Here is a 72,089-nt window from a genome sequence, read left to right on the forward strand (position 1 = left end):
GAGTACATTTCGATTGAGTTATATGCTTCTTTCAACTTATTCAGTTTGAAAATGAGCTTAAATTAGGCCTACCTGATAAGTCAACTTATCTTGCAGGATAATACTCTAGGAAGATATTCGTTATACAATAAGTAGGAGATCAGCAAATAATGAACAGCTACATAACTCCGTGACAGCGTGCTGATCAGTACCAAATATTTATAGATCTGCAGCGGTAATGAGCTGTCGTGCATATTCATCAGCAGTTTAACTACTCACTGGCGTAAGTAATTGTTGACATTGCAGTATTTCTGGCAGCAATTAGTTGTTGGTCAGTATTCTAAAAACGCTAAGTTTGGTGTTGTTATGGTTGAAATATTATTTTATTTGCTCTTAAAGTTTTATTACGGTTATTATCTAATTACAAATCGCATTATTTTAAATAGTAAAGACTTAAATTTAATGCGTGAGCTTTGGTACTTATAGATTATAATAAACTGATCTCGTCAACAACCACCTAATTCATCACCTTTTGATTAAAGGTGAGTCCTCCCGTCAGCTTTACTTCAGACAAGTTACCTTTACAAGAGTCGACCAGTTCAGGAGAAAATAATTTAATCATTATATTAGTATCTTTTTGTCTTAAATGCTCTGTATAGGGAATAATTAGGTCTTCCGAGATAAGGATTTCTTGGTAAACAGTGACAATTGGGAATTGAAATAAGTACAAATAGCGCTCTTATGTAATATGACCTCCAAACAAACTTGCCTATTCGAGCTCTCCATCGAACTTTTTTATTTGAAGTGTGAAACGTTCCTAAGGAACCTTGAGATGAACAAGAGATGGTAAATGGGAAACTCCATGATCGTCTAATATTCAGATGAATTGAGATTATTTCATTTGAGCTGCAATTTAGAACGGCAACCACAGTTAATGCAAGACCCTACTAAATTGAATTTGCTTATCTTGTGCATTTACTTGGTAATGTGTTACTATTTACTAAAATGCATACTAAATATCTTAAAAGCATGTAAGTGCTCCATATTCAACTAGGCTAACTCATAAAGTCCTTGATATAAACTTCTTTGATTTTTCTTATTTACGAAACAATTATTTTATTAAATTTCAGCCAACTTATAATGAATGTTATTATATACATAATGTTCATTCTTTGCTGAGCTCCTATTTATTTTCAAATGAATATCTTACCAGAATACTATCTGCAAGATAATTTGATTTATCAGGTAGGCCGTATTTTAAGCTCATTTTCAACTGAATAAATCAAAAAGCCTATTACTATTTATCAAGTTCATAAGTTAAATGAAAGCTATTGAATCGCTAAAAACAATAACAATATTATTATACTACCAGCAGATAAGTTAAAAAAAATTGTAATTGTAACATAAATGGTTTTTTTACAAAGTAGAAAGACAACTGGCTGATGATGGAACTTAGTGGATTAATAACTTAATTATTGTAAATATTTATACAACTTTACGTCTGAAGAAGTGCGCTGAGACGTACGAAAATTTGTATGATATTTGTTGAAATACACATAAATTTGCAAGAATAACGTTTTTTCATTTGACAATTTCAAATTTCAGTAAGTATATATTCACAATTCACTCAAAAAGTGACTGTTTGTATGCCTCAATATCGAGAACAATGCTGTTCCTACGTTATGATAGTTCCTGTTTCACAATATATTTGCAATACAGTTTGCAGAATTATGTGGTATGATCGCTTTGACAATTCTATATACCACTGTAGACAATACCAATACCACCAGTACTTCAATGTATATAATCCACCCCATAACCTGTCTTAAGAGAGAAAAAAGGTTATATTCATTACATGAGATTAATAATTGTTATGCCCCGGAAGACTCGTACTTTTTATAATTGTTTATACACTACTAAAGTAGGTCTGTAGCCTTTTTGTATGTTAGGGTAAATTTTAAGATTCTAACAATTAACCCTCCATCAGGCGCTTAAAATTAGAAACACCATCAGGCGCTCACAGAGGTTTCCTCCAGGTTAGCGAATAATGGATATAATAGTCGTTTAAACTGTTTTTATTTGTTTAAATATTCATACTGATTTAATTACAATGTAATATATTCATTTTTAGAAATTAAATAAAAATTACTCTCTTATGCAATGAATTTTCCAAATAAGAAATTCAAAATCTTAAAAATATTTATTGTATAGTAACAACATGATTTATTTTAAGGAATAATGCAATTAATTATAAAAATGTTTAACCTACTGTAATAATATATGGAAATTAACTCAGTTTTTAACTTCTTACAAAAACAACTTACTTCAATTCTTGAGATATTATACAATTGTAATTTCGATTATTACTCTGAAATCAAAATTTATTCTTTACTAAAAATCTTCTAAAACACTACACAAAGTTTAAAAACATTTTCTTTCTGGTTCTTATAACGACAATGTTTACTCCATAAACAGTACTGAAATGTTCCCTAGCATACTGGTACTGTACTGACAAGTCCCTCGTCTTCATTCTCCATTTCACAAAATTCAAATAAAATATATTGTAAAACTTAAAAGAAACCATCACAGGCCACACATGTAGGCGCACAAGGATTATTACTCCATAAAAACTAAACACAATAAGGCGCTCACGGAGATTTCGTCCAAGCACTACAAACACAACATCGGGCGCTCACGGAGGAATCGTCCAGTCTCACACGGAAGTAGACCTCATACTGACAGATTTTAACAAAGATAAGCGGGAGGCTATTGTTTCGCTTTCCCGAAAGATGCTCGTGAAGTACACTGCGGGAAACTACTGCCAAAATCAGAAAAGTATTACTATTTTTAATAATAAAAAATACACGGAGGAAAACTCCGTTTAGCGCCCGATGTAGGGTTAAGAAAATTAGAGCTCTCAGCTTTTAGGAATCTAAGGATTACTTAGATGTTAATTTTGAACCTTTTCATTTCTAGTTCAATCATGTGTACTTATTCTAAATTCAATTACACTTAAACTATGGATTAACGGGGATTAAGGTATATTAAAGTTATAGCATTCAATTAGGACGTACCTTTGGTCAATATACCTAGAGAGCCATATACCAACAATTTGACTAACAGCGTTAATTATTTCATGTTTTTCTTTTTTCAGAATCTGGTTAGTAAATTATGTTAAACGACTGGCAATTGCCTTTTAACAACTAGGTTCGCTAAGGTTTTTAATATATTCAATTTATTGTTCACCAAGTGTTTCTTAACAGTGTTCCAATAATAAACGTTGCTGTGATCTAGAGGGGGTACTACTACACAAAAATGCACTGAAATGAATGTTTATCCCCTGCTACGAATATTGACTTTCCAATCTATCATTATTATTCTACTTTTACTCTATAAATACAAATTTAACAAATTGAAATTTCATATACTTTGTTTATTACATATATACGTTTTCTGTTAATTTGCTCGTTCACGTCTTTATTACCCATAGGATAAATGTAATAATTTAGCGTTAATAATAAAATGTTTAACCAAATCCCATGTAGTTACACCATCATCAATCTCGATGATATTTATATAGAAATAAATCTGTATGCAAAATTTCAAAACTATTTCTTAAGGTCAGCTCGTTTTTGAGATATTGTGCAGACATACAGGTAGACAGAGAAAACCATGCAGAAATACATCTTTTCTATAATTTGCTTACGCTCAGCCAGGAACATTCGGGCACTAAATAAAGTAAATTATTCTATTTAACAACTCACTAGTAATACAGAATAAACATTTCCAATAATTTTGTTAATAATTTCAAAATGATATGAATTATATAAAATTTCTTTACGTATATTAAAAGAAAGAAAAACCATTTCACCTTGGCTGCCTGCACGAAATCTTCACGAACAAATATAAAATGAGATAAAGTTTTACCTGAATTTTCATTTTAAAATAAGCGTAAGTGAACATTTTTACTCAGGTCTTGTGGATATATGGATAACCAAGATGGCAACGATAAAATAGTAGATAAATAAAACTGGATACAATAAAATAAAATTTGAATGAGTAACATAGTAATATATGTATAATATATGTAGTCTAATAAAATGCACTATAAAGCAGACTTGAAATTTTGCTTGCCATCTTATCAGAGCCTGTTACATGACACGTGAATAGCGTATTCCTATCTTATTTAATAAATCTCATCGTTTCTTATCCCATCTATAACATTTTTATTGTATAAAGTACTCTTAAATGTCAATAAATATACTAATAAGAAATAATTATTAGACTTATAGAAATAGAATCCAATTATGTAACGTATAGTAGATTATATTTTTAACTAATTACACTGTAAAAATTGTAAAAACTTAGTTTTAAAGCTATAAAACTAAGTAGTTGACAAATCAATTCAAAAGTTAACGTGTAACTAAACAGATAGCTTCAGTTTGTAGTTAGAAGTAGTTCAGCTTGTTCGAGTTCAAATCGATTAAAAGTTACAGCAAACACTTCCAGAGTAGTTGTTGGACGACACTTGTTTACTTTACTAAGTTGTTCACTCAGGACCTCGCTTGAGCCATTACGTTAACCCTTAACTACTTCAAGCGGTCTGGGAGACCACGAGGGAAATTTAAGATATTTTTCCTCCCGCGCTGTTCACTCTTGCACCGTGCCACTTAGTACCTCCATAGTTTCTGCACATAAGTTTGAGGATGGGGTATGACCTTGGTGTGTTGAGCGTGGTTCTAACTAGTGATACAGCGGTCTTCCAAACTTATTAAAATAGTAACATTACAAAATCTAGCGTCACTTAGACGTATTATAGTGGTTATATCGTTATTTTCAACTGATTGTAGTAGTTTTTTCTACTGGTACTGTAAAATTAATACGCTGTTATTGAACATATTTTAATGCTTGTGTCAAGGATGACGAGCTAGGATCAAACACAAAACGATTCAAGATATTACAGTCAAAAGCTTTTGAATTCTTATTGGAAGAAGAATTTCAAAGGATTAAATTGAAGGAAACGTAGATGACAGTGACAATGATCCTATTTTGGTTATGAAAGTGAACACAACACGGATTGAGATCTCAATGATTAGGAACATATTCTAATATATATACAGCCGCATGTGTAACTCACTCACGTATACAAATTCTAACGTACTTCTAGAAGTGCTGGAAACACGAAATTTGGCACGTAGTTGGCTTTTGCCGTGAAACCACCGGGAAAAGTCTGAAAACCGGAATTTTTTATTTTAAACCCCTCAAAATAAGTCGAAAACACGTTAAAATTGACCAATGGATAGGGACAGAGATGGTAGTAAGGAATAGAGCACCGAGGTCTGTACGGTACTTAACTGAGCAAAATAGACAGGCTATGAAAAGTAAAAGCTTTATATTATTTCACCTGTTTTTGATTCTTTTCATTTCTTGGTGGTTATTCTATGCCACGTTGATAACTATCGCGATTGATCTTTTATTCTACCTGGAACGGTTTAGTCGGAATAGGTCGGTGTCAGCAACAGTGGGTTGGCAGATATGGACATAGTTAACATCGCCTTTGTGTAAATTTTCTCACATTCTTGCTGGTTTTAGATTTAATCTCTTCTTAGTTGACTGTTAACCTCCTGGTCCTCCCTATTCATATACGATTTTCGGAACATCGCCTTTGTATAAATTTTCTCACATTTTTACTGGTTTTAGATTGAATCTCTTTTTACTTGACTGTTAACCTCCTGGTCTACTTATTAATATACGGTTTTTCCATACGTTTCCGATTTCTTTTCTAGCTTTTTACAAACATTACAGTTCCTCTTAATTTTTGAATGACAATTTAAAGTTTATATAGGTAGATGACAGCAACATTAGTAGATAGGGAAAGAGTGAACATCGTCTTTTGTTTAAATTTTCTCACTTTCTTATTGGTTTCAGATTGAATATATTTTCACTTGACAGTTAACCTCCTGGTTTGCTTATTGCAATTCAAGCATTGACAAACTAACGGGCAAACAACAGTTTTACCGACTATAAGTTGCTAGCAAATAATTTGACACAAGTATATGTACCGCTAAATCTCCGACCTTGCACACGTTATGCGAGAACAATATTAGTTAATGTGGTAATAATATATGGTCTCAGTGAGACTGAATAAACCACGCAAAAATTGAAACCATTGGAGAACTAACACGCAATCAAACGTATAATAACTTTTAATACCAATCAATACACAATTACGGACCAGTAAATATTTCTAACTGCAAACGAAATTGTTCCACTAAGAGATATCAACTTTAACCACCGAATTTTCTAAATATTTTGAAGTATTATCCGGACTCTCTGTATTCAGACCGGCTATATACTATTTTAAGAAGCATTGGACAACCAAGGTGCAAACACAATAGTTTTTCTCAAATTGCTATTTATCTGATTTTTTTTATTCCAACGGCCTATATGTTTCTCTTTAATTGCCCATATTTTTAACTCTTGAGGCGAGACATGATAAACCATCTATTATTTCCAGCTTTCTCAGCATTGCCTTACTTCTAATTTACTTATTATATTATTTTATTTTTGCCTGCTTATCTGTGACGATAAAAAATAGAGGAAACTAAATAAATACTCTTTTTTACCAACGCTCAAATAGAATAATTTAAATCACAAATTCCTAATAAGCCAACCTCGTGTGACATTAAATACATCATCCGCTAACCAACGTACGAATAAGTTTTCTCACCTACAGTTATTAAGAATGAACCTTATTACAACCACGCACACATTATTCAAAAATTATACATATGTGTATGTCTAGGAAAGTCTCAATAACGTGTGTATACGATGTCGAACTATATATGCTCATACTTACCTAGTTTTTGAAACTGCAATAGCCTTACAAGACAATTTCTCTTATATTAATTACCCTATGGCAAACATATTTTTTAAATACACGTTAATGAATCTGTAATATATCTTTTGCCTCAATTTAGAACACAGTAATAAACATCTGGTCGTTAACCCCTGCTGTGCAAATGACACTTTATCTTAGTTTCTTGATTTACAATTCTTTTGGTAAGTTTTTCTTCAGATCAACTTTATTTTCTTTATTCATAAAACTACAACAAACAGAGCAAAATCTTGTCCCTTTATTGCCTTAATCGGTGTTAATCCTTGAAACTAAGTGCCCGCACGATATCTCGAGAACTGATTGACCTGTGCAAATGAAAGTTTTGCACGTTATTTATTCCCAAGATAACTATGACATATTCGTATCAAAAATAATTAAGGAAAAAATGCCGGCAAGATTATTATTTCTTTTAAAAGCTCGCCCAGATTCCTCATCGAATGCTCGGACTTAACCTGTTCCCGAAATACGCTTATCCTCGAATTTGCTAACACCTCACTTAGTGGCCTAACAGCGAGTCGAAGGCGAGTTGTTACATATAATACCGAATAACATGGCCAGGATTTAATTGTAAAAAATTTTAAATTTTAATACCCCAAAACAACAATGTAAATAATGACCGTATTAATGTGCACTGAGCGGAAAATAAAATGGAGCTGAACTCACCATTTGTAATTTTAAAAGCTGTTTTGCTCCCTAAGTTCAGATTCCAAAAAAAACTGTTTATAAATTTAATTTCAAAATGAATCGGAAGTTAGAATATCATGCATAGACTTCTATCAGGATTATTATGCTATCCTGATTGGAATGCTATAAACATATTTGGCCATGGTGTTCTTGTTTTTCAATTTTATATTAAATGCGGAGCCGCGGGTATTTAATTAAAGTAAAACTTAAAAACATGAAGTCTCACTGGCCGGTTTGTAGTAGATTCAATGCTTTTATATAGTGTAGTAACAAAGGGTTAAACTTTGTTACCCCAAAAATTTTATTTCATGTTATGTGTTTGTGTATTTATGCTTACAGTGCGTTTTTTATCTATTTTAGTGTGAGTCTGACAATTCATATTCTTTCGAAATCTGTTTCACTTAAGAATATAACGGATTGCTTCAAGTTGTGGGTAGATTATAAAAAATTCTTAGATTAGTAAATCAGAAAATAAATTGAATGCAATAAAAACATTTATTGTACTCAGTAACGAAAAAAATTTTGAGGGCTTGAGCACTAAGTTCATAAATATATTGAATGTAACTTATATGCTTAATGAATATCCCGATAAGAAAGGACAAATATGACAGGGCATATGAAAGGACATTGTATTCAATATATCAATTTACTGATATCTCATAATCTGACAAATATGGACCTGTATGGATATGTAATCTGTTTCCAAGGTATTTATTCCAATAATAAGTGATTCCATAATCACTATGAATTGTTCCTGCTCTGAGGCAGTGAAATCCAGCCAGCTGGTATTTTCATTTTTCAACGATACTAACTTAAATGTATTTTTTAAATTAAATTAACATTTCTTTGATAGAATATCCATGGTACATGTAATACCAGCCCTTTGTACCATGCAGTTACTTAACTATAATTTATTTGGAATTAACTATATAACTAACCCAAAAATATAAAATATTTTATTATTTTATTGTCAAAACATTAAAAATATTTTCTGAAAAAGATATTATACATTCAGTTAGTTATGTTTCGATGCATATTAAATGTTGAAGTATATAAAATTACTCAAACATAAACAATTTTAATTACTTACATTTCTGTTAGCTGCAGTACTTAGTACAATATACATTTCAGTTTGGCTCAAAATGTAATACGGATAACAAAGAATAAGTAGAGCAGTGTTCAGAAGAAGAGAGATATTAAAGTCACGATCCAGCAGACAGAAATGTAGAAACCTCTTTTCAGACAGACCAACTACACCGGAAGTCATTAACATGCAGACACCATAGTAGAGTAAAAGACCACACGGGAAGTTTCTTTACTTGGGTTGTTCTTTTGTGCTGCCAAGACAGTCGACATTGTGTGGTCTTGTGACCACGTCTCATTTCCCACTGGTGGTTGTTACTTTGATTCTAACACTAACAAATGAGTCAGCGGTTCATCTTGCTTCTTTTGTGAGCGTTATTCTTTAGAAAAGTTGTTTTTGTGATAGTGACTGTTCACTGCACGTAACTACTGTTATAAAGTATTCTGGTATACGTAATATACGACAAGACGTAGTTCTTTGGAGGTTTAGTACGTTTTTTAAGAAAAAAAAGGATATAGAAAGTTTTCTTCTCTACTAAAAGATTAGGTTAAGGCTTTCAGGCAAAGATGCTCGTCCTTCTTAAGCGAAAATTTGCCCTCTGCTCATCTCAAGAGATAATGAAACTGTAAACTGCTATGAAAAATCGGGAATTGAATTTATCAATCAAGTTTCGGAACTTATCTTCAAGTCGTTGGTATAAGATGCCCAAATCACTGAAATTACCCGTAGGAAAAGGTTCAAAGTGGAAGTAAATTTTCATAGCAGCTGAAATACAACAACGTTTACATTTAAATATCTGCCGTTAATAAGTTGTTTATTTTTATGTATATGTAATATACTATCTACATATCTGTATTGTATGAAATATTTTTGTTACTAGCCATCCTACCTTCGTTTGAGATCTTGAAACAACTTGCGGTTTTCATACAGACTGATTGTATGTGTACTATTAGTAATTAAATGTATCTTATAGTAACAAAAGTTATCTCTTTGGCAAGTTATGTTATTAGTAGAATGTGATACGGTTCGCTGAAAACTGAGCCGGGGTTTGGAGTATAATATGAATACCGATAACGAATAATCCGTGAAGTAACCAGAGACTGCAAAGTGTTTGGCTGCAGTCCAGAAGCTAATCGTAGCGAGTGATCTTGTTGAACCTCTGGTTATTTTTAGCATTGGCGTTAGTTTTCTAACTGATTATTACTTTCTAAATCAAGCGATAAGTAAAAACTTTAGTTATTCACTAATATCTTATCAAACATTTTTAAGCTTTATATAAATGGTAAAAACAGTTTCAATTGAATTATCATATTAAGTTGGCAAATCCAGCTTAGATATCTGCTCTTGCTAGAAGCAATATGTTGTATAATGTTCTAATATTAAATAGCTGGGTTATAGAATTGTTCGCATTAAAAAACTTCTTTTAATACTTCAAATTTATGAACAACACTTTTATTATTTTATTGCTGCAAAGTAGGAGAACTTCACTACTTGTGGAGTAAAAGGTTTCGCTAAAATGTGGTGTATAATTTCAAGTCCCTAGCTTACTTCATTAAACTTCACTTTTCACTATGTAACATATTAAAATGGCAATAAAGATTTTTACAAATTTTTAAATCTGCAATTTTCTTGTCACCAATGTGAAAATGTCCGCCTACGCTCAGTTAATTTTCATTGAGTGACATGCAACGTTATCGACTCGTATTGATTGCATATAAATTAAGTTTTAAGTCTATACGAGTATTTCAATTTTTTATCTCGAGATATCGTGCATACAGACAGAAAAAAATTAAATTTTTTATCCCCCCCTCCCCGAGTGCTAGGCTTTGGCATTGCTCAGGCAATTAATTCGATTCACAGCCTGATAAATTGCTTTAAAAATTACATGCTGCATTAGTGTTTCTTTGTTATTATTATTTACTAATCTATTGGTATGTACTGAAGTTATCATGACAATTAGCAAGTCTGATAAACGATACCCATTTCTTGCCAGTAATTAAGTCAAGGTTTTGTTATTTAAATTTAATTTGTAACAGTTAAGGTTATCATGTTGAGTTTGTTCTAAAATATTTTTTATTTTTATGTATGTTTTAGGTCATACAAATACACAATTATCAAAATGGTAGTCTTAGGAATTTCTTTTTACATTAATTTAATTTTGAGGTTAACATTATGTCAAATTCTCTGCCTGTAACTCTTAAACTAATTGTGTTTATAAATATGATTAATTGACTTATTATCTAACTACTAATTGATTTTCCAATACTTCATTTTTTGCAGAATAATCTTTCGTTAATTCTTAAGATTTCCTCTTGAGCACACTTTATGTACTATATTTTCATGAGCTAAAGATTTTACTTATTCACATAATAAACAAACTGTTTTATGTAGTTATATTTGTGTTTGTATATTCTTCAATATCTCTCTTCGTCTAAAGATCAATAAAATGTTTATTTATTTGTATGATTTTTCAGACAGAAGTGAAGTCTGTTTGAGTATGAAAAATGCACAGTGAACTATTACAGAAAATGTAAAGAGATATTAAGGCAAAGACCTCAAAACGTATTCCTGTATTTCAAATTAGCCACCACAATATTTAATGAATCGTCGTTTAAATCTCTCTCACCAGTTTATGACATGCGTTTTGAATGAGTTAAATTTTAGGGTTGAAAGTTTGATTGGAGCTGACTCCCTAGATCAGATTGTTGTCCGATGTGAAGTAAACGCGAAGCCTTCCAAGCTGGCTCGAAGTGTGGCGTGCATTTAAACTGGCTTCAATCTTATGTGTCAAAGAATTATTTTTGTTATTATAGGATGCTTCCTATATTGTTTAATAATTTATAGGAATATTTACATTTATATTAAGAGAATTGTAAATTTATAATATAAGTGAATTGTAAGAATTGTGATCCTTTCAGCAGTTCTGAATATCTTGTTGATTCGGGTTCGAGGAATGCCTAGTTGTAATTGGTTTATGGAAATTAACCTTCCTATAGACACGTTACAGTTATACTAAATAATACCTTTCCGGTTATATTATGATAAAACAAATATAAAGGCCGTTCTATTATTTTTGAAATTCTCTCGTAACTTTCATAGTTTGATTAAATTCATCGCCCACATGGAATATTTTGTTTATGTATCAGGAGCGGGTAACACTGTTTTTTCAATGTTACATTTTATATATTATGCGCATTTTTCTCACTTATTTACGAACATGCTTTCGCGTAATGAGTAAGTAAAGCAATGAAGTCTCTACTTAGATGACAATTTGAGAATGCCGATGGCCGAGCGGTCTTTGGATTTAAAATATAGATAGCGCAGGTTGTATAATAATTAGTATGTTATACAACGGAAGAATGTATTTTATGTGATTAATTAACCTTATAATGTATGAGGTTGATGAATATTTCTCGTATTAAGGATACTTGAGTATAGAGTACATTTTAATACAATTGTTCTACTAGTTAATACTGTACGGAGCAAGATAGTAAATTAATGTAGAAGATTAAAAGAAGAAAATACTATGACAAATATTATACTAAATACGAGGACTTCCACTGTTAGTTCTTTCAGTTGCAAAGATAGCGCTAGTCATCGTTTCTATCTCAACTGAAGTGTGCTTCTAGTCAAATAAATGCATTAAATATGAACTAATTCTCTGCTTTAATCATATCGTACTGTTGCAGACGCTAAGTTTTTTTATAGAGTTTGTTGTGTCCAGAAGAAAGTATAAATTTATCTATATAAAGCTAGGAATAAGGTTCATTAATATATCATGACCTCTTAAGTTTAGACTTTTAACAATCTGCTTTCAACAATACTTATAGGAACTATAAATTCATTAAATAAACCTGGAATTTAAAGAGCAAATTATCCGTGAAAGAAAAGATATTACACTTCCTTGGTTTGAGCAAAATTGACTTTCGTAGTTTTCTTTAAAGAGCGATTTATTTCTAAGATACATTGTTTCGGGGACTTACCATTTAAAATTCTTCACATTCCTTCCTGTTATTGGCTTCGTGATTCACGACTCCGACGAAACATTATCTTATAACTCTGTTTCTTGCAAATAAAGAAAGTTCTAACTTTAATGCTGGGTCTTTAATAGAATTTCTTTAATACGAAATATCATTATAATCTTTAATGCATGACTTAATTATTAAAGATATCTAATGGTACTATGATTACCACGAAGCTTTGTAGAAATTACGTGACTGTATTTACAGTAAAAAAACCTCATTTACGTCTAATATTATCTTTCTGGTGGCTTAAAAGATAACTTATTGAAAGTATTTCTCTTATATGTACTCTAAATAATTTTGTACAATCAATAATGGGTAGCACAGTGGTTGTAAGAAGAGAGATGTTGAACCTAGGATGTAGTAAAAGGATTGTAGGTGGCCTTTATCTTTTAGATAGCCCAAACACATCGGAAGTTATTAAAATCCAGGCACAATAGTAAAGTAAAATAGCGCAAATGGAGTGGTTTTCTTTGGTTGATCTTTTGTTCGGCCATGTCAGTTGGTATTTTGTTTTCTTGCGATACTACTTAAGTCCTGCTTGTAGATGGTACTTTGATTATTCCGCACTAACAATAAATTATACAGCATTTCAGATTAATGTTTTTTTATTGGAAGATTGATTATGTAGAGATGCATTTTCATTGCATAATGCTATACAATTTTTAAAACTTAGAGTACACATAGTTTATGACAAAACATATTGCATAGTGGATCTTTAGTATAACGGTTTAGGATAAATAAGTTCGCATAAAGTTAGGATAAAATAATAAATTATATGATTAGTACAATGTGTCAAGATAATTTTAAAGATCTCAAATATGTTAAATTTGAATTTAAATTTAAAAGACTTAATTTAAACATAGTCTTTCCTTTTTAAGATATGGATTTACTGTCAAATATAGTTAAAATATCAGGTTCATATACACCGTATATTGGAATTAATAATAATTCCTGAATCGCTTTAACTACATATATAGTACATAAAGTTAATATGATATTAAAGGTAACAGTCTCAAATATCAAAGTATCTTAGTTGGCAAGGTATGTGGTAGTTAAGTGTGGTACGGTTCGCTGAACACTGAGCAGGGGTGTGGAGTTTAATGTGAATACCGATAACGAATGATCCGTAAAGTAACCAGAGACTGCAAAGTGTTTGGCTGCAGTCCAGAAGTTAATCGTAGTGTTATGGGCTCTTGTTGAACCTCTGGTTATTTTTAGCCTTAGCGAGTTTGCTAATTGTAACTGTCTAAATCAATCGATAAGTAAAAGCGTTAAACAGTAACCTGCAAAGTGTCTGATTGAAATACAAAAGTTAATGCTACTTTCTGTGTGATTATAAAGCAAAGTTTGACTATACGTATAACCTTGCGTCTAATTTTTAACTATCAATATCATCACCCATAATACTTAAAAAATTACGAATTTCCATCTGTATCATGATACACTGTTTACTCTTCGTACAGATGGTAGTATACGTTTGAGTTAAATAATGGCTCGTTGTAATGTGATATCTTTTATAAGGAAAAAGCTTTTAAAACTACATACTGTACAGCAATAAAGTATTTAATTTATAATAATGTATTTAATAATTTTATAGCTAAATATAGATATTAAAATAGAATATAGATTTAAAAATACACGAATGAGCGAGATAATTTGAAGGAAGCTGTCTTCGCCAATCAATCACCTGTTAAATTTTTGTTTACATTTATTTAAATTAACAATGAAATTTACTATCATGTTCATTTATTTCAAGGATTAACACTTACCAATTAAATTTTTGAAAGATCCTGCTTTCCACATGCCCGTAATGACACGACTCATCCTTTTTATTTACACCAACACTGTGTAGGTAAAAATACCGTATTTTTTCCTTTAACTATTTCGTAAGGATCTTTAAATATAAATATGTTATCCCTAACATATGAGTTATAAAGTAAAATTTTGAATTATCATTACTGTACTAGGTATGATAATTTGAATAATAATACAGAGCAATCTTTCTATTTGAAAACTACTATTGTATAAATCCATTTGATACCAAGGTTTTACTAGATTAATGTAAAATATACTCAGAGGGAAGTAAAGAGGTCACTGTCCTTTGTCTAAATGCACATTGACACAAAGTGAATTCATAATTAACCTCAACTTTTGTAATGATAATTTTGTAACCAGGCCTTTCAAACAGGTTCATTCTTTTTTTATTGACATTGGCTTAGTGCTATTTAGCTGAGTGTTAACAAACATTTTTTTGATCCTATGGGTAACCAAGACACCAACGGGAAAATTGTAGAATATGTACTGCGGGTGCTTCGATACTCATTATATCAGTTTAATAGTACATAGATAAAATAGAATTCGATTATAGTGCATGTCTCTTGATAGGATTTGGCAGAGCCTAATTTTGTATATTTTCTTTAGCTATCATTAAAAGTTCTAAAGAAATTTATGTAAACCTCTTCTGATGATATAAATCAGAAGATATCATCATATGATATATCTTTCTTGAGATGATATGTTCTCTGTGTTTATTTTATACCCGCCAGTTTCTGTTGGATATTTTAAGAACAAATTGACCTGTACACTTCATATTTTTCATCTTACTTAATTTTTATTTAGGGAGCATCGTGTTTGATAATGGTTAATTCCCTCTGTGGGATTTTGTTATGTGTTAACGTAACCTAACAATCCCCAGGATATCTCGAGAATACATTAATCCCGATACTTTAAATTTCTCATGAAACTTGGTTTCTTTATAACATGAGTGAATGCAACGATAGCGTATGAACAAGAATGGTCCATTAACCGTAAATAAGCGTCGCCTTGGTAGGCTAACAAAATGTTTCCTCAGTCTGCCTGGGGGCTGTATATATTTCTTTATTATCCGACTGTCGAAAATGAAATGCAATAGTGGAATCAAATTATGTACAGAACTTCTTAAATCATTTTAAAATCTAATAAAATAATTATAGTACGTTTACACATTTATGAAGTAAGTTTTACGAGTAGTTACATAATTTTGTAAGGAAACAAACAAAAGACAAGTTACGTTGAATATTAAATGAAAGACAACATTAAACTTTGCTCGACTATAATATTAGCGTGTCACTGTTTTGCTTAAATAGAAGACGCCCTTTACATTTTCAATTTACATCTTAAATCTTTAGTACGGGAGTAAAATTAACAGTTTAATTGAGTGACTATTACAATTCAAAATAAAAGTAATTTCATTTAATCAGATTATACATCTATAAAAAGAATTGGGATGAAAAAGTCTTTATTTCAATACAAAAATTTAAAGTAATGACAATTAATTAACTGTTGCACAAAAGCTTTTATTTTGTACAAATAACATTATAAAATAAAAATGGCATGTATAATTTTCACTCAAATATAAATAGATGGCTGAGTGTTTGAGAAGTGAAAGTTGGCTCTCGACGGGCTGTAAAAATGTTGTTTTTATCAGTCTGTCTGTCCACACGATGTCTCGAGAAGAATATCGGTTACAGATTTAAAATTTTACAATCGTATTAGATTTATACAAGCAATATCAATTTCTATGATTGTGAATTTTTCATGAGTTTTGTCATGCGTGTTAGCAAATGCTTGTGCATTGGTACTTTCAGTCACCAAAATGACAACGAAGAAACGTAGAATAAATTATTTGTAAACAGACTGATTACTTCATTGTATGAAGGATAAATTAGGGAATCTGTAATACATAAGTCATATTTAATTACAAATCTCATAGAATTTAATATTTGCTATAGTAATATGTAAAAATATGTTAATAATAAAACATAAATTCAACTAATAGTATACGAAAATTATAGGCTAAAACGTACCTTGTCATACAATGTAATGTTTAAAACCACTTACGCGTTTTAGTATAAAATATAATCAGAGGATAAAATCAAAATACATATAGGTGCATTAGCTTCGACTTACATAACACATTATTCAATTATATAACGCATTACACACACGGTACAAACGAACAAAAACCTGTAGACCTCGAGATATCCTGCAAACTGTATTTCCATTATCATATACTACGTCATCTTCGTAGTAATGATGGTTCATATACAGTTGCAAAACGATGTATAATGGCCATCAGTTTGCTTTGTATGTATTTCAGTTATTATTCCTTGTTAAAACACCTGCAGTAAATTATAAAAGTTATACTGATATTCAAATGGTTTACTTAGAACAAAAGAGGAGTAACCATTGGGTATTTGTGAAAGCAAAATCTTATTGTTGACGTCAAGAAAAATAAAAAATATATTTCAATTTTTTTTAACTTGGTCAACTTTAAAATAATTGTTTTACACTCTAATACTGTCTCAAATTATCGCTAACTAACAATGGAGGTACGAACAAATCCTATAACTCCATCAGATGTTAATATCTTGTCTATGAATTATCAAATAAAAAACAATGCATTATTATTTAAAAATCAATCTTTATAAATACATTGTTCCAGTGGACCTTAAACACGAATAATTCAATAATTTAAAAAAATGAACTATGAGCTTTTCTATCTTTATCAAGCTAATTTATGTTGTATTTTTTTAACTTTACTAGATGACTTCAAGTTAAATTGGCTGAGTTTTTATGTACGGTACTTAAAGAACTTATACTAATAACGAACTGCCCGTGAGGCAATTACAACCTTGGCTTGGCTTGAGACCAACCAGGTAACCCGGTGCTTGATAGTTTCACAGGTACACATGTTAACTTACTCTTTGTGTTACGGAATGAAATTGTTTTCTTGCTAACAGGTGGTCTCTAAGAATTTATATTTAATTTCATGTATATTGTATATATACAAAGTGTCCAAAAAGTCCCGGGTCGGTTAAATATTTTTCAAAATAATTTTAATAGAGCTACAAAACCTTACACAAAGTTACAGGACACAAAAATCTATTTTATCAGATATTCAGTGATCCGCTACTTCCTGTCATTTTTGACTCGGTTAGCCGTTTGAGGTAGGGTTTGCGGCTCTGTACTCTAGTAATAAAGAACTTTTATTTGATATGCATATCAACCTATGCTTACATTTAAGATTTTCTTTTGACTCCTAGCGGGCCGCCCCCCGAGTAAGTAGCGGATCACTGAGTATCTGATAAAATTGATTATTGTGTCCTGTAACTTTGTGTAAGGTTTTGTAGGTCTATTTAAATTATTTTTAGAAATATTTAACCGACCAGGGACTTTGTGGACACCTTGTATATATATTCTTGTTCCCTACTGGTCTTGACACTATAACAGTCATAACCTAACTGTCTATAAAATTACGTAGGAATGATGCAGTGCACATCTAGCAAGAAGTTTGAATAAGATGAAAACAATTTGTAGTTTCTTGAGTGGAATTTTACATATGTCACGTGTTGTTAAGTAATGTTTTTTCACTAAATGTAGTTATGTTATAGACACATAAACAAAATGGAATTTAATCGAAACTTTGATGAGGGATTTTGCACTTGCTATATTGTCTATATAACATCAAATTGTATGTGGAAATTATCAGCTTTCACATGACTGAGGCAACCTTTTTTGAACTGTGTGATACAATATAACAGTATATCAAAGAAATTGGACGTCCACAAAGATTTTATGTAACTTGTCAGCCAATATGCCATCCAGAAAAATAAAAGTTAAAACCATTGACCAAATAACGAGAAATACCAATATTAGCAAAACAACGTCAGTTTCAGAAGCTTCAATTTCGTACCAAATAAATAGAGAACAAGGTTCAGTATTTACAACATATATACTCCTATTAAACAAAAATCGTCAAAACTAAAATTGTTCGCATCACGAAAATTAATAACTATTAAATTATTTTAAATATACATTATACAAATGTCTATTAACAGTTAAAGACATTTTGATCGTATGGTCAGCCCATGCTTCTTCCAGAAAAAAGATAATTATTTGTTTGCTGTTGTAAACGAGGGGTTAGCAAAAAACTTTGGTTTTTTTAAACCCTGTCTCTTAACATAAACTTAAAATAGGAGTAACTACTAAAAAGTTGAAAAATATTTTTAAAATAAGTAAAATATTGTAATAAACAAAGTTAAATATTAACTCCTAATGTTAAAAATTAGAAAATACATGACTACTTTCTCAGAGATAAAACTTCCCACATTTGGGATTTTTTTAAGTGATAGCTTCAACCTAAATAAAATTAAACTCCTATGATTTACTATTACCATGGAAGTCATAACTTTGTGTTATAACTAAAAGCTAATCCTAATACAAGCTGTTTGCTAATAACCAATACCATGCTCAATGTAATTACAGTGCTATAATGGAAGTTGTTAACATTAATTACAAATTGCTTTTAACTCTGACAAAATATAGTTAGAGAATTGGTCGATTATATGCACTTCATTTCAGATCCATTATTGAAGTTATAAGTAACTACCAATAATTGTCAGGGTTTAATTTTCATTTCACTGTTTTTTTTTTAACTTAAATAACTTGAGAGTCAGGATATTTAAGCTCTTCAACGTATTTAAATATGAGTAATTGACACACACTTTAGTTGTTTAGTGTTTTATTTCGCTGAGGGTTAGTATTTTGATTTATATCTGACAATATACTGATATAAATACACTGATTTACATATAATGTTTTGTATTGATATACTGAATGGTATGGTAATGAAGTATTCAAACATATATAATTAAATACTATACACGATATTAAAACTTAATTTATATTGACCAATTATATCCGTGTATCTCTAATAGAAGTATACGAGTTTTATAGCAATAACTCACAAAGTATTGGAACAATTGCTATATGACAAGTTATCATTAGCATGACGATGTTTTATTTAACACTCCCTGAGTTTTGTTACTGACTGGTAAACAATATTCACTATATACCTACAAGCGGATATGGGAATTATTATAGTATAAGTACACCTGAAATAATTTATTACCCATTATGTTCATCAGTAAATCACTTACCTCATTTGTGGAAAGCTAATTAATCATAAAATGTATTATAATTCTCTCCTTTCCTCAAATTTTTATCCGAAAATGTGGAAAGTATGTGTATTGAAAAAGTATTTTTAGATTAAGAGCAAGGAACTAAAATTAATGTATTGAATTACATTCAAATAGTAATAAAATAAGTTTTTTGTAAACATATAAATATTGCTTTTCAGTGAAACAGGAAACATAAACGTGAACATCATCATGTAATTTTTTATGTTTCTTTAAAATGAATATGGTAAATGAACAAACCAATTCGGAAAAATCACATGTAACTGCACATATAGCACCGTCTTGCAAGTTAGAAGTTGTTCCAGCTCCCGAGCAGGTGTTGGACGACGTGTGTTTGAATCACTCCGGACTGAGCTCGAGCAATTACGTTACACAACGTTCCTTGGTAGTGACGGTCAATCATTTTCATAAAAGTTGTGTATTACAATCTTGCAGTTTGTATATATTTTATATAGGCTATCTGTGAACTGAAATGGCAGCATTAAGTAATGCAAAACTTAAACATCACCAAATAAAGTAGACTACGAAATTTCTATCATTTCATATATGAACTCTATTTTCATGAGTTATGATGCTGAATTAAAAAACTGTGAACCTGAAACAAACAATGTTGAAAATGGATGGATTGTAGACTAACGTTTTAAAGGTTCATTCTCCTTAACAGTGACAGCAACTAGGACCGAACTGTGCGTTTGAAGGTGTGTGCGCGTCAAAGTACGAGGGTCGTCTAATCGTCTAAGGCGCGTGATGCTTCGTACACACTTTAGAACATTAACGAGTGGTATGAAACTTTACCTTCTAAGACTGTAACTTGCAACTGAATTTGGTAAACACCGTAAAATATATCTTGACTGATTTTGTACTGTGAATCATAATGGCCATCATAAATGGCAGTGTGGTTGACTATGTGGTCTAGGAAACCTAACACACGATGTTTAATGATATTAGTATGAAGAAAATAATTTCCTTGTTTAAAAAAAATATAATCAAATTACTTAATATAATATCATACAGTTGCTTAGCAATTTTTAAGCTTTCAAATGCTTGTGACTGAGTAAAATTGATATACATTCTCAAATGAACAGATTCATTATAACTAGTAATCACTTTAAAAATAAATAAATTTTTAAGGCGATAAATATATAAATGGATACATTATATAAAGAACCATCCCATAATTGTATATAAATTAATAAATATATATGTGTGACTGTTTAATGGTGTGTTACACAAAGGTCTACAAAATTTATAATTTGAATATGTGTCCTGTTTAAGAAAAATATTACAATTCTAAGTTTATAAATGTACAGTTAAAAAAAGTTAAACATGTTTGGATGAAATATGTAAAATATTATATACATTTAAACAATTCCTTCTGAAATAAGGACGAGTTTTCTTATAAAACAAGAAATATCAAGAGAATAAAATTGGTGTGAAGTTTATTAAATCCCCGAAAACATCAGGAAACCAAACTGGAATCTTATTCACACAATTGCCTGTTAATACAGTACTTATCAGTATACCATTTGAGGATACCCAAAATTAAAATAATCCTTATATTCACTAGAATAAACCCCTATTTAAATATTTAATTTTAAGCTAAACTCGTCTTTCAACTCGTTACTTTGTAATGATCAATCTAACAATGATATTCCAACAAGTAACATGCACTCTGAAACTATCCTAGAGAATTATACAATACAAAAGTACTCTGATAGAACTTACCCTTCATCTGTGTTTTCGCTAGGTAAAAATATATCTTGACTGATTTTGTACTGTGAATCATATAAATGGCAGTGTGGTTGACTATGTGGTCTGGGAAACCTAACACACGATGTTTAATGGTATTAGTTTGAAGAAAATAATTTCCTTGTTTTAAAAAAATATAATCAAATTACTTAATATAAAATCATACAGTTGCTTAGCACTTTTTAAGCTTTCAAATGCTTGTGACTGAGTAAAATTTATATACATTCTCAAATGAACAGATTCATTATAACTAGTAATCACTTTAAAAATAAATAAATTTTTAAGAGGATAAATATATAAATGGATACATTATATAAAGAACCATCCCATAATTGTATATAAATTAATAAATATATATGTGTGACTGTTTAATTGTGTGTTACACAAAGGTCTACAAAATTTATAATTTGAATATGTGTCCTGTTTAAGAAAAATATTACAATTCTAAGTTTATAAATGTACAGTTAAAAAAAGTTAAACATGTTTGGGTGAAATATGTAAAATATTATATACATTTAAACAATTCCTTCTAAAATAAGGACGAGTTTTCTTATAAAACAAGAAATATCAAGAGAATAAAATTGGTGTGAAGTTTATTAAATCCCCGAAAACATCAGGAAACCAAACTGGAATCTTATTCACACAATTGCCTGTTAATACAGTACTTATCAGTATACCATTTGAGGATAATCAACATTAAAACAACCCTTATATTCACTAGAATAAACAACTATTTCAATATTTAATTTAAGCTAAACACGTCTTTCAACTCGTTACTTTCTAATGATCAATCTAACAGTGATATTCCAACAACTAACATGCACTCTGAGACTATCCTAGAGAATTATACAATACAAAAGTACTCTGATAGAACTTACCCTTCATCTGTGTTTTCGCTAGGTAAGAATATATCTTGACTGATTTTGTACTGTGAATCATATAAATGGCAGTGTGGTTGAGTATGTGGTCTGGGAAACCTAACACACGATATTTAATGATATTAGTATAAAGAAAATAATTTACTCGTTTAAAAAAAAATATAATCAAATTACTTAATATAATATCATACAGTTGCTTAGCACTTTTTAAGCTTTCAAATGCTTGTGACTGAGTAAAATTGATATACATTCTCAAATGAACAGATTCATTATAACTAGTAATCACTTTAAAAATAAATAAATTTTTAAGACGATAAATATATAAATGGATACATTATATAAAGAAACATCCCATAATTGTATATAAATTAATAAATATATATGTGTGACTGTTTAATGGTGTGTTACACAAAGGTGACTATGTGGTCTGGGAAACCTAACACACGATGTTTATTGATATTAGTTTGAAGAAAATAATTTCCTTGTTTTATGAAATATAATCAAATTACTTAATATAATATCATACAGTTGCTTAGCATTTTTTTAAGCTTTCAAATGCTTGTGACTGAGTAAAATTGATATACATTCTCAAATGAACAGATTCATTATAACTAGTAATCACTTTAAAAATAAATAAATTTTTAAGAGGATAAATATATAAATGGATACATTATATAACGAACCATCCCATAATTGTATATAAATTAATAAATATATATGTGTGACTGTTTAATGGTGTGTTACACAAAGGTCTACAAAATTTATAATTTGAATATGTGTCCTGTTTAAGAAAAATATTACAATTCTAAGTTTATAAATGTACAGTTAAAAAAAGTTAAACATGTTGGATGAAATATGTAAAATATTATATACATTTAAACAATTCCTTCTAAAATAAGGACGAGTTTTCTTATAAAACAAGAAATATCAAGAGAATAAAATTGGTGTGAAGTTTATTAAATCCCCGAAAACATCAGGAAACCAAACTGGAATCTTATTCACACAATTGCCTGTTAATACAGTACTTATCAGTATACCATTTGTGGATAATCAAAATTAAAACAACCCTTATATTCACTAGAATAAACAACTATTTCAATATTTAATTTAGGCTAAACTCGTCTTTCAACTCGTTACTTTGTAATGATCAATCTAACAATGATATTCCAACAAGTAACATGCACTCTGAGACTATCCTAGAGAATTATACAATACAAAAGTACTCTGATAGAACTTACCCTTCATCTGTGTTTTCGCTAGGTAAAAATATATCTAGACTGATTTTGTACTGTGAATCATATAAATGGCAGTGTGGTTGACTATGTGGTCTGGGAAACCTAACATACGAAGTTTAATGATATTAGTTTAAAGAAAATAATTTCCTTTTTTTTTAATATTATCAAATTACTTAATATAATATCATACAGTTTGCTTAGCACTTTTTAAGCTTTCAAATGCTTGTGACTGAGTAAAATTGATATACATTCTCAAATGAACAGATTCATTATAACTAGTAATCACTTTAAAAATAAATAAATTTTTAAGGCGATAAATATATAAATGGATACATTATATAAAGAAACATCCCATAATTGTATATAAATTAATAAATATATATGTGTGACTGTTTAATGGTGTGTTACACAAAGGTGTACAAAATTTATAATTTGAATATGTGTCCTGTTTAAGAAAAATATTACAATTCTAAGTTTATAAATGTACAGTTAAAAAAAGTTAAACATGTTGGATGAAATATGTAAAATATATATACATGTAAACAATTTCTTCTAAAATAAGGAGGAGTTTTCTTACAAAACAAGAAATATCAAGAGAATAAAATTTGTGTGAAGTATATTAAATGCCCGAAAACATCAGGAAACCAAACTAGAATCTTATTCAAACAATTGCCTGTTAATACAGTACATATCAGTATACCACTTGAAGATAATCAAAATTGAAACAACCCTTTTATTCACTAGAATAAACCCCCATGTAAATATTTAACTTATACTAAACATGTCTTTCAACTCGTTACTTTGTAATGATCAATCTAATAGAGATATTCCAACAACTAAAGTGCACTCTGAGACTATTCTAGAGAATTATACAATACAAAAGTACTCTGATAGATCTTACCTTAGATCTTCACTTGATAATTTGAAAACATAACTTGACTGTTTTTATAATATGGGGAGTGACCTGAATGGCAGAGTGCTGGTGTATGTTCTCTGGGAATAATAACACATTATGTTTAATGATATTAGTATCATGAAAATAATTTACTTGTTTTTAAAAATATAATCAGATTACTTAATATAATATAATACAGTATTTGTCTGTTGCTTAGCATTTTTTAAGCTTTCAAATGCTTGTGACTGAGTAAAATTGATATACATTCTCAAATAAACAGATGCATTATAACTAGTAATAATCACTTTAATAATACATAAATTTTTAAGAGGATAAATAAATAAATGGATACATTATATAAAGAACCATCCCATAATTGTATATAACCTAATAAATATATATGTGTGAGTGTTTAACGATATGTTACACAAATATCTTCAGAATTTATAATTTGAATATGTGTCCTGTTTAAGGAAAATATTACTATTTTAAGTTTATAAAATATGTACAGTTAAAAAAAAGTTAACCATATTGGATTTATTATCTATATCATTGTATAAATGTAAATAATTCCTTCCAAAATTAGGAGAAGTTTTCTTACAAAACAAGAAATGTCAAGAGAATAAAATAGGAGTGAAGTATATTAAATCCCTGAAAACATCAGGAATCCAAACTAGAATCTTATTCACACAATTGCCTGTTAATACAGTATTTATCAGTATACCACTTGAAGATAATGAATATTGAAACAACCCTTATATTCACTAGAATAAACCCCCATTTAAATATTTAACTTAAACTAAACACGTCTTTCAACTCGTTACTTTGTAATGATCAATCTAATAGTGATATTCCAACAACTAACATGCACTCTGAGTCTATCTTAGAGAATCATACAATACAAAAGTACTCTGATAAAACTTACCTTTGATCTTCACTTGATGATTTCAAAAACTCTGTGTATAAAAAGGGAGGGACGTGGATGGCAGAGTGCTTGTGTATGTTCTCTGGGAAACAAACACATTATGTTTAATGATATTAGTTTCAAGAAAATAATATCCTTGTTTTAAAAAAACATAATCATATTATTTAATATAATATCATACAGTATTTGTCAGTTGCTTAGCATTTTGTAAGTTTTCAAATGCTTGTGACTGAGAAAAAATTATATAAATTCTAAAATAAACAGATTCATTATAACTAGTAGTAATCACTTTAATAATAAATAAATTATTTGAGGATAAACAAATAAATGGTTACATTATATACAGAACCATTCCATAATTGTATATAAATTAATAAACATACATATATATATATATATATATATATATATATATATATATATATGTGAGTGTTGAATGATATGTTACACAAAGGTCTAAAAAATTTATAATTTGAATATGTATCCTGTTTAATAGCATTTTGCAGGTTTATTTATAGTACTTCCTTAAGTTCTTATCATAAGGATGCTTTTACAAAAGCTTATACAAATGATTTCTTTTCTTAAACAAAGAAAATAAGTTATCCATGGCTTGATTTTACTATTGAAGTTATTAAAACTTTCAGTCTGTATTTTACTTTTAACAATTTTTTTTTGAAAGATTTCAAAAAAATACGCCAAAAGCAGACGGCGTTATAGGCTGTTCGTAAACAGCTGACCAGTTCTCTTTATCAAGCAGCTGCTCAAAAGAGCATAGTCCGCGTAGCCACGGCAGTGGGAGCGAGGGGGAAGGCAGGTTGCTGTCTCCTCCTACCACCCATCACAAGCAGACGCACGGTCAGCTGTTGCATTGAATGACCAGTAATATCTGCGTGAACCACTGTACCATCGACCTCATTTTTACTTTTATTCACTATTCTTCACGTGATCTATACACGTTTTGGACCTCTGTAATTCTCGTCAGCTCATTTATTGATCATTCCAAACCATTTTATGATAATACAGTTTTGTACATATCAATATCAGAACTGTTACTAGTACTAATTTCTAAAACATTAATATTTAATTTGCCCATAAAAGCAATTTTTACTTTTTTATTTATTACTATTAAAATATGTATTTATTTCGTTTACGAACATGTTCGTAGTGTTACAATGCAATCTTTAAAATAAAATAAAAATAAAAGATTTCTTATTTTATAATTTTGAATTATAAAATTTACACGTATTCAAACAACCGTTAACCTACTTATGATATTTGTTTATAATTTAGCCAATAAACATGAATTCAATTGATATTTAGAAGTTTAAACTCCTAGTTTCAAATACATATGATGCTTCAATGTATTTTCTTATAGCTTTTTAGTATAGAACGTACTTTGACTTTCTGATAGAGGAAAAAGCGACAACAGCAAGGAGGGGTTCTAACACAAAGTAGGGAGAATGTTCCTATTACGAGTATTTTGTCAAAACACCAGTTTTAACGTAAAATAATTATGCGTTTATTAACACGCCTTGCGCAATTTTAAGTTGCTACGTGTTTTAAACACTGTATTTGTTTGTCGAAATAACTTTACACAATACAGGAGGTGTGAACGAAGATGCAGGCGGTCTTTGAGCCGTGAAACAGCTGATAGCACAAGCTGACTTTGACACAAAGCCACAGAGCACCTTTGCTTTAATATCCTTTGACAACTGCTAACAAATAATCAACACTACAGATTATAAAACTATGTCAGTATGAAGTTTTATATAACCCACACAGAATAATATTTTTGCATACCGTTTTTAAATGGACTGGGCATTGCTTTTTATGCAACTATTTTAATAATAATTGGTCCAATAAATATTAGTGATTTAATATATCATTATTATTAAATTAATAATTAGAAATTGAGGATTTTCTCATGATTGCATATGCTTGTAGTACTATTAAGTTTGTTTGGAAGTATGAACATTAACTAACAAGTTAACTTACTTTTCATACTAATTCTTATTAATAAGCTGTAAGAAATCGTATAGTATTACAATTTTTTACCTAATTAATTAAACTCTTATCTGATTGCATAGATTTTGAAGTGACAACGTCTTAAATTAGGTTGCGGCTCGGAGTCACTCATGAAAAAGTGTAACGCCCGGTAACGTTACGATGCCCGTCCAGTGGGTCCGCCGCACGGGATAAAGCAGATAACTGTGGGTCCGCCGCACGGGATAAAGCAGATAACTATGTTTATTCGTGAAAATGTGGAGTGCTTAGATTCGTCATTTACAACATTATCGTAAACTATGATTGATTGATTAATTGTTAGATTGACACAAAAGTTGAGAAACTGAGTTTATAGGTTATGTCATACTATTGACAAATGTTGATAGTGTTAAGTAAATTATTAGTTTAAATCACTCTGCAATCAATCGTAATTCAGTCGATTGAGAAGAAACAGCGCGTATTGCTAGTCAAACATTAAAATAACAAATTATAACCTCTAACCTGTCATAACAGTGCGACCAAACAAACGAACTAAACCGACCAATCACCACGCGCGGAGTTAGAATTTAACTGTGTTTAGCAAGAATTTCAAATTCCAATTTTAGTAAATGTTTTATTCAACTTTACCATTTACAATAACAAATTTTAATTAATTTCAAATTATGTACAATGTTTTAGTAAACAAAATATATTTCTATAGTTAAAATTTGTGCAATTCTTATTTTCATTCAATTCCTTGTTCCTATTGTGCAATTTAATAATATTCATATCAATAAATATTCTACCGAGAAAAAGACGTTGTCACGTAAAATCTTCGCCCGTAAAACCGACTTTACAGGCAACCATAATTTTTTATTTTTAATACCTTCCTTTTAGTGATACACTAAATGATACAGTCCTTATTGTGATACAATAATACACTAAACAAAGAGTAAAATAAGTGAACTGAAAGATAGCAAAAGAATTCATTCTAAGACGTATTAGATGTAAGTGTTAGGGGTCTTATCAATTAAAACAATAATAATTATGATAGAATATGGCTGACAGAAACAAGATTGCAGAAAATGGATGAAACATTTGTGAAATTATATTATTATTCATTTCGTTAATTGATGGTATGTACAGGGGCTTAATGAAATATTAACCTTTACATAAATGGTAAATTTATATTATGATTTTACAGAACTACTAATACATCTTTGATTGATAAATTTAAATATTAAATACTTCATACTTTATTCTAAAAATATCAAATGATTATAAATTAAGAAAATAATTTTAAAATTTTAAAAATTTCTATGCGTGTGTTCATTATATAGATAAAGGTATGAAATTAAATGCAGTAATTTTGTTCTAATAAGACGTATATTACTACTAATGCGTCGGAGAAAAATAAATTATTCATCCCACAACAGTTAACTGTAATCCCTAATTTTGCATCGATCACAGATTTTGTTGTTTCATATTTTAACAGTATTAAATATACTTCCTTATCTAAAATTGATTGTTGTCTTTTTATAACAGAAATGAGGTATTTTCTAAGAGATGGTCTAAAGGGCATCTATCTTCCAAGTGCTCGGCTTTGGCTTTGATTGGAGCCTAATGGCTTGTGAAGCTAGGAGGCTTGCTCTCATGATTACTGGACAGTGATTTGGACAGAGTAATCTCACCTCTTCATCACAGGGTTTTCTGCATTTCTAATCAAGACCTCGGTTTCTTAAACGCTTTATATTTAACATATGCAAATATATGTAAATGTAAATATGATGCTAATTGTGTTTTAATAAAACTAAATTTAACTAAAAGGATCATAAATTAATGTAGACTTATTTTACATTTGGTTTTACAGTTGCTAAGGGCTATGATAAGAGTTCTTCTTATCACTGGTCATGTAACAACGTCTATACATTATAATGGTTCATTTATGACAGCCATGTACATTTGTTTTGAAAATATATTATCGTGTATGGAGATATGTCTGTATGTAACTCAGTTGTAGAGCAAAAGTAAATAAAGAAGATTGATACGCAATCAATGTACAAGTTCTTCCGGCATCTTTCCACTTTCATCCCCGTTAAAACTCATACAGGTTAATATTTTCTGAGAAAATTGATGTATCAATTTCAATAAAATCCAGGTTGTAAATTCATGCAACACAACTGGTTCTCGGCTCATATACTATTTAATTAACGGAGTTAAACAGTTATCAGCAGAGTGTCAATATAAACTTTATTTAAATGTATGTAACCACACGGCGTACAAGATTTTTGTATTAATACATTTATATAAACAAATAGCTATTACTTAACTGCTAAAGCATAATATGTAGGTGTTCTAAATTGTTATAAATCATAATAGTACGAGTAAACACAACATGTGTTAGATTTTTGTTTATTCAATTAATGGTAGCTTTTTGAATTTTTTTATAATACACTTTTAAGCGTAGTTTATTGAATCGCATGTATGGCAAAGTTAAATGGTTTTCAGTTTATAATAATGTTTTCTTCAATCTGAATTTCAATTCTTCATTTATACCAAGTTTTGTATCTTACTTAATACATTGAGGGGGGGTGTACAAGTAGATAAAGTTCAAGGACCAAGAGAAAACATAACGCGATCAAAGATCCTAGCCTATTTAGTATATAAAACATCGCCAATCTACTCTTGCACGCATAACACGTTAAATAATCAATTTCGCCGAGTATTAAAGGTGAAAAAAGCAGGTTCAGAACGAGGCTTTGATATCAGGGCCAGGCCGCGTTATATTCATCAACTCAAAATTAATTTTGATCTTTCGCTACCCCTCCTAATAACAAATGGAATGATTTTTTCATGAGTATGCATTTAGGATTCATGCCATTAATGCATAAAAATCAAGTTCTTGAAAATCCTTATCTACTATTTGTAAGAAGTGTTCCAGAATCCTGAGTATTAGTACTTGCAGAAGAATGATTGAGAACCGACAACATGTATACTATAATAAAGTAATAAAATAAAATAGTTTATACAAGGAACACAATATTAAAGGAGGTGTTATCAGGTGACGTAAACTGTATTTTAATTGGTTGTGGGTTTAAAGAGGATTCAATTGAATGTTTTATAATGATACATAAAAGATTATTAAAACATCAGTGTTCTACCTTTACAGGTTAATCCAGGCTACTGTAACGTGTCCCTGCTTGTAGCAGTTAAAGTAAACCTTTGATGATGCGCTCCCTTTGATATGTCACCTCCGGTATAACGCCACAGGGACACACTCGTCTTCTTTACTTTACATTATACCAGGTGAGAGAATGTTGCTAAATCATAATGGAACGTGTAAACATTGATAATAATTCTTTGTATGTTTTTGTTTTTGAGAGAATGAAAAAACAATACGTTTTTAAAGAAAAAAGTAATTTTATAAATATTTTTTTTTTCAATGAAAATAATCTTTTCTAAATAATTCATGATCCTTTTAAAATATGAAATTGGTACAAATTTTGCACCTAGAGTATTTAGGGTTCCCGCATTAGTAGAAATATTCTTGATAATACTAGATTTGAATTACGAAAGTAACATTATAAATAATGGCAAAAATTGAAAACGTTTAAAATAGATTCCTGTACGAAAATGATAATTTGATAATAGGTTATTTTAATACAGCAATTTTTACAATATTAAAATCATCACAATTGGAATGCATATACATGTTAATATGTCTAAGTCCAAGAAAAATCCTCGCTGCCGCTAATTTGAGGATGTCTGTTAGAAAGTAAATTGGTTCGCATCAAAGACTCACTTAAAAAACCTAACATGTTTAGGAGAGCCTATGGCATTTCGGTACTAGAGTAGGACTCTGGATTTGAGCTAGAGATAGTGCAGGTCCAAATCCTGTGTGTGTCCGTAACACTTTGTGTCAGTACCGTCGATCTTTTACTGTATCGACTGTCGACCCTTAGTTGTCTGATAAGTCTTTTGCACAGGCAAGTGGTCCAATCGCACAGATAGAATAAGGCTTATAATTGGATCGGTCTGTCCTTAAGAGTAATAGTAATAGCTTTAAAAATACCTAGATAACAAAACCGTAGTAAAAGTGCTAAGCTATGAAATAAAAAGTGTCGTTATATCCACCATTGTGTTCTCAGCTCACGGGTTCTTAGCCCCTATAGTCATGCAGGTGTTCTTTTATTTGGAATTAAGGGAAGCCTCGGTTTACGTCTAATATGTTTAGGATGCGAGTTTTACGTCAAGTTCAAAACGCTTCACCATGGTTCCTCATGTCTACTATTGATTTGAGTTACGTCCAAAAGGTCCGTGTTAAATTCTGACTATCCATAAATATATATGTCAGATAGGAAATTAAATTATTATAAATTTTTAGAAATGGTTGCAAACTGTGAATGTATATTAAGGAGTAACCATTATTCCATTATTCAGGTGCCATACAGTAATAACAAAACTAGTGCGTTGAAAAATTCATGTATCTAAATTACCCCAGCTATGAGGTATATTTTTAGTCATGTATTGGTCGATAATGAGACAAGTTACCCAAGTGCAGGAACGAGTCTGTTTCCGACACGACGTGGTAACTCTATTACCAACATAAATTTTAATCATATTCGATTTGGCATAATAATTCTTTATGATTACTGTAAGGATTAAGAGAGAGAATTAGTCTCTTATAATTAATTTCAGACTTTAGAAGACATATTATTTTTGTTTTAAAAGTAACTAGTTCTATTTAAAACATTTTTTTTAATAGCTAATATAAAAGTTAATTCCAAATGCCGTGATATAGAGCTGGCTGTATAATATTCAGTGGCCCTCGTAGATTAGCGGGGTCAGTTTTCATTATTAGCGACATCGGCTTGGTTAGTGAACTATTGTTTAGTTAATAGGCTATAGCCTGCCATAGTATCTGCGGTTTTACTATATAACGTCATCAAACAGTGGCTAACTCCATTAATACTCCATATATGTGTAGTTATGATGGTTATGGCGAGTGATATACACGTCCCATATTACTGTCACCTACAGTATCTTATTTTGATCTTTTACATTTTACATAGTGCAATAAAAGCAATAAAGTCACACAGACTTTCATACAAGTAATAATAATTTAAATGTTATTATATTTAAATTTTAATATACCTCAGTACTCTAAATATTTGATCTAACGTTCTAACAAAAATTAAAACAAATTTAAAAACACATGGTGATGTGATATTAGGCATCAAGCCGTTATGTATTTACATACTCTCACGGAAATTAAATCACATTATATAATTTGGTACTTAAAACATACTGCTACTACTATGGTCTTCATGATCTATAAATTTGTTTACTTCTAAGAGGTTTTTTGCAGGTACATATGTTTAACATACAGAATGCAGGTTGTAAAATTAAGAGAAGCACTGCACGCGAATGACCTTAGTGATAGCACGTTCACTCGGTAAGTAAGAGATTTGGGTTTGAATCCCAGCTGATCTAGTACATTTTGTGATTCAATCCTCTTTGATATTAAATCACACTATTACCGTATATACATTAGGTTTCTAGATGTTGGCCATGCCAAGTTTGGAAAATAAATGATCATATGTACGTTATTATGGAATACAACGAAAAAAACGATGTTTTAGAATTTTCAAGATCATTTACAATAATGTTTGTTATTATGTAATTTTGTATACCTCATATAGTTTTTAAATAGCCGGCGTAAAAACGTCTTCATTAAGATACAATATTACGGAAATTATTGTGAATACGATAATTTCCGTAGTTCCTAATGGATTTAGACTATACTTAGTACAGAGTTAGTATTTATATACAAACTGAGTTTGTTAGCCAGTCTTATTCAATAGAACCTTTTAAGATGGAGCCTATAATATTTACTATAATGTTAAATATCTTATTATTCAACGAAAAAAATAGTAATAAAATCAATTCTTTTCACTAACTAATTAAGTTTAGAGTAAGTATATCCTCAACAATTATAAACCGTGAACAGTTTCTAAATAAAATTATGTGTACACGTAAAAAGAATTAAGAAGATAAAACATTGTGGTAGCTAAATGATAGGGATAGAGGGTCAATCCTGGACAACTTATCTAATTCATTACTAATGCTTTTTCTCACTAAATGGATGAAACATGTTTTAACTATCCAACAAAAGGGATATTTTGTCCGAGAGGAATTATCAATGTATTAAAATGTAAAAGTGTAGGTCATAAACATCCCCAATAAGCATGTTTGTGAGATTATTATTTGAAAAGATAATGCGAACTGAATATTTATGACTGTAGTAATCTCCACCTGCAATATCGTATTTTTACAGAAATACCGATACATTTGTTATATTGTTTTCAAAATCTTATAAGGATAACAAAAGTTTTTGTTGTTCCTTATAATTTAACCAGGTAAAACTCTTTAGGAAAATCTAGTACACGTTTTGAAACAAATAATTGTGTCTAAGGTGTGTTTTATTTTATTAACAGAGTAACACTTATTTATTTGCTTAATATTTACTACAGTCATCCATACGTGTTATATTCACGTCAATTATTCTGCTCTACATCTCCTGCAACACATCCTTAGTAAAGTATGATATACTGATTATGACACTTAGGTTTCAATTTGAAATTTGGAGGTATTGGAAGACTATGTACAAAATATCATGGTGTTGAGCGTAGTTGCAATATACGAGTATATATATATATATATATATATATATATATATATATATATATATACCAGTTAATATCAACGTTATAGTTTTATTTTTAATAAGACACACTAAAGTTATATATCGATACCCAAATTAGTAAACCTCGTAACTCCACTTTTTGTTGAAATTGATTTAACCATGCCAACCGATAAAACTAAATTATTCTTAAACAGTTTGAAAACCTCAGAACTCCAAAAAAATTATTTTGTCTTATTTTAACGAATAAACAAAACTCGTAACTCCAGTATTTCATTTCTGCAGTTTGCAAACCTGCTAACTCCTGACTGGGCCATTGGCAGTACACAACTGTATGACACGTGATTGTAGTGCTTGTTTGTTTGTAGATGTTTAGAGTTTTAGCTGCTGATTTGCTTCTTGTAAACACCAAATATGGATATGTAAGTGCTTTAGAATAACAATTATCTTATTTATAATTACAAATAACTCTTTTAAGCGTGATTAATAACGTCATAGATGTGGGAAAGGAGATACGAGGTTTGCTAAGTTATATTTGGCAGACAACATTTAGGTTATCTTGGAGTTACGAGTTTTTCTTTTGTTATAAAATATACAGCTATTTTACAATTAAAATGAAATTAGCTATTTTGAAAATAAATTAATAATGTTCTGGATAGTTTAAACCAAAATTAGGTTCGTTATAAACCATAGGATAAAAATAATTACTATCCAAAGTTCATTGAAACTTAATTTAAATCAGTTTATTTTGGAGGTACTGTTGCAATTTATTTCAAGCAACAGTACTAATTAGGCCTATTTATTTCAGGATGTCAAGAGGTCAAAGACTGCTTATTATGGCACAACAACAAAGAGAAAATACCCACCAGCATTCTGCTAAAAGTATAGGCCTACTCCCAAAAATACCAGCCATTTCAAACCATGACTGTTCTGTTATTAATTCTGAATCGACCACCATGAACAATGAAAATAGCTTCTCCAATAATGTCTCTGCAATCAGTTTATCTACTAATATACCAACTGAAGTAGGCCTACCTGAAAGTTCACATCATACGTATTCTATTACTAACCTAGAACCTATAACTATAAATAGTGTAAATAGTTCAAACATTTTGAAAAGTAACTCATGCCCAATAGTAATTACTGTACCAGCAGAAAAAGGAAACATTACAAACAAACCAACTGTTGACATCAACGATACAAACTTAGAGTTTGCTTCTTTAGGGTCTGATGCTGAAGTTTCTTTTGATGAACATATTTTTGACAATATTACAATCCTTGAATCCCAACACCAGTGTGAACAAATGATAGCATATGAACCAAATAAATTATCAGGAGAGATGAATGACTTTTTCAATGAGGATGAATCTACTCCTACTCAGTTTGAAACTACTAATAAAAACATTAGTGGTGAACACCAATCTGAACAAATTATAGAACAGGACCCAACAGCAGAAGACAATCAATCATCAGAAGAAATAAATGACAGTTTTAATGTGACTGAGCAGGGTGATGAATCTTCTCAGCCTGAAACTTCTAACAACAACACTGATGCTGGACACCAAACTGAAAACAAAACACAACCAAAACGAAAGAAGAGGCACCAAGTGAACCCAGCAACTTGGAACGTTAATAAAAATAAAGAGCAAATAAAATTAGGGAAAGAATACTGCGGGAGAAAAAAATAAATGGATTAAACGATTATAATGTAAAAAGAAAAGCCAGATCAATGAAAGCAAGGTGTACATGTGACAGAAAACAAAACAGCTTGCTTCAATGTGGAAAGCTGTCCGAGGACGAAAGGAAAAAAACTTTGAAGAATATTGGAGTTTGGACTGGCCTGCGAAAAAGCTTTTTGTGAGTTTTTTGACTAGAAAAACAAACACAGTTAGAGCTAGAGACCGTAAACAAGAAACCACTAGTAGAAGACAAAATTCCTGTCAATACTTTTTGAAAAACAGTGGCACTCCAGTTCGTGTGTGTAAGACGATGTTTTTAGGTACTCTGGGGATTGGTGAGTGGACTGCTTTCCATTGGCAAACAAAAGATAACGCAGAAAAAGATTTAACAACAGATGAAGAAAATTTGGTGAATGAAGTTGAGGCCACTGGATCAGCTCCTAAGAAGCTAAGAAAAGCAATAGAAGTGCAATCATTAGATGAGTTTTTTGCTGGCCTACCAAAAGTGGAATCCCATTATTGCCGCAAGAGAACGTCTAAGTTGTACCTCGAGCCCAACTGGCAATCAAAGAAAAATCTTTTTTTTATTTTACAAAAACGACTGGTGTAAAAAAAAGAATGTGACTCCACTTTCTGAAACAAAATTTTTACAAGTTTTTGAAGACAACAACTTGGCTTTGTTCCAGCCAAAAAAAGATGCTTGTGATACTTGTGAAGCTTTCAAGTCTGGAAACTTAAGTCAATAACTGTACGAAGCACACATCTTAAGAAAAGATGAAGCAAGAGCAGAAAAAGACTTAGACAAAGAAAATCCCACCTGTGTAACGCTCACCATGGACTTGCAGTCTTTGCTTCTTTGTCCAAGATCTAACGTGTCAGCTCTGTACTACAAAATGAAGTTGTCCGTCCACAACTTCACAATGTGCGGCGAGCTACCTCACGCGCTAATCACACTGATGACCAGCAATAGTGGATGAATCAGAATGAAGTGGATAGACAAAGAATGCAACGAGGATGGGCACATCGATCACAACAGCAGCGAGCAAGGGAAAAGGAAATTGACCGATTCCACAAACGCAATGCTCCTGTGAACCTGGAACGAGCAGCATTCTCCTACGATCCAGAAATCGATTATAGTGCCGACAAATTGACGGCATGGCGGGAGGCCTCGGTGACTAGGACAAGTTTGGCACAGCCAGATTATTGCCGATGTTGTGCTCCTGATTTTCTTCTATCTCAACCAAATATTTTAATTCTTCATCAGTTAAATTAAGTTTTGAAAATGTTATTCCTTCAGATGATGATGATGATAGCATTGTTGAGACGAACTTCGGTTTTGATAACACTTGATTTTTTCGTTCCTTGGCCCTATTAATTCTTATTATGCGGTTCAAATTGTGACCGCACTTGATACAAAAGTTGAAATTACCAGTGGATATTATCAAACATTCGTCGCATCTTAACAATTTTTTAGTGCAACTGGGACAGGTAGTTGTTTTATTCTGCCGTTCTATCCACTTTTTGCAAAAGGGATAATGCTTCTTCTATAAAAACAAATCAATCAATCAATTTAAAAGAAAGTGACTATCACGTTACAAACGAATTCAGCCAATTATAAAAACAAAGCGATCTGACACTTGATCTGACAGAAATTTTAATCACCTTTTTAAAGAAACCTTTATTTTTTTTATTAATTATTGTGGCATTAGCTATAAGGCCATCTGCCAAATAGGAACGAATTTGCAGACCACAGAGATTGCATTCGATGCAATGAGAATATCATCTTAACTAGATTTTTCTTCATCGGCTGCGGTGTAGAAGGCGCTGTATTCATTGAATTTTGAACAGTTCTAAGATGCCATAGCATGGCCTATACTATGATGATCATGCCTTTATAAAGTTACCGGTTCTGCAATACATAATTAGGGTTTTAATTAATATGGTTTATGTTAAGAGGTAAGTAAAACGAAGTTCACCGGGTCAGCTAGTAGAATATATCAGCAGCTGGTGTTAGAAATTAAGGATTAGGAATAAGTAACCAGAAACATAATTAATTTGCTATAAATAAATATCTTTCGGATGTCTTCTATTTGACATTGCATAAAACAATTTTACATTTAATTTTGCTTATGTACATTTACAGTGTATATTTACATTTAAAGGTTTTTCTACGTCACTATGGACAATAAATCGATGGCCAGTTACTCTCGTAAGTAAGGGATTCGATGTTTGGCCGACATACCATTTTTGACATAAATTACAAGGTCATTGATAAATGGGTTTTGTGCTGATATTTCTATTGATAGGATATATTTAGTTTATTATATTACTTTTAAAACATTTCCTTGTTTGCATGATTATAAAGGTTCCACAACGACATTTTAAGTAAGGTTTTCAACCAAAGGGGGGGGTTTCATTGTGTAGTTCTTTATTTAGTATTTTATAACGTCAATAGAGGCCTATATGTGTTTAATATTGGTTCACTTTGTAAATACAATTCTTGCAGATTGGGAAAATAAATGTACGATTGATTGAGAATTTGCAAGTAGCTAGAATACTGTTCTCACGATTTAGGTGAATTTGAGAAGGACAGGATAATCGTTGGTTATGAACTTCGGGGTTTTTTTTGGGGGGGGGGGAATAATGGTTGTTTTTAATTGTTGTTTGATTCAAGATTTGCTTGATAAAGTTTTTTGTAAATATTCTATAAAAAAAATTAAATATCTAGAATATATTTATATATTTATTTCACTATCGTTACTACCAGATAACAACACAACATAAATTCACAAACTACATGGACTAAAAGCTACATAAATGCAATTACAAGCAATTTATCATGAACGCATTTGCCATTATCACCATCACGGTTCTGATTAAACTTGGCATACGAATAATACTGCTCTTAGGAATTATAAAACGATACATTAATTATTGGACAGTGAACGGGATCTCACAAATATTAGCATTCATCGTATGGTAATATTACATCCATCAATATTTCAGAATTTGTTTGCAATGTTTCAAAGTAGTATTTAAGTATTTTTTTATCTGCATTTTATAACAAGTTGCAAGGGAAAGTAATAGTTCAATACATGTACCGTACAGATCTTCTCCACTTATAACCATTTAGATAATAATTGTAAGTTTTAACTCTATTCCGAATTTCCGGGCTTTCGGATTTTCAAAAATCTTGATTCTTCATATTATATTATGGTGTATGGTATTAATTATTTATCGCAGTAGTAATTATCTGCATCGTGACCGATTGCCTGTTAAAAAAACAGGCACAATGATAATATTGTTTTAGTAACATTCTACCACTCTTCGGATAGCTCACGATCACTATAATATATTTCAATATCCTGCCTGATCCATTTAAGTTTAAAGATCAGTTTGTGGATTGTTGAAGTATAAAATAACTTTTATAAGTACTAGTGAAATAACTCATACCAACATTCCTGATATTTTAATGAATAAATATTTTCACTATTTTAGATCAATGTCAAGGAATGCTAAGTACAATACATCTATAACATTTTTATGAACCATACATTAGAAGAAAAAAAACAGAATAGAGATACCTGTATTTCGTTAGACGCTATATTTGCGATGTACGTAGCATATCAATCTCAGATACTAATTTTAAAACAAGGAAATATGAAATAATTGGCAGTTTTAAAATATACTTTTAATGTTATACATTTTTTAGATAAAGTTACACAGTAACACCTGCAAGGTAATCTGTAAAGAAATGGAATTGAATATTCTACTTTCATAAAATTCTGTTACTAGGAAAATAGCATTTGTTAATTTATAAGGCCCATTTTGGGGAACACGTGTCATAGATGAGAGTGTACTATCTATCAGAAGTATAAAAGTATAACAAAATAATTTGATAATTAAAAAAAAAATGAAGACCTTGTTGATAATATATTGGTTATAAAAATTAATATATTACGTGTTCAATGCACATTTCTGTATTTACATGTGAAAGAAGTAAAGAATGTCTTATTTTAACAGGCGAAGTTAGGGCTAAGAAGCCATCTCTAAACACTTAACCTGGGGACCAACGGCTTAAAGGTGACTTCCGAACTACCACCAATGGCCGGGCAGGCGGGATGCTTGCAAGGACAAGATAGCTAAGCAGTCACCCATCCAAGCAGCAGCCACGCTCGACGTTGCTTGATCTGGTTATCTTGCGATAACCGCCGTACCCGCTACACTGATATATATATATATATATATATATATATATATATATATATATATATATATATATATATAAAATATATATAATATATATATATAAAACGGTACAAACCTGACACGGTTTTATGCAAAACAAGAAGACCGACTGTGAAACTGATATTGGTAACACCCTACACATTTCCATACATAGTAGAGAGAGCTCGGTCCTGCATTATCCTCTCATGCCCCGAGTGTGTGACATAAGCCATATACTAAAATTCTTATTGTTTTATCAGCATTGTGTGTAATCTTATTTAATGTTTCTTTCATTTATAAATAGTTCTACTTATATCCAACGAGTTGTCCTATTCATTGGTACACAATTAGCAGAAATAATTATAACTTAAGTACACAAACTTTAGGATTTAAAAAAATTGATTTTTATCAATTAGATTTTAGTAAACAGCAATGAATTTGTGAAGAATTTCTTTATAGTTTACGCACTGTACTGAAACCATTCATCCAATATCGCTGTGTCTAAATATAAATATACGGAATATACGGCGTTCGTTATAAACGGAATGTCAAGGAATAAGGAGCACGGGAAATGGTGTAAGTAACCAACCGTCTTAGCATAGCACATTTCCATGGTAATAAATATGTACGGCGAGTCTGACAATGAACATTTACCTTATTTAATGCGCGAAATGTAATGTTATTGAAGGACTAGTAGTTTTACTAATCACAGATATAGTTAATTATGAAATAAAATAATTTAACCCTTTGAGTGCCACGGTTATTTTCCGAAGGCATATGCATAAAAAGCCATGCTGTTTTCGCATATTTGTAAGCTTTTGGAAAAAAAAGCTGTTGTAAAATAACTACTAAACAGATTTCCATAATTAGCCTATGTTGTTGTTTTTTTTTTCTTATTAAATGCAGGATATGATGCATATCATTAAAAATAAAATTTGGTTTATATAAATATAACAATTTCAGTATTTATAAAAAAGTGTTTTACTTTTTTATAAAAAGTTAAGTTTCGACCTAATTTGAGTGTATACGGTATTTATTTTCCATTATACCATGATAAAGGCCATATAATTCTAAATAAAACCCATGTGTAATTTCTTATTCTAGAATTTTAAAACATGGCATTATATATATTAACACAATTCTTCCCGGTACCGACATTTTATAAACTGTACTTCGTTTGTCAGAGTTTAAAAATTACTTAGTAATGATGTAGTTTTCCCAATAAATCTAATAAAACATCAATATAACACAAATAAATATGATTAGTAAATGTAGAAACAAATACTTGCTAACATACTGTATCTACATAAAAGTTTACAATAACTAAATAATAACCCTAATAATATTTACACTGAAAATTCACGTTTTTCGCTTGGACAAAACTCAAATAACGACATTACTTTTGTAAATAAATACAGTAAAATACTGTATAAGTTACTATTTTATTTTGTATTTACTGAAATGCTTGGTTATCGGCACATAAACAACAAGAAAGGCCGTTACGCAACACAGTACTCGTCCGCTACGTGGCATGACTGGAAGACGGGATCATCGCACAGGTACTTCGGTATTATCACAGCCCACTATTTTTGGACGAGTTTTCCTTATCAGAGATCAAAATAAACTTCATTATACGTTCCTTCTTCCATAATGAATCGAAAAATACTCGATGAGTCATAGTTCCTATCTCCAAATCGTCTCCAGTTAGACACACGAATGACCTGACATTTTCGAATAATGAAACGTTGTTCTTGTAGTTTTTGATTTAATTGATTGTCGTAATAACTAACGTAAATTCCAAAGTAGGTTTAATAAAGTCAGTTGTTTTTAATACTGTAAAATATTTTGTCCCCGATAAGGAAAACTCGTCCAAAAATAGTAGCATCTTGATAAGTACCAAAACAACAGATTATAAGTTTCACAGATAAAATAGTAGAGAAACAACATAAAACTCGTATTTATTGAAATTTTTTTAACCTCTTGAATACAGCTGTCTGGTTATTTGACCAAAATAATCTTGTACTTTATAAAATATTATCAAAATACGAAACTTCAAAATTGGTTTCGTAACGTCAAAATTAGCGACGCTGTGGCACTCAAAGGGTTAAAATAGAATATTAAAGTAAACCTAAATTGTATGGAATGAAAAATATACATTCCACAAAATTTTCACTATAATTATAAAGCTCTTTACTTATTTAATGAATTTAACTTAGAAATATGACTTAATTACTTTACCTAAGATAGCTGAGGAAACGCGAATGGTGTTAAACGGCGAAGCAGGTAGGGGTGTCCCCTAATTACAATTAATTATTGTCAAAATTCATAATACGGAACTTAAAGTTGAAACATTTAATTTAATCACCTACTAACATTTCCGGAATTAATTGAAACTGTTGTAATATACATGGTTGTACAGAATACCTTTGCTTCCCCATATTAGCTGTGTTTGTATGATTAATGCATTAGAATTGTGACTTAATTTTGTAAAAATAATATTACATATGTTATCTAGGGATTAAAATCATTGGACATTATGCCGAACATTACAAAGGAGCAGCCAAATCTCTGCGGCTTTCTTGTCAAGCCTACCGTTCGTTATCTGCTTTAGCTTAAAACCTAGTGTTCTGCTATAATATCAGCTGATAGCAGCAAAAACTTGTTTTGTTAGCCAATTCAACGTTGAACCCTATGAACAATAAACGAAAGTTTGACTATTACTTTATTTTGATAATATACAATGAAACTGTGTTATTTATATATTGACGTTTAATTAATAAAAAATTATTATAAATGGGGTTCACATTTAATAAAATACGTAACTCAATATGAAATTCACAATAAAAATCTTCCAACTGTAAATAAATAAATATATGTAATAAATATATGTGGTTGTCTCATTAACGTATATTTATGGACGTTCGTTTTGTATAGAAAACAAACGTTACCACAGTATGGACGTTTTTAAATTTATTACAGTATGGCAACAAGAGTCACCGAGTAGACTGTAACCTATGAAAATCTCCGAACATTAAATGTAAATACTACTAATCTTAATACGATATATATATATATATATATATATATATATATATTCGTAAGGATTGAAAATACTCGTATTTAAGAAAAGTCATCAACTCTAAAGTAGCCAATCGAGAATAATAGAGACAGTCGCTAATGCTCTATACATTTAAATTCCCACTTATGATTTAGTCAGAAGTCTATTATGCTTACTCAAAATGTTATTGAAAGCTTAATTTATATAAGACATTCGTAGCATTGTATTGCCGAACTTGTTATGGCCCCAGCTCCAAAACTAAAAGAACAGATCTTCTGTATATGAGTTGTGAGTTAGATATTTAGTGCTGAATGATTTAAATAGCTAATGTTTTATATTTTATTTAACATTTTCATAAGGTGGCTAAAATAATGAATTACTTGTTCTCCAGAAATACTTTCTCATTTATCAGTTACCAAGTCAATTGAATTTTCTAAACCCTTTTCTATATATATTTCAACAATTTGAAAGATTACCACTTGTTTTTTTACACAGGAAATCACGATACGCCAGACATATTTGTTGATTAATTCATAGACTTTGTATCATACAAATTATAGTATTAGAGAAAACTTAATAGAAAAACCATTAGCCTGATACATATACAGCCCATATGGTAAGATCCTACTGTAACTTCATAACGATAAGAAGACTGTTTCCAACTGTATGCAAGCTAAGGGATAACTACTTATAAAATTCAAAGAGTTGTAGGTCATTTGGCAAATAATCTTCTAGAAAATTATATTTTTTTTCTGTGCACTGACAAACATGAAAATAAATAATAATATAAAGCGGTGCTAAAAGCCCTAAAATACTGAAGTGTTTTAGGACTATTAGTATGAATTAATACGTCATAATTTTGTCTTTCTTAATTTTAAAATCGTTTCTGTAGTAATCATCATAGCTAATAAGATTGGAAATTATTACTAAATGTTGTGATTTTAAATGTGTATGAATCACTACTTCCCTCTCTACTTATTTTAGCAGAAGATTAGCCGTATTCACTTGACATTTGGGAGCTGTGTCCTCTGGAACCTCCTAGCTTTGGAGAGCTACGAGACTCCCAAAATATGAGTTTCGAACCTCCTAAAGATCCCAGCCACTGGTTAATGTGGTCTTAACTAATCATATAAATCAGTATTTACCATTTAATTATAACACATTAGCATCACCTGTAAATAGTATGTGGGCGTGGAGCTGAACATACACCGATAAGAGCTCAATTTAAGTTCAAGAAAGAGGATAAAAAAACTAATATAATTTATTAAAATTATAATACAAAAACAAATTATCATGTATGAATAATTCAAAATTACTTTAAACCAGCATTAAGTAGTTGTAAATTCTCATAAAATATCAAAGGGGTACAGTTGAAGATGTAAACCACAAACCATAAATCCTTAAGCAGTAAAAGTAAAAGCAACAAAGAGTGGAAACTAAACTCCTTCCCACCACGCTATAAGTTGACCGGATATATGGATATTGTTTCCCATTTTCTGAAAACCCTCAGCGGACCTTTTACGAGTTTCTCAGGCCAATATACATTTTCAGTGGCTATAACAGTCACCTTTAGCCATTTCTGGTAGATAATGTTTACAAACAATTGTAAAGGCAAGGTCCGCTGAGGGTTTTCAGAAAGTGGGAAACAATATCCATATATCCGATCAAAGTATAGCGTGGTGGGAAGGAGTTTAGTTTCCACTCTTTGTTGCTTTTACTTTTACTGCTTAAGGATTTATGGTTTGTGGTTTACATCTTCAACTGTACCCCTTTGATATTTTATAAGAATTTACAACTACTTAATGCTGGTGTAAAGTAATTTTGAATTATTCAAACATGATAATTTGATTTTGTATTATAATTTTAATAAATTATATTAGTTTTTTATCCTCTTTCTTGAACTTAAATTGAGCTCTTATTGGTGTATGTTCAGCTCCACGCCCACATACTATTTACAGGTGATGCTAATGTATTATAATTAAATGGTAAATACTGATTCATATGATTAGTTTAGTCCACATCAACCAGTGGCTGGGATCTTTAAGAGGTTGGAAACTCATATTTTGGGAGTCTCGTAGATCTCCAAAGCTAGGAGGTTCCAGAGGACAAAGCTCCCAAATCTCAAGTGATTACGGCTAATCTTCTGCTAAAATAAGTAGAGAGGGAAGTAGTGATTCATACACATTTAAAATCACAACATTTAGTAATAATTTTCAATCTTATTAGTAATGATGGTTACTACAGAAACGGTTTTAAAATTAAGAAAGACAAAATTATGACATTAATTTATACTAATAGTCCTAAAACACTTCAGTATTTTAGGGCTATTAGCACCGCTTTATATTGATTAGGTGTGGCTGCTGCGGTGGTCGGTATAAATTTGTTTATACTGATTTTCATGTTTGTCAGTGCACAGAACAAAAATATAATTTTCTAGAAGATTATTTGCCATATGACCTAAAACTCTTTGAATTTTATAAGTAGTTATCCCTTAGCTTGCATACAGTTGGAAATAGTTTTCTTATCGTTATGAAATTACAGTAGGATCCTACCATATGGGCTTTATGTGTATCAGGCTAATGGTATTTCTATTCAGTTTACTCTAATACTATAATTTGTATGATACAATGTTTATGTGTTCATATGAATTCATCAACCAATGTGTCTGGCGTAACGTGATGTCCTGTGTATAAAATAGGCGGTAATCTATTAAATTGTTGAAAAACATAAATAAGGGGTTTAGGAATTTCAATTGCCTTGGTAACTGATAAATGAGAAAGTACTTTTGAAGAACAGGTATTTTTAACATTATTTTATTCACCTTATGAAAATAATACATATCATATAAAAAATTAGTTATTTCAATTTTAAATATACATGTATAGCATGTATAGATATAGCAGTAAATATCTAACTCGTAACTCACATAAAGAAGATCAGTTCTTTTAGTTATTTAGCTGGGGCCGTAACAAGTTCGGCAATACAACGCTGCCAATTTCTTATATAAATTAAGCTTTCAACAACATTTTGAGTAAGTAAGCATAATAGACATCTGACTAAGTCATAAGTGCGAATTTAAATGTATGGGGCATAAGCGACTGTCTCTATTATTCTTGCATCTCGATTGGCTACTTCAGAGTTGATGACTTTTCTTAAATATTTTTACTCTTTACGAATACGTATATTTCGTCGGAAGATTAGTAGTAATTAAATTTAATGTTCGGAGATTTTCATAGGTTACAGTCTACTCGGTGACTCTTGTTGCCATACTGTAATAACTTTAAAAACGTCAATACTGTGGTAACGTTTGTTTTCTATATTTATTTTGTAAGAATTTTATTGTGAATTTCATATTGAGTAACGTATTTTATTAAATGTTAACCCCATTTATGATATTTTTTTATTAATTAAACGTCAATCTATAAATAACACAGTTTCATTGTATATTATCAAAATAAAGTAATAGTCAAACTTTCGTTTGTTGTTCATAGGGTTCAACGTTGAATTGGCTAACAAAAAACGTTTTGGTTGCTATCAGCTGATATTATAGCAGAACACTAGGTTTTAAGCCTGGCTGCGGGTGGTCTGAATACAGCTGATAACGAACGGTAGGCTTGATAACAAAGCTGTAGAGACAATAATGCTCATTTGTAAATTTCAGTATAATGTCCAATGATTTTAATCCCTATATAACATATATAATATTTGTTTTTAATAAATTAATTGCACAATTATAATGCATTTATCATACGGACACAGTTAATATGGGGGAGCGAAGATATTCCGTACAACCACGTAACACATTAGGTTTAATTAATTCCGGAAATGTTGGTAAGTGATTAATTAAATGTTTCAACTTTATTTCCGTATTATGAATTTTGATACTAATTTATTGTAATTATCAGACATCCCTACCCGCTTCGTCGTTTAACACCATGTCGTTATATTCTGGTTTCCTCAGCTATCGGATGTAAAGTAATTAAGTAATATTTCTGAGTTACATTCATTAAATAAGTATAGAGCTCTATAATTTTAGTGAACATTTTGTTGAATATATATTTTTTATTCCATACAAACTAAATTTTCTTTAATATTCTGTTTTAAATTATTTTATTTCATAATTAACTATATCTGTGATTAGTAAAACTATTAGACCTTTAATAACGTTACATTTCGTGCATTAAATACGGTAACTGGTCGTTGTCAGACCCGCCGTACATGTTTATTACCATGGAAATGTGCTATGCTAAGACGCTTGGTTGCTTACACCATTTCTCCCTGTTCCTTATTCCCTGACATTCCGTTTATAACGAACGCCGTATATTCTGTATATTTATATTTATACACAGCGATACTGGATGAATGGTTTCAGTACAGTGCTTAAACTATAAAAAACAATCGTAGCTATGAAGAGAGTGGCATAAATTTATACTTTAAAATTGTAGATTAATTTTAAAATATCGGTTTTATGCAAAATAACTCTCATTGTTTTTGCCTATATTTGGATTATATAATATCGAAGCACTTTAAGATATTTAAATTACATTATGATTAATTGGCAGTGAGAATAACGGTCATTTGAATCAAACGGATACGTTTTACAATGTATGTTTCCCTCAATTTAAAGGTATGACTATTTAAAATGTATTTCCAGCAAGGATTGCGCATTGAAATGGTAAAACATTCAAATTATTATTTAGAACTACTCATTAATCTATGAAGTCAGAGGTAAAGTAAATTATTCACTTGGCTAACGTGTTGTAATTAGATAAATATAAAGATTTGTTATTTTAGAAAGATTTTCCAAATGTATATTGTTGAATACTTTATACTTGTAATATTTTGATAAATTATCCTCTTCCTGGATATCTCCTTACCACACGTTTGTATTTTATTTAAAATTACGGTCATCAGATTTATTTAACGTATACATTATTTTTCAATTTAATATATTCCTCATATTCAATTTTATAGATATTTTCGCATAAAAATTGGATACGGATATGAAGAACATATTCAGATGAAAATGAACCTTTTAAAAAAAATATAACTATTTTTCCTCTGCCGATTCAATAAAAATTACCGATATGAATAAACACAAAACTAATGGAGGAATTTTGTTTCACAGAAAGAAATACGCTTTAAGCTTTTGGGGGCATATGGGATGCAGTATCATGAATGTGAGATTTTCAGATATATTGATACCAACATTGCCGCAATTACTTACATGAAAATTTATGTTTTTATTGCTTGTCACAGTTTCAATTTTGTTTACATTAGTTTAAAACATCTATAGGTAAAGTGAACGTTTTTTATTTAGATCTATATTTATTTATGTTTTCAACTCTCCATTGATGTTCCTTTTTATTTTAAAACGTTATCGTAACAAATATTATTTCAGAATTATTTTCATTACTAAAAACAGAAGTTAGAAATTGTTTCTGACAAGACTATTGAATAGATTACAAAGGCATTTAAAGTGATAGACGAAAAGAAGATGGTTTGAAGCAGATAGATACGTAGTAGTAGACCATTTGAAATTCGTTTAACGTTTAAGATATACGCTCCTTCATACGAGTCAGGTACTGAGATCAATGCCTTGGACATTGGCTGTAGTGTTCTTTTCGTTGTAGTATAGATAGGCTCAGATTGGATGCCTTCTTACATCCCGTGTGAGAAAATGGCAACATTAGAGTTCGGTATTTTTGTGCGCACGATACCTCGATAAGGAACTGAATAGAGACTCGAAATTGTCCATAATGTTTCATTTATGTATAGGCAACACTAAGTTCATTGATCATGTCAACGCAACGGTATTTGGCTGAGCGTCATTGAAGACTGGTACTCAGAAGGATAGCACAATTTCTCTTGTACCTATCGGGGATGTAGAAATTGTCTTTTCTGTATGATTATTAGTCTCTTTGAAGGACATTTTAGGTATTAAATGACATATACACGCGAAGTTTTGCATATAACTTCTGCCAAGCTTGTTACGTCACAAAAGGTTTGGTGTGTTCCTACCTTGTTGTATGGTAGATGACGTTGTACAACCTATTTACCCTGAAATACCAGAGATCAAGGGACAGACTTATAGTATAGGTCGTGGATAACTGCTAGTGTGTTGGTTACTTTTTGCTACCTGTTTATTCAATGTCAGTCTTTCGAGATAGTTTTTCATTAGTTTGCATTCCCTTTATAACAACTAGGTCAAACAATATTCAATAGATCAAAGCGACCAGCGCAAGAGTCCTTTATTATCTATTTAGTCTTAAACATTTAAAGTCATATTTGTTTGATGTGATCGCAATGTAACATTATTGTTGTTAATAATGGCGTAATTTTAAAATTATATTAAGTTTTGTTACAATTATTTTAAGTTAGAAGTTCATTTCTCCATAGTTTTGTATATTAGTACGAAAAATCATTTATATGAATTCTTTTTGACTTTTCATTAAGTTTAATATTTTTCTATTACATAATAATTCGCGTAGGTTATAAAAACCAAAATAAATACGCTATTTTTCATCAGTGTTAAAATATGATACTCGAGATTCAATTTACTATACATAAAGTGCAAATAAATAATAATTAGAATAATATAAATAATAATGTTATAAATATATATGCGTTTAATTTGTAAAAATGGCAATAGCCGAATTTAATTTCAATAAACATTCAATCATAAAAAGTACTTCCTCCACCGGGACTCGAACCCGGATTTCTCACTTGCCGGGTGAATGTGCTACCATTACACCACAGAGCCCTTACTTTTTACGGATGAATTACTTTATATTTGGCCGTATCTGTCACATATGCGTTTAAATAACCAAACTAACATATAATCGGAAGACCAAACACGTGTCAAACGACTTTTTATTTACGTTAAATTTGTATAAATGGCAATAGCCGAATTTAATTTCAATAAACATTCAATCATACAAAATACATACAAATACAAAAACAAATAGTGAATATGTCAGAACACGTCATATGTCAGTTTAAGTGCTTTAGTATTCATAATATAATATCACAGGCTGATTCACAACTAAGGTTTTATTAAGAATACTGTAAATCGCCACTCGAATGGAAGAACAATAATAAGGGCCCTTTTGTGTAATTTAACAGAAAATAATGAAAATATGAATATGGTCATACCTTTATAGTTATTTAACTATAGTAATTCTACGCAAATTAATAGCTTTTTAGCTATAATTTTAATTCACAAAAATTAATTTTTAAAAACCCTGTACTTTATGTACTTATGTTATAATTATGTGGCAATCAATAATAGAAATACCGTAATTATATATAAATATAACTGTTTGTGAATGGTAGACACAATACATTGGATTACACACATTGCTGATAAAACAATAAGAACTTCAGTATATGCCTTATGCCACACACTCGTGGCATGAGAGGATAATGCAGGACCGTGCTTTCTCTACTATGTATGGAAATGTGTAGGGTGTTACCAATATCAGTTTCTCAGTCGGCCTTCTTGTTTTCCATAAAACCGTGTCAGGTTTCAATGGCTTGATATATATATATATATATATATATATATATATATATATATATATATATATATATATATATATATATATATATATATATATCTATATATATATACTTTCTCTTATCGCTCTACTTACTATTTGCATGGTATTATATCATATGTACCTCGCCATAGGGTCGCAAGTCTCTACCACGCAGATTTTCAAAAATTAAAATTTATAAAATACTGCATTTATCTAGTTATGGGATTAATAATATATGCATTGCCATGTACAAAGTAAGAATCAGTTTTAATTAAATTATTAGGTGTAGACTGTATATGAAGAATATAATTTTAACTATACATAACCCCAGTGTTTGTTGAGCGTCTAAATTTAAATGCGTATCCTCAAACAATGGAAAATCTTGTTCATTTCAGCACATATCAATACAGAAATGTGCTTTGAACATGTAGTATATTAATTTTTATAGGCAATATATTATCACCAAAGTCTTACATATTTTACTGTTGGGTATTTGGTTCTTATTTATTTATACTAAACAAAATAAAAAAGTTATTTAAGAAACAAAGTGTGGCATAATTGTTTCAAAAGCCGCGGATCCTACATCCTGACGATTTTTGGAACTCATATTTAGAATATTGGGTATGTGATTAAGTGTTGCGAATAAAAGAGAGGCATTGAAAATTTAAATATTAGCAAGTATTTCGATTTTCTAAAATGTTTCATTGTTTATAACTTGTCAAAAAACCAATGAAGATGCACTTAAAGATTTTCATGCAGGTGTTTCTAACTTTATCTAAAAATATATATAATATTAAATGTATATTTTAATACTGCTTAATTATTTCATATTTCCTTGTTTTAAAATTTGTATTTGAGATTGATATGATACGTATATCGCAAATATAGCTATCAGCGTCTTACGAAATACAGGTATCTCTATTCTGTTTTTTTTTTATTATTTTACGGATGTAGTGTACTTAGCATTGTCTAGTATTGAATTACCTGAGAGTTTTTAGCTTTATGGAAAGCTCCGTTAGTAAAAATTCAACTTTTATAACTGCAAACAAAACCTCAAATATTATAATATATATAACCGTTATATAGCCATGGAAGTTTTCTGTGATATTTCCTTTGTAAGAAGTTTTGGCACAAGAAAAAACCACTCCAACAACAAAGGAGTTAACACTTCCACTGAATAACACCTTTGTCGGAACCACATGCCGCAGACTTGTTACAAACTGCATTACCGACTGAGTTAATCAAGTCTGTTGTAAACTTGGCAGTTTCAGTACAGCTTTACCAGTTCGCCTCGAGTTGTTACTTGTCTATTCCTCCTTGATCAAACTTCTCAGGACGTGTCGTAACAGGAAGTCCTTGCCCTGGTTGTCAATTTCGATATCTTACATAAAATTGTTTGAATTAAAAACGAGGTTTTTAATGTTTGTTTTATTTCTCTCTAAGAACTCTAGAATGTAAAATTATTGTCTTTCATTAATATTTACAAAACAACTTCAATATTAATAACATGCATGTTTTTTGTGGATATTGAAATTAATGTAACATCAGATCTAATATAATCATTAGCTCAAGAGGAGGTCAATTATAACTGTAGAATATTAAACAGTATTAACCTGTGATTCAAGTAAATGATCAAAAGACCAGTATCTTCGATACTGTAGAGACAAGCGATATTTCTGAATTACAGTTCACTAAAGGATAGTTACAGTTGAGTGTTTCCAGTCAGCTCACGTGGGGTTCGCTCCATTAGTTACAGATGTTTAACAATACAATTATCCGGCTCGCGGGTGGAATATTGAACAATCCTATATTTAGTAGGCCACCGTAATTACACTAACCTATTACTAATCCTTTATATGTAATAAAATCGTCTTTGTGTTCAACTAACGTCCTTGACATAGTGTATTTGAGATCGTCAATTTGCTATAACTATGCCACATCAGGCTACGTTATACTCTTATATTTAAATCGTTAACTTTACTGATTATAATTCAAAAATAAAATTAAACGAAAAATGTCTTTATTTACAGAGGCGAAGTTAGGACTTAAAAGTCCTCTCTTCCAATGTAATCTGTACATGTGCTTTAAAAAAAAAAAAAACTATTAAAAACATCGGATTTTTAGGTAATACGTTTTTTGATAGATGAGAAACAGAGAAAAGCAAGAACAATATGATTGAAAGTGCCTTTATAGGTTTGATTGCGATTCCTTTAATTACAAATTTGTGGTACATGGAGTTCACCAGTTGGAAGAAAAATATTTATTATTATTTATGTATGCTATTAAATATTAAATTAATAATAAATTTGTTAATTTAACAAAATTGCTTAAGAGTATTACGATACCTTTGTTTATTACTATTATTTTTGAGGGCATGGGCTCACTGAAAGCTAACCGTTATTACCTAACGTTATCTTCGCATATATCTATTTTATATCTATTAATCATATCATATTATATATATGTATGTATTGCAGTCTGTATAATGATCGAAAATGTGGATAAACATACTTAAAATGTTTATTATATTGTGCGATCTATTTCGCTCTTGTTAAGGTTCGGATAGTACTTTTTGTGAGAATATAACGAGAGCTAAATATTGAATTTTATATTCTGACTATCGTGTTTTTTTCTGACTAGATTAATTAAAAGCGAAAATAATGGGGTCTGTTTACACCGTTTACGTTTTAGATGTTGATTTGAGAGACTGGGATTAAAATGAATGTAATTGTTCTATTTGCATGAAATCAGACAAAATATACTTTAAGATATTTATAGTACAACATCATACTTAACATAATTTTTATTTTTAGAATAGTGAATAGTAATCAAAGTTTGCAAATTACACAAGAAAACAATAAGTATTTCAATATCTAGTAAATTAGTTTTCAACAGCGTACAGTACTAGACGATGTACGATAAACAGTATAAATTTTACAAAGATTCATTTGGTAGTGCAGGTCGTTACGGCATATTTAATCCTTACCGGCGAACTGTACTACTGCTCGTTTATTTTACTGTCTTATTGCGTCACAGCTACATATAACTAATCTAATGTAATTAGTTAAATCAAGTTTTTTATTAATAAAATCGTAGTACTGATTATGTATTATAAAAACAATTTTTAGATGAGAATATAATGCATTTTTTGATAAATGTTTATTTATTCAAAATAATACTAATATAACATTATCATGACAAGTATTATGTTATAAGTGCTACTTAAAAGTAATTATTCCAGTACAAATCTAGTCAGACAAGCTCTTTTTAAGGCAAACTAATGTATACATTTTACTCACAATGTACAAAACACTGATTGGAATACTAAATTTGAACCTTATTTTTTTCAGCTAATATTGGAAACTATTGTTCTGGACTTTATACTAAACAAATGTTTCAGTACTTATTATATTAGAGGTAAATATTTTGAAGTCTATATTATTGCTATAATCTTTACAAATATATCAAAGCATCCTTATTATTGCTTCTTAAGAGTGCTTCTCGTCACTCATCTACTTTTTCTTTGAAACCCGATCTTGTGAGAGCTGTAAGCTTCTCAGAATTGGTTGTTATCTTTTTTCCTGGAATTCAATAGATAAATTGTATCTGACCCACAAATGCCACAATGATAAACCAACCAATAAATAATAACTAAGCAGAATCTGCAGGAAACAACTAATGTAAATATTTGAAGCATGTTTTTATTCCTGTACACTATGATCATTGATAATGTATATCACTTGATTAAACAATCAAAAAACTGCCTATGAAAAACAAAGGAGTAAGGAAAATCCTTGTAAAGTAAATCACAGCAACTTCGGTATTTTTATAGATTTTTTTGAAGTTGAAATCATTGATTTTCTGTGCAATTATCTTTAGAGTTTGTAACAACAACAGTTTCCGACAAGGGAAGAAAGTTAGAAACATTTTATCTTCATTTACTTTGGTGCACTAATGATAAAGTAATACGGAACTATTAAAATCAGTCTTTACAGTTTGAATGGGATAGAAACTCGCATGTTTTGAAACAGATACTAATTCTAAACTATACACATTTCTTCCAGAATATATGAAGTAATAATTCCAGAATATCCCAATTTTTTAAAGCATGTTTCATTCCATAAAATTGAATGTTGGTAGCACACTTCACGAAAATATATGTATACTTACTTCGGTTAGATAAGCCTCCTGCAGTCAAACATAACCTACTCCTGGCCTTTGTGATCTTCTTTGCTGTGATCCAGGGCCAAAATTACGTTTGCATTGTTGTCCAGATTAAGAAGGTATATACATTTATTTGTTGGTATGATCTTTTTAAGCTCTGAAAGCGACTACTTACGGCCGGTATTACGTATTTTAGGCCTCAACAGCGTTTGCATTGTTGTCCTAATTAAACGCATTAAACACATATTAAAATCTATATTTCGGTTTAAAAGGGACTACTTCAGGTCTAATGTATTTCCGGTGCCGAATATCTATCGAGGGCGGAATAGTCATGCATGTCAAACTTCACCTCTCTAGGATATCAGGAAGTTAGGAAAAAATTTAATATCCGTTGTCTAAATGTTGCAACCTAAATTCAATCCCTATGGATGTCCGCATGAAAAAGCTTTAGTTATTCCATTTATATCGTGAGGTATACGTATGCCAAACTTAACTTTCTGTAATATCAGGAAGTAGGAAAAATAGTGAGTAAAGTAAAAAGAGAAAAAAGTAGAGTGAGTGAATCAAAATTTTCCTTTTTAAATTTGAAGATTTTCAACAGAGTAGCCACTTTGATGCGTGATATTTTCTAACTTGCTAGTACTGTATTAACCATACTTATTATGTAATACAACGTGTAGACGACAACGTATGGTAAAATGATTTCACAATATTTAATACTCATATAAAGTGTAATACCGTGTAACATCAGTGGAACACTATTTATTCCAAGTTTAGTTAAATAAAACCCAAAATTAAAAATACGAACCCATATTAATTTATCATCTAAACTCATGGTTGTAACTCTTATTAAGTAGTGGTCTGTCATTATTTAACTAAACAGCTATGCATTACCTGTTATTAAAGTCCATACTAAGGCAAAATATGTTTAGTACAACTGTTCTGTAAAAACACGCCATTATTAAGAACACAAATAATACATAATTGGATGTGCATACGTACAGTCTATTATTATTTACATTCTCGGCGCCTGATCAATCAATAACTTACCTATCGCAAAAGGACAAGAAACTTCGAGCAGTAATTAGGGAAAGGAAGTTTAAATCACTTAAGACGTTTGCCAATACCTGTGTTCGTTGTTGTTGCCAAGGATCACTGCAGGTTGGCTTTATGCCGACCGCTTTAGCCACATAAACTAAATTTAGCTTTTATGTAATAAACTTAGCTTGAAATCAAGATTAAATATATTGCTTTCACTAGGTCATTAGTTTTTAACCGCAAAGAACTTATTATATGAGGATCAGCGTTGCTTTTATATAACGCTGCGTATAATGCATAACTGACATTGTAAATAATTATATCATTAATTTTTATTACATGTTATTAACTTCAATTGACCCTAATAGATTACCAGTGTGAAGAAAACAACGACCCCACAATTGATATACTTTTACTTTAAACTGTACATTAATAATTACTGTCTATGGACTTTTTTTAAAGACTATCCTCAGATAGAATAAGTCTCAACATCCCTTTTGTAGACAGTTATAAATATGCTACATTTTATGCAAAGTTACCCCTTAATGTAGGTACATGTTGAATAAATTAAACCATTGATATTTTAAACTAAGAACAGTAATAATATATTTAAATAAAATATTATGAAGAAAAGTGTAAATATGTATCGTGATGAAATCTCCAAGCTGCCAACTTTACTGCAGACCTGATTAATTCGGTAAAGCAGTTTGTAAAAATTCTGTGGGCAATGGTTGAAACAAATTGTAATTCCTCTCAGCAAAATACTTTTTGCCACTTTGTATGTTCTAAATAAAAGTTCTTTTTAAACTCTAATGGAGATAAGTATAAGAGGAATAATTAAACGAGTTCTTTCAAGTACTTAGGCTAATGCTCAAACAAATTTGGAACGCTAGACACACAATGTGAAGTAAAAGTAAGTAGTTTTAAAAACTAGACAAAAATGAACTGTCTAAATAATAACAGTAGTCAAAACAACTGAAATAAAACAATATTTCTTTAGATTCGGCAAAAACTATTATAACTGCACGTAATATTATAACTTTATGAAGTTTTAAATTATAAAATCTTAAATTATAAGCTGCGTCTAGAGACTGAGCTTACGGATGCGGTTTATTGAGTACGACGATTTGTATAGTAGACGTGACCGATTAAAACTAGACTGTGTTAACTATTGTAATACTTATTATATACGGAAAAATGTTCTTGATTTATATTTTCTTAATATAAAATTGTGGCATACCTAGATATAAAACCCATTTGCATATACTCCAATAGTGTTTGAACAAGTATATTGTCTAAGAACCTTTTATGAACGTACAACTAACTAAACCTTTTAAAGTTTTAAGATATAATATTAATAATTAGTGTTTAATATTAAGTATTTAACTATTATACAAAGTATTAAACTAAACATATGGTAATTAATATGTAACCATACAAATTTATTACCCAATTAAAATTAAATGTTCAATATAATAATTTGATATGAGAACCAGCCACCAGAGAAATTTAATTTTCTTTCTATTGCGCCAAAAAACTATCTTTAACGTTGTTTTTTTTTATATTCCATACTATGTGTTCATAATCATATTGTTACTTTAGTTTTTTCTTATACTCAAAGGATTTTAAAATACAAGAATCCCTTTTTAAGTTTTTAAATATTAAATATTAATATAAGCTGAATAATAAGATAAATATAATTTCAGCAGTTTTAGTTTTATATGGCACGTTTGTATTAGGTCACGAGATTTCTATTGGTTAACTTACATTATTTGTTTTGACGGTTAGTTATTTAGTGAAACAAAAGACTTACTCCGATGTTTCTTGGATTAATACACTAACGACTAACCGTCAAACATAAATAAATCTTAAATATATAACAATTAGTAGTATATATCACGACTGTTAATAGAAGGTTTGAGCTTAAATAATACGGTATGAGAAAATATATTGTTTAATATGATACTTCTTTGATACCTTTCCATAATGACCTCCACCATAACTAGTGCTGTTGACTATTGATTGGTTCATTCGAAATTATTTTAACGGTTTCAAGAAAAAGCGGGTTGTGTCTTGCTTCTAAATAAATGATCTATATTTGTGTGCTTGTTCATTAAGAAAACCAATTAAATTGTATAAAAATAGAAGGAGAATTATTTTGCAGGAATCTAGCGTTTAACGAAACACATTCCAGCCTTGCGTCTATCTTACTGTGGGAATGCACAATCTGGTTGTAGTTACGGTTTACAATCTACTGTAGCATTTTCAAATTACTTGCTTTTCAAATAAATTTCATTGCTTTTAAAATGTCAGCCCATTTCAATTGCCACTGTGCACTGTGTTTAGCCTCCTTAAAGAGCTACATCTGCTTGTCAACCATATATACGATGAATTAAATATTTTATCGGCATTCAACTTAACGATTAAGAGTTGTTATAACAATGAATCAAATGAAAATTATTTATAATTATATCTGTATCAATCACAATTTAATAAATTTGTTCGTTACAACAGTTATAAAACTTGTATAGACTTTAACTATAGGTACTAAATACTTATTTAATGCTATCGATACATCTTTTACAATAAAAATCGTAAATCACTTAAAATGTAATTTCTGTCTTTCTGTAAGCACGATAACTGTTGACGATATGAAATTATCTCATTATGGAAACTGGTACACATCGATCCACTAGGAGTCGCTCTCCAAGGCAGGATGCAGGCCGTTGTCTTGCGAAGGCACTCAGACTTCCATGATGACCCAAGGCGTGCGTTTGGTCTTGTTTGATTATTCATATTATTTTCTATTAACAATAGCTTGCCTGAACAAAGTATTTCAGGAACAAATATGCTCAATGAACTTTTTAAAATAAGGTTTTAATTTAATAACACCCATAACTTACTCTAACATGTATAGCGTAAATGTTTAGCTATAATAAAACTTTTATAACAATAATTAGATACACCCACAGAAATAGCACTAGAATAATATTAAACTAGTATGAACATAAAATTGTTTTACTAATTTCATAAGAAAAAACTAAATGTATCTTTTTAGGTTAGCGTTCTGACAAGAAAGGTCGCCAAACGTTGTGTGGTAAGAAAACAAATGGAGAGCCAACAGAGTAAGGTAAACATAAGAGAGGCACAATTCCTTTAGTAGTTATCCATTATGTGTTCAGGAATGCTAAAAATACATCATTATTTTGTGTGTGTGTGTGTGTGTGTGTGTGTGTGTGTGTGTGTGTGTGTGTGTGTGTGTGTGTGTGTGTGTGGTGTGTGTGTGTGTGTGTGTGTGTGTGTGTGTGTGTGTGTGTGTGTGATATCTCAATTTGTTCTTAAAAAATCTGTCTTTCTCTTTCAGAAAAAGTTAGTAAGATTTAAATTGCCAATACATTTTTGTTACAAATTTTGTTAAGATCATTTTGGTTTAAGATGAGTTTTAGTATAAATTTTGAATAAATTTAAGCTATTTTCGCCTTTTCATGGTGATAGACAATATGTTTCATAATATATACACGCAATTCCAAATTCCAAAACCTTTTTTTATTTATTACTAGGTCCATAAATAATGGTGTTGTAAACTCCTCTATAAGTTTATGTGTCTCCAGCATTGGTATATATTAGCATACTAAGCTTTAAATGAATAAATAAACATAAATAACTTGTATATTAGGAATGGTTGGTGTTTAGGCTGTAGGAGTTGTGTTCTGTGAAGTTATTTAGACGTTTTCCATGCTACAGTGAGGACAATTGCAATAGTCCAGCTATGTATACAACATTTCCTGACAACTGTCTGGTTTAAGTTTTAGTTAACAAATATTAAATTAAACAAATTTTTCTATGTTCAAAGTATTTCTAAAGAATTAAAAACTCTATTCAGTCATAACTTAAGCCGTCTCAACCTCAATTATTTAGTAGGATAGGCGACTAAATTAGATAGATATTTAACATCAAAAAGTTCTAATTCGGTAATCTTCCGAAGTTTCCGAAGAAAAATCCGACGAAGGCTTAAGGAACGTGAGCATTGAACCTGTCTGGTAATCACCTTATTAGTACAGCCTATTCGCTAAGTAAACAGGAGTTGGATCAAATATTGATTATTTGAAAGAATTGTATTTGACTAAATCACGTAAGTTATGGTATTCCGGATGAGTTATGTTACTGCTATTCAAAGCTAATGCAAGATTGCACTAAAGGTTTTTGGCATTTCTCAAGATTTTTGAATCAGGTATAAAGTCTCTCCGAACCTCAGTATGATGTGTTGTTGTTGCCTCGTTTGCACGATATTTGCATTACATGTAATCTGTAAGACCTCGTGGGATGCATATCAGCTGACTATAAAATTCTAAACTTGTTATTTTATTTTATAGTTTATTTTTTAATTTTACAGAATATTTATTTTATATATTAAATCTACCATACAATATACTGTAAAAGTAAATAATTAGAAGTTTCAGTTTCTTGTTTAAATTGAATACTATTATTATTTATGAATCTGAAAACAATGCAACAACATATTGCTGTAATATAAATTCAACCTAAATGAATCAATACAAGTTATGACAGATTTTGTACAATATATTCATTAAATACAGATACAAAGTATTGTTAAATATATTTTTTTAATTATTGATGCTAGTGAACTATGTATTAACGTTAGTGTATTAACCACATGGATATGTAAACTGTTTTACATGTAAATTATAGCATGTTGGATTCAAAGCGGTAGAAACATATGTTCGGTCATAATTGCAGTGTACTTATAATAATTACTAAAGCTGCTGGAATGTACAATAAGGTGGGGGATGACTTGGAAGGTGAACTTAGAATTTAAGAAATATTTCATTATCAATGAAAACAGACAATATTCAATATAATATCATAACGACACGCTGGCTGGCAGGCAAAATTACAAGTCCATAACTTAAAACTTATTTTATTTTCAGGTTGTCTAACTACTAGGCATATAGAAAAATGTATATATCCCTCCAGTAGACAAAATAGACATTTTGTCAGCTACTAAGCGATATGCTTCAATGTTGACTCTCAGTCAAATTCCATAATTGGTAATGCACAATTATAAAACCCACTCTTGTCTACGTAATAAGTAATTTAAAGTCCGAATATGATATGTAATATGATACGTTCACATTTTTTTCTTTTTACATTACGTTCCGTTTCTTAGAAGTGTATAATATAATTTTACGTACCAAGTCGAAAGTTGGGGTAGTTAAGCTACGTGTAAAAATACATCACATGATACAATGTCATGTAATTGGTCGCAGATTGTTTACAAATTTATTTAATTTGAGATTTTCTCGTTGTTATATCCATAAACCCGAAGTAAAAACTATTAATATAATTGGTTAATTAAGTAGACGTTCTGAAAAAAGAATATATCACGGGATCTAATATACTGTACAGCCGCATGTGAAACTGACTGATTGACTGATATAATGTATACAAATTCTAACCAACTTCTAGAAGTGCTAGAAACTTGAAATTTTGCACGCAGGTACCTTTTGCCGTATAACCAACAGGAAAAGTCTGAAAACCGGGAATTTTAAATTGTAACCCCTCAAAAAAACGAGCATTTTTTTGCCTTGCAGGCCTTTTTTGTAAGCCCGATAGCGGGCGAACCGTTGGAGCTAGCTCAGATCTGACGGAAAATCGTTAGTCAGGAATGAAGTGAACTACAAAAAAGGTCTAGTGACTTTTTGCTCTATCTCCATCGGTTAAGCGACAAAACGCCCTCAAAGTGAAATCTTTGATTCACAGTGTGTAGTAGATAGACCCTGGCGAGCCCTGTACGGTACGTAACAAAGTACCTTGCGTCGTGTCATTCACCGTTTTAATAATTATATTGTTTCTGTTTATCTGGTTGTTCTTTTCTGAATTTTAAAGCGCGATAGGTGTTGAACGATTCATAATAGCCTAAATTTTATTCTCAGCACCTCATATTAAATAAAGTGATCTGCAAAAGTCAGGTAGTAGATAGGGTCAGAGTAAATTTCATACAGTGTATTTTACAATTTGAATCCATTCTTTACTATGCAGGTTTTTCGTAAATAAGTAATACCGGCCTAACTATTGGTTATAGCTACTATAATATCTGAGGGCTGAACGTTGAAAGTAATTTATATTTACTTACAAAAATAGAAGTCACTTTTTATCCTATCTCCATCGGTTAAGCGACAAAACGCCCTCATAGTGAAATCTTTGTTCACAGTGTGTAGTAGATAGAGCCTGGCGAGCTCTGTACAGTACGTAACAACGTACCTTACGCCATATCAAACACTGTTGCAATAATTATATTTTGTTGGCTTTGCTTTTACTTGCTCTTTCGAGAAATCTTCATTTATCTTTAAAAAGACTACGAATAGATTTACAAACTTTTATCACATTGTTTTTACAACTGTTACGTTTTTTACAACAATCTATACTGGTTACTGTAGAGACAACGTCTTACTTTTGTTGCTAACGGCTCTTTCCATCAAGGGAATGAGCAACTGTTTCCCACGAGTAAAACCTCTTAGTTCACTGCAATTTCTGCTTGTGCCCTTGCCTGGAAGACCCTTAAATAAGAATTTTCTACTGCGGCCATCGATACGATTCTCATCACGGGTGATCATATTTATTGTACATTGTGGGATGAGATCGCATGAGGGATACCTGTGTAATGATGAACTTCCAAGCAATTTTGTCATTCAGGGACATGTCGTCACAGATATAGAAAATTCATTTGTACACGATGCCCTATATCCTCATGCAGAACAAAATGTGTTCGATAGCATTATGTATATGTCCAATGTTCTTGAATGTCTGATGGCAGGAGATCTTCAGGACATTGGTTTCTTATTCACTGGACAAACAGTGACAGTGGCTTTCTGGTGCTCTCAGGATCAGCTGTAACCTGTTTGATTCTCATCAAATGGACGAGATCAGAAAGCATGATTTGGATAATAACAATAACAACCTGGCACGGCTCTTCAAGTGTGAGAGTTATTCTGCATTGTCCTCGTTGTTACTGTCAAACGCTGCACTGGATGGTTCGATGAGATGAAGACAGTTCACTGTAACTCGACTAAGATTTGTTTCTTCGACCCTCAGTGCCAATTAACCAGTCCAACTTAATTATTCAGCATCTGCTATCAAGCAAATAACATGTGAAACCCACTTAAAGAGATAGAAGGAAATAACTTAGGTCCCAAGTCGAAGAGTCCTGCTGTAATATCATCAACATTAACAAATACAACTAAATGTAAAGCCATTGGGAGACCAAAGAAAATACAACATGGTCGCCCCAAACTACAAATAACTACGAGAGACGAGCAAGTGAAAGAAACAAAAAGGAGATATGTCTATTACTTTTTAATATAAACGCCTACAAACTAAATAAAACCTGCCTTTGGAATGATGACGTATTTCTCTGCTCTCGTTGCCAAGCACCTCTGTTTGAGGAGAGAAGAAAATGGTGTTGTGGTGAGGGAGCGTACAATGTGACCAAATTACCATCTCTCAATGCACCATTCAATCGGCGCTTCCTCGACAGAACGCGGGCCAAGAGCGATCTCTTTGCACTCTGTGCCCTCGAAATATCTGGCGGATACCGGCATCCTAGTGACCTCTCCTCCTTCAAAATCGAAGGGAGGATGTATCACCAAGTGTACAGTTTGGACGCACCCGGTCAAAGGTTTATTACTAAGGGCGGTGACGTCCAACTCGTAAACCGCTGCCGCTTGTATACAAAGAACGCAGGAACATAGACATGAGTAGATCACTTAAGGGTACCATAGTTGAAGACACTTAAAAATTATTTGGATTCACTAAACCCTTATGTCCATGAATTTTGGCGGTTGAATGGTGAGCCCTCGGTCAACGCTCATATGGAATATTATATTAATTTTGGATATCAAGCAATTACAGTACAACCTGTTTTTTATTAAATAATGCTATACGAAATCAGGTTTATTTCAATACAATGAAGCATAGTAAATTTCACCATCAAAAGCTATTCTGCAATATTATTGAAATGAAAGAAAATCAGGAGAGAACGTTTAATTGATATATTTATGTGTATATTTATTTATTTAGAGTATGTGTAGCAAAACGTTTAAACGTACAAATATGGTTTGCTAAAAACTGTATTTACTGTCCCACATTACACTTGTATTATCCTTACAGTTTTGTTATATTTATACAAATAATTTTTGGGTAGTTATGAAACCCTGTGTCAACAGTGGAGTGTTTCCCGACATCATTACCATCACAGCAACATGGTATTATTTATATACCGCTTTTGTTAACGAGGCTTGTATTTATAATTATGAACCAAACAGTAGCAATCCTCTGTTTGGTATTTCAACACAATTTACATTAGAAAATTTATAATATTTTTAGTACTAATTGCGTTTTGTAAAGATTAAAAGCTAGTTAATTTGTATCTAATGTGAAACTAATGAAATAGGATAGAAACAGTTACTAGGAGATCATAATGCAAAGTTTCTGTTTAACTTAAACTAAATATGCCAAAGAACGTTGTCGATTAAACGGGGTTTCACGATTTCTACTCCAAAATGGTTAAAATTATCGTTTGTCATTATTATAAAAATTTCTCATTACAAATAAGAATTTGTACTTCATTTAGTATCATAGCACTTCCTAATCTTGTTTTTCATACTGCTTTCTAAGTATTAAGAACATTTGGTACAATAATGCATTCCTAATTTTAGTTTCGTTGTTGCCTACACTCAAAGAGCAAACACAACAAATGTATTATCCCCAAAGCAAAGTGCAACAATACTTTTTTACAAATTATTTAGCAACAGTTTGAAAATTGAGACAACAGCTAATACTGAAATGTCTCTCTCAACCTTTAAGTGATCCGCTACATGGTCTTAGTAGATTAAATCTGATACAGATAAGTACATTACAAATCTAAACTTTTTTAAAAATGTACTTGTGTTTCAAAAAATATAAAAAGTACTTTTATATAAATATGTTTTACAATTATTTGTAGTGGCCAATTATATTTACCAAATTTTTCCATAGTTAATAAACTATAGTACGTAACACATATGTTAGTCAAAGACGTCTTAAACATAATTTTCCAGTTTATTTACAGTAATTTGATATTTAAAAAGTAGTGAATTTTTATATAAATAATTCACATGTAATAATAAACTATTTATATGAATACTGTATTACAGTTCTAAGTATTAATACAGTTTGCTTAAGAATATTAAAATAAACTACGTGAAGATAAAGAATTAATATAACATTTTGTTTTCTTTCAAACATGAATGCTTTACATTCATGTTGCAAGTTATAAAACAAAGCCAAAGAGCTTGAAACCCCGCAAAGATTTATGTTTCTCGTGGGAGTTTAGCATCGCTGGCAATAAGTTGTCTTTGTACTAGAACACAGAAATACATGACAACATCAGTTACCGTTTATTGCGCGTACAACATACTGAAACTAAGTAGAACTATGTTAACCTCAAATACTACCAAAGCTAGTTTTATTGAATAAAAAAGAACCAGTACATTTTGTTATATATGTAAAAGATTGCCTTCAGAAAAACAAAAGCTCTTATTGTGGTATTTATAATTTTAATCTCCACATGTTTAGACCCATGAAGGTGTCTTAAGGCTATAACGAAAATTTCAAATGTTTAGTACTGTACAGTTTTTAACTTCAAAATATCGAAAATATCCCTGTTAGTAGCAAAGAGTTACATGTGTTAATATACAAATAGCGCAACATCTAACATAGATATATTTTTCGTATGATCTGAGTAAAAATATGCCAAAAAAACATGTATGCTATCGTTAAATATTCGTCTCGATAATGGAAGATAATTAAACATCTGTCCAATAAAAGAAAATAAATTCAAGTAGTAAAATACACAATCCTAAAGAATTGTATTTATATACAAAAGGATGGAAATGAGTAAACATTATATTTTCAGGATCTCTCAGAAGGTGGTTGAGTGGGGGGGGGATAAACTACTGAAGAATAGCTCGAACCCAATGATAACCAAAGTTAAAGGAAAAGAACCTCAATAATTCACGTTGAAACACAAGATAAATTTGATCAATTTATAATAATAATATTTTTAATGAAAAACTCTTTAAAATTTAAAGTTTATTAAAGAGGATTGATTTGTAGTATAGGTTATTTATAAATTTTAAGTAAATCTGTAACAATATATTTAATTTGTAAAATCAAATATCTTCAACAATAACATTCTTTTGACTCTCTGATTGCAATAATATATTTTTAGTTTTAAATCAGAAAACGCATATATGAACCCAACTAAACACAGATAAATTACAATTTTTAAGAGTCTGAGGACGATAATGCAGTTTGAAAACACTTGAAGTTTAAAGTTGAAAAATAATCATACTATGTGGACAAGAATTTAGAATTTAAAATTCATAAACAACCTGTGCTACTAATCAAATCCTCTTTAATAAACTTTAAATGTTTACCGTAATCGTGTCTAGAGTGGCTTTTATCCAGGGGTTTTTAGTCAATAGAGGATTTATATCTATTTAAAAGACCACGTATTAGGTATTTAATGTAGCAATATTTATGTAGCTCTATATAATAACCATTACACAAAATATGGCTGATATAAATAATTTTATTAATTCTTTAAAAAACAAAACCAGGCATTAATTTAATGACATTCTTGCGAAGGTAGTAGTTAAGGAAAGGAGCTCATTACTCTTACCAAGTGTGTTAGGTCTCCTACAAGTGTCACTTACAACGCGCCTATAAACCACAGTCAGACTTGCCTTCCAAATTGCTGTATCACTTCTCTCGTTTAAAGTGGCTTTTAATATTATAAAATTACACCCGGTATGGTTAAAAATATTTAATAATTAAGTAATATTATCTCTAACGGAAAAGACAAGAAGGTTAAGATGAAATTATGTGAGTTTATTTAATGCAGTTCTTCAGTAGAATAAGAACAATGTTTATTCTTCAGATTTTTGGGTGAGATTATTTCAATATTCTTATGTATATAAAAATGTTTAAAAAGTTATAAAATTAGGATTTTGTGTAATATCTGATGTTACATTGAATTTGATTGTTGTAGTGTATTGTTGTCTTGAAACAAAAATCGTACTGTTTGTTTAAAGATATTTTGATGATTGAAGGATTGTGAACAAAAATTCTTTTATATAGGAAGTGTCAGCTAAGGTGTCCTAAAGTTTTATTTTGAAAAGAACGAGGTCCAAAACAAAGAAAAGATTGCAAACCTCCCTAAATTAGATGTAAAAAATTCATTTAAAATATTTTCATCAAATTTATGAACAAGGTTTGTCATAACTGGTCTCAGGTTCGAATTATACAATTTTCAAATGTCTTCAAAAGCCTTTTAAACTTAGCACCATTGTTTAAAGCCCGAATAAAAACAAAACTATTATTTAATGTGTTTGTTTTAGAAAATAAATATTGTATAAAAATGGCAGACCTAAACATATAAATTAAAATAATAAAAAATAATAGTGAAACCAGTAAACTCCTAAGCTGTAATAAATTCTCTTTAATGATATATCATATTAACATACATCTTAACATCATTCCAGTTCTAAGTACATATTTTGAAAATATACTGTACATCATGTTTTATCTCATTTTAAGCGTCTTAAAACATGTTTAATATACAAACCCGTGTCCTCCTGTAACCGAGAAACTAACTCTGCTTTTACTTTTGAAAATGTTAACGATCCGATATTACTACTGTAGATTATAATTACTGCAAATTCATACTTACTTTTGTGCCTCGTACTATGGAGTATCAATACATAGTATAATATTATATGTGATTAATATATATATATATATATATATATATATATATATATATATATATATGCGAAGATAATGTTAGGTAATAACGGTTAGCTTCCAGTGAGCCCATGGCCTCAAAAATAAGAGTAATAAACAAAGATGTTGTAATACTCTTAAGCAATTTTGTTAAATTAACAAATTTATCATTAAGGTAATATTTAATATCATACATAAATAATAATAAATATTTTTGTTGCAACTCGTGAACTCCATGTTCCACAGATTTGTAATTAAATGAATCGCAATCAAACCTATAAAGGCACTTTTAATCATATTGTTCTTGCTTTTCTCTGTTTCTCATCTATCAAAAAACGTATATACCTAAAAATCCGATGTTTTAATAGATATTTTATGAACAGCACATGTACAGATTACATTGGAAGAGAGGACTTATAATGACACTTCTCTTTTAATTTTATTTTTAAATTATTATCAGTAAAGTAATCGATTTAAATGTAAGAGCATTACGATCTCAAATACCCTATGTCAAGGAATTTAGTTGAACACAAAGACAATTTTATTACATATAAAGGATTAGTAATAGGTTAGTTGTGTGTTAGTGTAATGTCGGTGGCCTACTAAATATAGGATTGTTCAATATTCCACCCGCGAGCCCGATAATTGTATTGTTAAACATCTGTAACTAATGGAGCGAACTCCACGTGAGCTGACTGGAAACACTCAACTGTAACTATCCTTTAGTGAACTGTAATTCAGAAATATCGCTTGTCTCTACAGTATTGAAGATACCGGTCTTGTGATCATTTACTTGAATCACAGGTTATTTTTGTTTAATATACTACAGTTATAATTGACCGACTCTTGAGCTAATGATTATATTAGATCTGACGTTACATTAATTTCAATATCCACAAAAAAACATGCATGTTATGAATATTGAAGTTGTTTTGTAAATAGTAATGAAATTTACAATAATTTTAAATTTTAGAGTTCTTAAAGAGAAATTAAAAAAACGATTAATAACCTCGTTTTTAATTCAAACAATTTTATGTAAGATATCGAAATTGACAACCAGGACAAGGACTTTCTGTTACGACACGTCCTGAGGAGTTTGATCAAGGAGGAATAGACAAGTACAACTCGAGGCGAACTGGTAAATCTGTACTGAAACTGCCAAGTTTACAACAGACTTGATTAACTCAGTCGGTAATGCAGTTTGTAACAAGTCTGCGGCATGTGGTTCCGACAAAGGTGTTATTCAGTGGAAGTGTTAACTCCTTTGTTGTTGGAGTGGATGTTTCTTGTACCAAAACTTCTTACGATGGAAACATCACAGAAAACTTCCATAGCTATGTAACGGTTATATGTATTATAATATTTGAGGTTTTGTTTGCAGTTATAAAAGTTGAACTTTTACTATCGGAGTTTTCCATAAAGCTACCAATTCTCACGTCATTCAATACTAGGCAGTGCTAAGTACAATACATCCATAAAATTTTTATGTACCATACATTAGAATAAAAAAAAACAGAATAGAGATACCTGTATTTCGTTAGACGCTATATTTGCGATATACGTATCATATCAATCTCAGATACTAATTTTAAAACAAGGAAATATGAAGTAATTAGCAGTATTAAAATATACATTTAATGTTATACATTCTTTAGATAAAGTTCGTAACACCTGCATGATAATCTGTCAAGAAATGCAATGGAATATTCTACTTTCATAAAATTCTGTTACTAGGAAAATAGCATTTGTTAATTAATTTATAAGGCCCATTTTTGGGAACACGTGTCATAGATGAGAGTGTACTATCTATCAGAAGTAAAAAAGTATAACAAAATCATTTGATAATTTAAAAAAAAATGGAAGACCTTGTTGATAATATATTGGTTATGAAAATTAATATATTACATGTTCAAAACACATTTCTGTATTTACATGTGAAAAAAGTAAAGAATGTCTTATTTTACCAGGCGAAGTTAGGGCTAAGAAGCCATCTCTAACACTTAACCTGGGGACCAACGACTTAAAGGTGACTTCCGAACCACCACCAATGGCCGGGCAGGCGTTCTGCTTGCAAGGACAGGATCGCTCAGCAGTCACCCATCCAAGCAGCAGCCACGCTCGACGTTGCTTGATCTGGTTATCTTGCGATAACCGCCGTACCCGCTACACTACGCCATTGGAAATGTGCTGATATGAAAAAGTACAATTTTCTATTGCTTGAGTTTACGCATTTAAATTTAGACGCTCAACAAAGGTTTGGATATGACATAATATTATTCAAATAGTAAGTAGAGCGATAAGAGAAAGTATGTATGTGTATATATATATATATATATATATATATATATATATATATATATATATATATATACACACACATACTTTCTCTTATCGCTCTACTATATATATATATATATAAAAAGCTGTACAAACCTGACACGGTTTTATGCAAAACAAGAAGACCGACTAAGAAACTGATATTGGTAACACCCTACACATTTCCATACATAGTAGAGAGAGAGCTCGGTCCTGCATTATCCTCTCATGCCCCGAGTGTGTGACATTAGACTTATACTAAAATTCTTATTGTTTGATCAGCATTGTGTGTAATCTTATTTATTGTTTCTTTCATTTATAAATAGTTCTACTTATATTCAACGAGTTGTCCTATTCATTGGTACACAATTAGCAGAAATAATTATAACATAAGTACACATACTATAGGATTTTAAAAAATTGATTTTTATCAATTAGATTTTAGTAAACAGCAATGAATTTGTGAAGAATTTCTTTATCGTTTACGCACTGTACTGAAACCATTCATCCAGTATCGCTGTGTCTAAATATAAATTTACGGAATATACGGCGTTCGTTATAAACGGAATGTCAAGGAATAAGTAGCACGGGGAAATGGTGTAAGCAACCAACCGTCTTAGCATAGCACATTTCCATGGTAATAAACATGTACGTCGAGTCTGACAATGAACTGTTACCTCATTTAATGCTTGAAATGTAACGTTATTGAAGGACTAATGGTTTTACTAATCATAGATATAGTTAATTATGAAACAAAATAATTTAACCCTTTGAGTTCCACGGTTATTTTCCGAAGGCATATGCATAAAATGCCATGCTGTTTTTCGCATATTTGTAAGCTTTTGGAAAAAAAGCTGTTGTAAAATAACTACTAAACAGATTTCCATAATTTTGTTGTTGTTTTTTTTCTTATTAAATGCAGGATATAATACATATCATTAAAAATAAAATTTGATTTATAAAAATATAACAATTTCAGTATTTATAAAAAAGTGTTTTACTTTTTTATAAAAAGTTAAGTTTCGACCTAATTTGAGCGTATACGGTATTTTTAAGATTTTTTTCCTTTATACCATGATAAAGGCCATATAATTCTAAATAAAACCCATGTGTAATATCTTATTCTAGAATTTTAAAACATGGCATTATATATATTAACAAAATTCTTCGAGGTACCGACATTTTATAAACTGTACTTCGTTTGTCAGAGTTTAGAAATTACTTAGTAATAATGTAGTTTTTCCATAATTTTCACAGATAAAATAGTAGAGAAACAACATAAACCTCGTATTTATTGAAATTTTGGAACCTCTTGAATACAGCTGTCTGGTTATTTGACCAAAATAATCTTGTACTATATAAAATATTATCAAAATACGAAACTTCAAAATTGGTTTCGTAAGGCCAAGATTAGCGACGCTGTGGCACTCAAAGGGTTATAATAGAATATTAAAGTAAACCTGAATTGTATGGAATGAAAAAATATACATTCCACAAAATTTTCACTATAATTATAAAGCTCTTTACTTATTTAATGAATTTAACTTAGAAATATGACTTAATTACTTTACCTAAGATAGCTGAGGAAACGCGAATGGTGTTAAACGGTGAAGCAGGTAGGGGTGTCCCCTAATTACAATTAATTAGTGTCAAAATTCATAATACGGAACTTAAAGTTGAAACATTTAATTTAATCACCTACCAACATTTCCGGAAGTAATTGAAACTGTTGTAATATACATGGTTGTACGGAATACCTTTGCTTCCCCATATTAGCTGTGTTTGTATGATTAATGCATTAGAATTGTGACTTAATTTTGTAAAAATAATATTGTACATGTTATCTAGGGATTAAAATCATTGGACATTATGCTGAACATTACAAAGGAGCAGCCTAGTCTCTGCGGCTTTGTTGTCAAGCCTACCGTTCATTATCAGCTGTAGCTTAAAACCTAGTGTTCTGCTATAATATCAGCTGATAGCAGAAAAAACTTATTTTGTTAGCCAATTCAACGTTGAACCCTATGAACAACAAACGAAAGTTTGACTATTACTTTATTTTGATAATATACAAGGAAACTGTGTTATTTCTAGATTGACGTTTAATAATAAAAAAAATTATTATAAATGGGGTTCACATTTAATAAAATACGTTACTCAATATA

The sequence above is a fragment of the Homalodisca vitripennis genome, chromosome 3, assembly GCF_021130785.1.
Source record: "Homalodisca vitripennis isolate AUS2020 chromosome 3, UT_GWSS_2.1, whole genome shotgun sequence".
NCBI lineage: Eukaryota > Metazoa > Arthropoda > Insecta > Hemiptera > Cicadellidae > Homalodisca > Homalodisca vitripennis.